The sequence below is a fragment of the Mustela lutreola genome, chromosome 15, assembly GCF_030435805.1.
Source record: "Mustela lutreola isolate mMusLut2 chromosome 15, mMusLut2.pri, whole genome shotgun sequence".
Taxonomy (NCBI): domain Eukaryota; kingdom Metazoa; phylum Chordata; class Mammalia; order Carnivora; family Mustelidae; genus Mustela; species Mustela lutreola.
The window spans coordinates 24,114,790-24,175,600 of NC_081304.1; the positions used below are offsets into that span (position 1 = coordinate 24,114,790).

Genomic DNA, 60,811 nt, shown 5'->3' on the forward strand with positions numbered 1-60,811 from the left:
GGGCTGGGGGCATCCGGCCTCCCTCCCGCTCGCGCTTCTTCTGCTTCATGCGCCGGTTCTGGAACCAAATCTTGACCTGCGTCTCGTTGAGCTCCAGGGTGGCGGCGATCTCCACCCTCCGGGCGCGGCTCAGGTACTTGTTGAAGTGGAACTCCTTCTCCAGCTCGGTCAGCTGCCGCGTGGTGAAGTTGGTGCGGAGGCCGCCGGGCGCGCCCAGGCCCAGCTCCGACACCTTGGCTAGGGGCGGGGCGGGAGAAAGGGCCGCGTCAGCTCTCTCGCCCCCTCTCCCCTGCCCCTCTCCTCCTCCCGGGCCAGCTCTGCACCCCCAACGTCTGTCCAGCTTAGCTCTCAACGTGCCCTTGGATCGCCAGACACCCCCAAGGTGACCTCCAAATTCAGACGGACCCCGACACTTCCGTCCCCCACCCGGCACGGGGTGCAGAGATGAGGAAGCAGGGGTGTGTGCAGACTTCCCTGCAGGGTAGCCGGGCACTCCCTGGGTGGGAAAAGCCCTGCTGACCTGAGACGGGGGCGAAGTACTCTCACCTGCCCCCACCGGGGCGGCTCCACCTGTCCTACCAGCCCAGGCTGGGGGCACCCTCCTGTCTTTGAGCCCCGGAGAGGAGGTGACCACTCCTGACTCCTACCTGTCTTGGGGGGATTCCTCTTAACCTTCATCCAGTCGAAGGTCCTGGCCGTGGGGGTGCTGGGTTCTGACGGGCAGGGCGATTCCTTGTCCTCCGAGAGGAGCTCAGCATAGGCCGATGCAAAGCTCGCTGTCTGCTCGTTCCCGAAAGGGGGCTGCGGGGGAGGGTACGGCCCCGGGCCCGCTCCACCGGTTCCATAGCCGTCGGACAGGCCCCCTAGCTGGGCCCCATAGCTCGAAGGATGATAATAGCTTCCATCTCCTTCGGGTTGGCCCAGAGGATAGTACTGAGAGGGCCCATAGCTGGGGCTGCAGGCCGCCGGGGCGTACCCCGAGGTCGCGGAGCTGGGGAAGGGCACCCCGAGCGCCGAAGGCGGCTGCGGGGTGGGATAGCCTGAGTTCTGCTGGAGCGCGGGGCTGGGGAGTCCCCCACCATAGCGGGTCTCGCCTGCGTAGCTGTCAACAGCCGGAGCCGAGCTGGGAGGGAAGGAGGTAGGGGCGCTGTGGGCGCTGTGGGCGCTGTGGGCGCTGTAGGCGCTGGGTCCCCGGTTACAGAGTGGGTACTCTAAGAAGGAGTTCATCCTATTATAGTCCATGCGTGGAGGCCGCAGGAGGGTCGGCCCGTTTGGGGGAGACACCCTCTTGCCCTACAACCTTTCGGCAGTATGTCACAGCGCTGAAGCCTGCATCCATGGCCCGGCCCAGCTCGCTTGGGCCAGGGCTCCCCCAGGAAGGGGGTAGGGAGTGGGGGTGGAGGGGCGCATGTGATCTCTCCCAGGCCAATGGGCGCAGCGGGCCAGAGTTTGGCAGCCCCAGCGCCCATCCATCACCCCCCAAGCATTAGCATGACAAAGACACTTCAATCACCCGCAGCCCATCCATCTGAGAGCGACGTGGAAGCGTCAAAAACATCTTTCTTCAAAGACTTTTGGAAAGAAGGGACCAGAGGGAGAGGGGGTAAAAGTTAGAGGAATATTCAAGACTTTCCTCCCCTCCCAACCCCCAAGGCTTTCAATAGGCTCCTGGGTTATTAGATTTGGACAAATTCAACCCAGCTGCCCCTCACTCCTCCCACCCCCAAAAGAGCTCCCCCACCCCAAGGCTGTAGACTGGGAGGTGGGCAATCCAGCCTCCTTACTTTGCCCAAAACTCCCACCCCGGTCTGCTTTTCCCGATTTATCTTGGGGTGATGGGCTAAGACAGTGGGGGAAGGTGTGTTATCTCGGGCCAAATGGATAACTGTGAAGGAAGAGGGTGCAAAACACCCAAGGGTGGGCCAGGGTCTAGAGTCTAGAGGAAGAATTCATTAACGGAGAGGTGGGAAATGCATCTCAGGGAGCAAGGCAGTATGACAGAAATGTGGAGAGGAGGATGAGAAACGCCCCATTTCTCTTTCCAGCTCTCCACATAAACGCTCTCTCCTCATTCACACATCCATTTCTCTCCCTCAGCCTTGCTGTATATTCTGTCTCAATCCATCTCTCCATTCGTCCGTCTCTCTCCATATTTATATTCGCTCCCTACCTATCCATCACCTCATCTCTCCGTGTATTTATCCTCTCTCTAGCCATCCAGAGCTGTAGCTGGCTTGCTCACTCAGACGCAAATAACTCCTTGTATCTCTCCAGAGAGCCACAATGGGCACCGAGCTGGGTTATGTTTACAGGCGAAGAAGAGGGAGATCTTATTCTCTTTCTCAAGTGTGTAAAACTAGTGGAGCTAACTCTAGGAAGCGAACTGAGGGTTCTTGGAGGGAAGGGGTTGGGGGATGGGGTGAGGGGGTGACAGGCACTAAGGACGGCACTTGATTTAATGAACACTGGGTGTTGTAAACAACGGATGAATCACTAAATTCTGAAACCAAGAATATACTGCATGTTAACTAAATGAAATTTAAATTAAAAATTTTTAAGTAAAAAAATAAGTAAAACTAGTGGAGTCCCTGAATTCCCCTGGCTGCCTCTTACCCCTCTCTCCCTCACCACCTTCCATCTCTTTCCCCTACTCTCCCTCCCCCCCCCCACAAAAAAAATCTTAAGCCTCAAATTCATAAACCCAATACCAGTCGTGTCTTCAAGATTGGTCAAATTTTCAACGAACTTTCTAGAATAAATTAAGGGAGCTTGCTTGGAGAATGGGAGAACCCGTTTAGAGGTCCTAAGGTTCAGGAGTGGAGCCTCACCCCTCTCTGCCCTGTGTGTTTGTTGGGTTAGGGTTGAGGAAAGGGGCGGGGAACAGGAAGTCCTTCTCTCTCTTCAGACCTGGATGGGGCTGGAAGAGAAGCTCTTAGGTAGAGCCCATTGATTCTCCTCCTCCAGACTCTGAGGACAAGAGCTTGGCGCAATCCAACACCCACGCTCATTTGTAACCTGTCAGGGTGTCTGCCTGACTGGAGGCCTGGGGCCGGGGCTAGGGCAAGTCCAGGAGGGCAAGAGTTCAGGGAGGGATCTCTGTAAACAATTGAACTCAGGAGAGGAAGGGAAGCAAGCAGGTGGGACAGGTCCACGAGAAGGACTCTCAAAGTTTCTCAGCTTTCCCCACCCCCCGCAAGGGCATAGTGAGTCCTCCTCCTTTGCAAAAACCCCAAAGCCACCCCCGCCCTCCCTGTGTCTCTCCCTATTTCTGTTTCCCATTTCCCCGTCATTTTGCCTGTCCTTTAGAGTCACTTCTCCGGCTTTCCATCTTTATTACCAGAATCACACAGTCTTTCTCTTCTGTTAATAACAGTGAGCCTAGCTTAGCTCCCCAACTATCAAAGCTTTTCACAGGCTCCTCGCCCCTTTCCTACCCCACCAGTACTCTGCTTGGGACCAGAACAATTTGGTGGGGGAAGGGGGGCCAGCTGGTAACTTCTTTAAGGGAGATGCAATGGGGGAGGGGGAGAGAATGTTCACTGCCAAAGGGATGAGGGCAGACAAAGGGAAGGAGAGTTGAGATAGGGGCAGGGCCGGCCTGCAGAGGCATTGAAGAGAAAAGGAACATGGAAGTGAGAAAAAGTGTATTTCTTTCTAGTTCCCCTTTTGGGGTTTGCAGATGTTTCTAACTTTTTCGTCTCACTTTAAGATATTCTCCATGGAGGCTTTTGGAGAAGAAGAATTTATTTAGGGTTAGGGTTTCTCTTCTAGCCCCAAATCTGATGAAGGCCTATGTCTGACCTGACTGTGCTGTCTCTCAGAGACTTGAGATTTCCTCACTCTCTACCCTTCCCTCAACCCAGAAAGAACCCACTCACCTCCTCCCTTGCTTTTCCAATTAAGGCAGCGATTTGAAGTCTAAATGAAGAAGTGGGGGTGTCTGGGTGGCTCAGTGGTTTAGGTCTCTGCCTTGGGCTCAGGTCATGATCTCAGGGTCCTGGGATGGAGCCCCGCATCTGGCTCTCTGCTCAGTGGGGAGCCTTCTTCCCTCTCTCTCTCTGCCTGCCTCTCTGTCTACTTGTGATCTCTGTCTGTCAAATAAATAAATAAAATCTTAAAAAAAATAAGTAAATAAATGAAGAAGTGAATTCCAAACCAGTTTGTTTGTCTGGTTTTAGAGGGGGGAGGGGCAAAGGGAGAGGGAGAGAGAGAGAATCTTAAGCAGGCACTACTACCTGTGTGGAGCCTGACTCAGGGCTTGACCTCACAACCCTGAGACCATGACCTGAGCTGAAATCAAGAGTCAGATGCTTAACCGACTGAGCCCCCCAAGCACCCTGTAAACCAGTATAATGAAAGAACAGAAATCTGCTTGGGGGCTGGGGAAATGTGTTCTCCCTAGTCACAGCTGAAGTCACCAATAGTCGATTATTAATGACAAAGATGCGAAGAGTTGGGGGAAAAGTGTCTTAAGAGATATTGTTGATTACAGGGATAGCTTTAGCCTCAGCTGTCCAAAGTCACTATAATCCCTAATGCATCCCTGAGTCTTGCTCCCTTCCCTTGTGTAGCAGAAAGATTAAAACTTCCCCAAAATTCCTGTTGGCTCCCTCAGCCCCAGCCGAAATGACTGGCAAAAAAAAGTAACTTAGGGGTACCTGGGTGGCTCAGTGGGTTAAAGCCTCTGCTTTCGGCTCAGGTCATGATCCCAGGGTCCTGGGCTCGAGCCCCACATCGGGCTCTCAGCTCAGCAGAGAGCCTGCTTCCTCCTCTCTCTCTCTGCCTCTCTGCCTCTCTGCCTACTTGTGATCTCTGTCTGTCAAATAAATAAATAAATCTTAAAAAAAAAAAAAAAAACCGTAACTTAGTTCTCTACCTTCCCAAGTCACTTCCTTCTTTTTTTTTTTTTTTTTTTTTTTTTAAGTCACTTCCTTCTTACAGGAAACATCACCAGCCTCTGGCCTGAGGAGGAAGTCTTTGAATCCTGGATTCCTTGCTAAATCCACAGCTCAGTACAAAACATAACAAAACACACGAACAGGCAGAAGTAATCCACAGTTGGAGTAACCTATGGGCTTTCTGGATGACCAGATTAAGTTCACCAGAGAACGTCTGGCTGTATCCAACACCAAGTGGAATAAAGTTAATTGATTTCCTCTTTTCTAGAATCTATTTAGACATGGAAGAGAGCAAGGACACCATTTTCAGTTTTAGAACTGAAATGATCTTCGAGAGGTGCTCACCCTTATCACAGTGAGACTGGGGATATGTTAGAAGTTTATACCTGATTCTGGTGTTTTTGTGGAGGACGCTGCTTTTCTGGGGTTTGGGGGAGGTGGGTAGCATGAGCAATCTGTACTGTTCCTCCATAACGTCCTCAAGAGTCACTCTGCCCGTTCTCCCCAGCTCAATTCTTGAGGCCCAAGGCCCAAGGCCAAGCCCAAGATCAAAGTTTGGAACTTAAGAATTAAAAGGGCAATCAGGGTTGTAATTTTTTCTCTATAAGAGATGGCTCTTAGGGTGCCTGGGTGGCTCAGTGGGTTAAAGCCTCTGCCTTCGGCTCAGGGTCCTGCGATGGAGCCCCATGTCAGGCTCTCTGCTCAGCGGGGAGCCTGCTTCCTCCTTCTCTCTGCCTGCCTCTCTGCCTACTTGTGATCTCTGTCTGTCAAATAAATAAAGTCTTTGGGGGAAAAAAAAAGAGAGATGGTTATCGGAGGAGAGGATGGAATCTGAATTCAGTGGTGTTTCTCTTAATATAGGCGGATTAAATTGTCACAAATCTGGTTGAGAACCATGGACTATGGGCAGTACATATTATAAGGGGAAGATTACTAGTTTGGGGGCCAGAATACTTGGATTTAAATCCTTGCTTGGCCATTTCTTAGCATTATGGCTCTGGGCGAGTTTCCTCATCTTTCTGAGTCTCAACCTCAGAGAAGAAGAATGGTGTTTTGGGTTTTTTTACGATTTTATTTACTTATTTGACAGACAGAGATCACAAGTAGGCAGAGAGGCAGGCAGAGAGAGAGGAGGAAGCAGGCTCCCCAACGAGCAGAGAGAGCCCAGGACCCTGGGATAATGACGGACCCTGGGATCATGACCTGAGCTGAAGACAGAGGCTTTAGCCCACTGAGCCACCCAGTCACCCCAGAAGAATGGCTTTAATTCTACTTACTTCACTGCATTGTTAGTAGGATTAAAGCAAACATGGAAATATAAACAATGGAGAGCTCTATAAATGCCTGATATTAATATTACATACACATTCTGAAATAGTATGAGTCAGTCTCCTGTTTTTTAATATAACTGGCATATTAAAATATGGAAATAAGTGACAGGAAAATAGCATATGTGCTTCATTTTCATGTAACATATCACCATATATTATACAATATGTATTTTGTCATATGCAAATTTCATTGAGATTAAGAAGTTTGTCTCTGTTTAAGCAAAGGATTTTCTTCTAAGCTGCAGAGTTCTTTGGCCTAATATTATAAGCCTGATATTATATAATCTGTGAGAACCCAAATGATTAAAATTGTAGCAGAAGGATGAGGTTACATATTAGCAAGAACTTCCTGATCTTCCAAATATTTAGAAAAAACGTTCTTTTAATTTTTTTATTTTTAAAGATTTTATTTATTTATTTATTTGGCAGGGAGAGAGACACAGTGAGAGGAAACACAAGCAGGGGGAGTGGGAGAGAGAGAAGCAGGTTTCCCACAGAGCAGGGAGCCTGATGTGGGGCTCGATGTGGGGCTCGATCCTAGGATCCTGGGATCATGACCTGAGCCGAAGGCAAACACTTAACAACTGAGCTACCCCAGGTGCCCTAGAAAAAGTTTTCTAGGGAGGATGTTGTTTCTCTCTTTTCTTGAGGAACTTAGCTTACATATTGCCCTTCCTGGGTGGGAGCAGGGGTTGAACCTGACTTCTGTGTTCTGGATAGATTTCATTTGGACTGAAAGATAAGTCAGAGACTTGGAATCTTTCTAAGATGAAAGTTTAGAGTGACATGAAGAGTTGAAATAATCTTATACTCAGTTGGGTTTCTCTGAGTGTGTTAGTTGCGGCCAAGATACCCACTTTGGAAACTTTTTTTTTTCCTAAGATTTTATTTATTTATTTGACACAGAGGGAGAGAGAACACAAGCAGGGGAAGCAGCAGGCAAAGGGAGAAACAGGCTCCCCGGTAAGCAAAGAGCCCGATATGGGACTTGATCCAAGGACACTGGGATCATGGCCTGACCTGAGCCCAAGGCTTAACTGACTGAGCCACCCAGGTGTCCCCACTTTAGAAACTTTACAGAACAATGATCAAGATGACTTTGTATCTGGACACTGTCCAGACTACAATTTTTCTGTGGTGCTTAGGAATTAGAGAAGGCTTTAGGAGGGCTCTTTTCACTGTTGACTCTCTTCTCAGGAGGAAGCAAGTTTGTTAGATCTCCTTCAGGCACTATATATCTGCTTTCCAGCTGAGTGTGAAGAGGGGGGATGGGGTGGGGACAGGAGGGCAGAGCTGAGCTGAGCTGAAGAGCTCAAAGGAGGATTTGGGCCACACCAGCCACAGCAGGTAGAGGGGGATGGCATGGGGGCTAGAGGCCACTCTTTTTGAACCGAGAACACGTATTTGAGGAGAGCGCTTTCAAGAAGATGTACAGGAGGGCCACGGAATGCTTGTCAGAAACGTAGAGGAAAGGTGAGCAGGGAAATTCATCAGGGCTGTTTAGGGAGCCCCAGAATTTGTACCCAGAATTTGTACCCCCCAGCAACCAGCCAAAATTTGACTTAAAGGGACTTTTAAGGTTCTAATACACTGTGTCAAAACAGTTTGGTGACTATTTTTGTACAAAATGTCATAGTGGGGTGTGTGTGTGTGTGTGTGTTTAAGATTTTATTTATTTATTTGACACAGAGAGACAGCACAAGTAGGCAGAGGCAAAGCAGCAAGCAGAGAGAGGGAGAAACAGGGAGTCCGATGCGGTGCTCCATCCAGGACCCTGGGATCATAACCTGAGCCGAAGGCAGATGCCCAACCGACTGAGCCACCCAGGCACCCCACCCTACTGTTTCTGACACAAGAAGAAACATAACGGGGGCACCTGGGTGGCTCAGTGGGTTAAGCCTCTGCCTTTGCCTTCGGCTCAGGTCATGATCTCAGGGTCCTGGGATTGATCCCCGAATCAGGCTTTCTGCTCAGCAGGGAACCTGCTTCCCCCTCTCTCTGCCTACCTCTCTGCCTGCTTGTGATCTCTGTCTGTCAAATAAATAAATAAAATCTTAAAAAAAAAAGAAAGAGAAAACATAACCAAATGTTGGGGAAGGTGACAAGAGATGAAAGTCAAAGGAAAACTTGGTTAGGACACTTCTGCATACTCATGTCTATTGAATACTTGGCACATTTCACTACACCCAAGACTCCTTTGTAGAAAAGATTTCTTTCCCTGTTAGTTTAAATAATGATTGCGGGCATGATTGTTGGTATAAAGATGCAAATTAAAATGTGTTAAAATGGCTCTACCAGATATTTGGGAGGTGAGTTGTTGTCAAACATCAAAAGCCACCACCTCCATTTAAAAGCCCATGACACCAGCCATAATAAATATTGAATACTTTGTGAAGACTTAACAAATATACTTTGGGTATTTATTGATGCAGAGGATATTAGAGGCATTAGTTTTTCCATTTGTTTTACAGATGGAGAAACTGAGGTCTAGAAGGGGAAGGTACTTGCCTGGTCCTGAGTTGAAAATCTTTTTTTAAGGACTCCAGGTTATCATAATGGCAAATAATTTCTCAATCTAATGGTCCTTTTTCTTTTCACCATAATATTAATGAGCCATTCTTCTTAAAAGATGACGCACCAAGAGCAGGGCCGACTGACCAGCAGCTTTCGGGACTGCATCGAAACCGTCTCACTCCAATCACAGCCAATTTATAACCAGTCTGTGCTGCAGACCACTGGTACTTGGTCCTGACCCTAGAGTAGCCCTGCCCCCGGGGGGATAAGTTGAGTGCAGCTGCCTGGCACCACTATCAGCTTACCATCATGTGGGCAAGGGAGAGTGTCTGCTGCCGAATCTGGGAACCCCTTCCTCTTCTCCTTCCTTCTCCAAAGCCAGCTGGGAAAACTCAGGCTAAAGAGGATGGCCCCAGAGATGAAACATGGAAAAGGAGCTGATTTGGAACACAGGCATTCCGAGTGCCAGTCCTTTATGAATCCCAAATTGGCGGGCATTCCTTTGATTTTGAAATTCCATGGGGAGATTGAAAACAGGAGTCCTTTCCTTCTGGAAATGCATTGTCTCTTTGTGCTGCTGTAGTGGCATCAGAGATGGTGAGTTTTGTGAATATGGAAAAGGAGGGATTGAAAGATTCCTGTGCTGCCTGTAAGGAGAGTTCCAACTCCTCTCTAATAATCAACCGAGGAAAATGCTAGAAATGCTCCTGATTCTCTGGATTCATTGCTTCCCATCCTCAGGATACAGAAAGCACCTAGATCTGAACAGGTAGATTGATCTTTTGGCTAGATCCTCCTGGCCCTCCACTCACTTCGGCAGGGAGGAGTCAGGTCCCGTGCAGCCTCAGGCAGGAGCTGAGATTCCCTGTCCTTTGGGGCCACTGGTTTGAGTTGGGGAGGACTGGAAGGGAGCAGCCAGGTTAAGCAGCTCAAAAATTCTTAAGCACAGGAGGAAGGCAGGAAGCAAGGTGGCACTATGGTCTAGTAGGGCTGCTCAAACTCTAATGTGCATATAAATTACTTGGTGATGGGCTAAATTGAGATTTTGATCTAGTAGACTTGGAGGAGGGCCTAAGAGTCTGCATTTCTAACTAGCTTACAGGGAGTGCTGCTGCTGCTGCTGGTCCATGGAGTAGCAAGCCTCTTAGAGAAAGGAGGCCTCACAGGCCCCAGAATGTTGCAGACCAAGGCATGATCCCAGGGTGTGAATTCTCTCCAGCAGAGCAGATCCTGTATTTTTGGCATTGATGAAGGGTGCTCTCCTTTTGACCAAAGAAAGCTGGAAGGTGGGCAATTAGCAAGATCCTTCTGGTATTCTTGATCTTTGTAACAACCTGCTATAGCGGAAAGAGCATTTTTAATTAGACCAAATTATCTAGTTTGGCTGTCCATAGAAATCAAAGCCCCAGCTGAAATGTCTGTTTCATTTTGTTGGTGTAGAGATGGCTATGTGCTGTGATTTTTAAGATACTAAGCACTGCCTATGGGCATATTTTATGGAGAAATAAACACACAGCCCAGTGAGATGTATAGTGTGGTTTTAATATATTGTATATTTGCTTATTTATGGAGAAAATAAATATACAAGCCAATAAGCTGTGTATTATTACTTTAATATATTGAATTTATTTCATACCTATATATTTTATGAGGGAAAATAAACTAATAAGATACACGATATTATTATAATAACACATCTAATTGTTCTATATTAATTTATTTATGAAAGAAATAAGTGCAACTTAACATGACATAAGATTATTTAATGCAGGAGATGAATTCTATATTAAGACAGTTTAAGGGATTAAATTCCAACTGAATAAGATGTGTGCACTTCCCACACTGAGGGACCAGTTAAAAAAATATGGGAGCGCCTGTCTAGTCCTATGTGTCATGACCTATGTTGGCTCCCGGCTTTTTCCTGACAGTTGTTGCCTCTCGGTGCCTGGTACTCCAAGTCCCCGTCCTGCTGGTCCAGGGGAAAGTCTGGGAGGCCCAGGAAACAAACTGCTTTCTGAGAATGGCAGCATCTGCTGGGGAGGTAACCCTGCGGTGTCTGTTTCTGAGCCAGAGAAATATTAAGTAAACCTAAGGAGGATGGATGGCTTTCCAGGGCCCTTTAAATCTCCGCGTTCCCCGGAACAAACCAGGAGGCAGATGGGGGAGATCGATCCTCGGCTTCCCGCTTTGCCGGGTTTGCAAGGAGCCGGGCAGGGCGCGGTGGGGGAGAGCCGACCGTGGTGAGAAGGCAGATGAAGTTGTTGGTAAGACAGGCGGGCCTGCATTTGGAGCGAGCTCCGGCCGAGCTTCAGATCCCAGCGCGAGGAACCCAAAGTCAGAGCCGGCGAGGCCGACCCGGGCCTGCACGCTCAGCCCCCGCCCTGCGCGCCCGCCCCGCGCGGCCTCCGCGTCCGCCTCGCGTCCTCAGCCTTCGCCGGCGGCATTGGTCTAAATAAAACAGAAACGAAAAGGAGGCTCCCTGGCTCTTGTTCCTCCGTAGCGTCTGGAAGGTCCGGAAAGGAGACGGCGGGCGCGGGGACCGAAGCCTCCCGAAGCGGCTGTCATGGCGGCCACCGTCTCTTCCCTAGCCCTCCCTGCAGCCGGGCCCCAGCGCCATTTTGAGGATCTGCCTTGCTGCCCAGTCGCCCTCCCGCTCTCCTCGCTCCTCCTTCCCGCCCCCGCAGGCCAAGCGTCTCCCGACGCAGGCCGGGCCTCCTCGGGCTCGCGGCCCCGCCGCTCCGCCGCCGCCCTCCCTACCCCGAAGCCCCGTGGTGGCCGCCCTGGTGCGCTGCCCGCTCCGCGCTTCCCCCGGCCTTTCCGGCCCACTTGGAATCTGCTGCCGGAGAAAACGCCCGATCCCTCCGCTCGACGCCGTGGCCCGGCCCATGTCCACCGGCCTCGAGTCTCAGGCTTCCTGCGTTCAGGAAAAATAAAGCCTTCCGACCTCGCTCGGGGGCACTGAAGCGAGGAACCCGGGAAACCTGCGGACCCCTCCAAATTTGGCTGAACCTCTGCGCCCCCTCCCACGACCCCAAAGCCCGTCCCCGAGGCCTTCTTCTCCTGCCACCCTCGTCTAAACCTTCTCCCGTCACCTGCCCACCTTTATTTCTAAGAGGTCCCAGAACCCCAGCGCAGGGCCAAAGGCCATCCGTTAGAGGGTGTCGAGGTGACAGAGCTACCAGCAACACCCCCCCCCCCCCCCCCCCCCCCCGCCACACAACTCCTCCGGAGCTGCGGGCCGGGCCGAGAAGCGGTGGCCAAATAGGGTTACTTTTGTACCACCCGGACTTAGCGGCCCAGGGTCGGGCAAGCCGAGCGCGAAGGAGTGACAGCAGGCCTAGTGGGGGGATGCAGGGAAAGGGACTGGGTCCCAACACAAACACTCATTGTCGTATTATAAAGACATTTATTTAATCTATGAAAATAATGTACAATAAATACTTTCCCCTTTTCCTATTATTAAAGAGTTTTAATAAATAATCTACGGTCTAAAACTTAAAAAAGAGAGAGAGAGAGAGGAAAATAAGTTCCTCTAGTTCTTTTTTTAAGAAAGCCCCCCTAGAATTTAATTATTCCTGAGATTTCGTTGGAAGGAGTCTACCAAACGGAATTTTCCGGTGTGATTTTTCAAAAGACGCCCGAGTGCCCAGCATTGTCGAGAGAAAAGAAAGGAAATGGATTAAACGCTAATTCCGTAATACCTGAATTTTAGCAAAACACATAACAAAAAGTCTAAACGACTTGGGGGAGGAGGGGTCCTCGGGTTTTCCCGCAGACAGCGGAGGGGACGGGGTCGAGGGGACGGGGTCGAAGGGCCCGGGAAGAGAAACAGGTTAGGGGAATTGCAGGTCGATGGCACAGAGGGTGCTGGTGAAGAAGTCCACCTCCTCCTCGGAAAAGGGAACGGGGCTGTCGAGCGAGCCCTGCAGGCTGGGGGAGAGGCCTCCGGACAGCTGGAGACAGGAGTCGGCCGCGAAGAAGTTGAGGTCAGGCAAGAAAGGCGAATCCTGCCGCTCCAGGAAGGCATCCTCCGGCAACGGCTCGGGCTCCAGCCCGGCGGCCGCGCGCGGACCGCCCCCCACGTGAGCGGTCAAAGGCTGGGGGCCCTGGGCGCCCGGGGGGGCCGGCGCGACCTGGGGCGGGCGAGAGCAGGCTTCCCGCGCCGCCCGCGAGGCGGAGGGGCGGCCCGGGCTGGCCACAGGCTCTTCGGCGGGCTCGCCGCCGTCCTCCGGGGCGCCCGGGCCGGCCGGCTCCCCATCCGACGGCTCTCGGTGCTGCGTCTGCCGCTTGTGCTTCATGCGTCGGTTCTGGAACCACACTTTGACCTGCCTCTCCGTGAGGTCCAGCAGGGCCGCGATCTCGACGCGGCGCGGCCGGCACAGGTACTTGTTAAAGTGGAATTCCTTCTCCAGCTCCAGCAGTTGCGTGTTGGTGTACGCAGTGCGCAGCCTGCGCGCCCCGCTGCCGGCGGCCTCCGGCAGTCCCGGGCCATCTGCAGGGAAAGCGGGCTGGGCGTCAGAGCGGGCCGTGTCCCCGGCCCCAGCTCACTCGGCTGAAGTGAAGACCACCCGATCCGCCAAAAAAAAAAAAAAGCCTGTATCAGCAGTACCCTCCCTCCTCCCGCCTATCGAAGCGGTTCGCTCTCACGGCGTTGCCTTCTTTCCTGTCCCCCTCCTGCCGGCAGCCCCGGCCCGGGTCAGGGCAAAGCATTAGAAGAGCCGCCCACGGGCCACGCAAGGGGTAGGGAGCGGCTCTCTTTTGCCCCCCAAACCTCAGAGCCTCCCTCCTGAGTCCTTGGAGTAGACCCCTCAATTCAGCACGTTGGAGCTCAACCCAGAGAGAGGGTTCTTTAAAAAAGATTGTTCCTCACCTCCTCTCCTCCCTTGCTTTCAAAGCCCCCTCTTTTGGAGCCAGGGGAATTGGGGCCGAATCTTTTCTTACCCTCAGATTCAACAACCCAGCAACACCACTTTCATTCCTCCACACAGATAAAGGTTAAAACCTCAATCAAATCCTTTTCTTCTAGCAGAGAAAAAGCTCTTCCCCAACCTGCTTCCAAAAATCTGCTATAGTGGGGGAAAAAAAAAAATTTGCTGGCAGCGGCCAGGCCTGAACCCCAGCAGCGTATTCGCTCCCTCATCCCTGGAATCGACCCGGCAAGGATCCCCAACAGGCTCGACACCTTTTCTACCTCCCCCATCGCTTTCTCCCCCTCTCTTCTAGCTGCCCCTCACCCCACCCCTACCCCGCTAACCGACCTGCTGGCGAGCCGACCCCGGAGGCCGAAACGGAGGAGGTGGCCGGGGGAGACGAGGCGGATTGGCTGGGTTTCTTGGCGGATTTCTTCTCTTTCATCCAAGGGAACTCGGGGACCAAGGGGGCGGCGGGGAGCGGCGGCGGCGGCAGAGCGGGCCCATCTTCGGCTCGCTTTTGGCTGCCGGGTCTCTGAAGGGTGGAGGCGCCGGGCTGGAGACTGGGGAAGGTTTGCTCGAAAGGAGGAGGAGGAGGAATTAATGTCGACTCCTTGATTGATGAAGTTTGAAATGTCTCCAAGACAGCGGGGAAGGAAGTCAGACACTCCGCGAGCGATGGCTGGCTGTTTATAAACCCAATCTCCCTCTCAAATTCAAAATTCATGGCTTTCAATGGTGGGGGAGGGGGCCTGCTGGGGGGGGCGTCAGGAGGGAGGATCTGAAGGGACCCCCCCTCTTGCCCCCCCCAGGTTTATGTGATGGAGCGATTTTGGGAGGGGGAGATTTCGCTCTTTCTCTTTCTCTCTCTCTCTCTCTCTCTTTTTTTTTTTTTTAATTTTGGGCCTTTATAATTGTATATTGCTGATAAATACAAGCGTATGGGGACTCTCTCTATTAAACCCAGGACTCCGGCGAAATTGCAGGGAATTCATGGTCACGGGACTGGCCTCGGCCAATCGCTTGTCTGGGCCTGGTGGAAAACAGAGAGCATTATTTGCTTTAATTGATTCAAAAACTCTAGAGGACCACGACCTGGACACTGTGAGCCCCAAGTCCTACACTCCCTGTCCCCAAAGCCTCCCTTTCTCCAGAAAGGCTAGAGAGGAACCTTTCTCTTATCCCCTACAGAGGATGGGAGGTTTCAAAAGCTGGGAAACAAGAGACTCTAAGGGAGAAATCTTCCTCTTTTCCAAATACTTGTAATATAGAATACATAATAGACTACATTAATGCTTTCTTTAAAATGCCAGCAGTGTTTTCTTCCCTACCCTTCCCCCATTAAAAGGAAAAAAAAAAAAAAAAGAAGGAAAAAACAAAAGAAAGCAAACTGAGGAAGGATCTCAATGTGGGAGGAAGACATGGTAGGAAGAGGCTTCCATCCTTTGAGGAAGGTCAGTGTTACGGTGCAATAAGGAAGAGAAGAGATTTACAGTCACCAGCACCACATCCCTATCCCAATGCCCAAAAGCAACAGATAAATCTTGGAAAATCGACAGGCACTCACAGGCTGACACCGAGGAGTGAGATAGATGGTGAGGGGCCCTTTTGGACCTCTGGCCACCATAGCTGTGTGGTCTCAGGTGCCTCCTCTCCCCAGTGTTTGCAGCAGTGCCCCTGTCCCTATGTCCACCTGTCTTCCTCAGGAGGAGTCATCATCTCACTCTTTTTGATACCCCGCAACAGACAGGATCTAAGGTGCCTGTTTCCCCTTTAGAGCCTCAAGTCTGTCTCTGCATCCACATCCAGGGACGTGAACAAGAACGGAGGGAGTCTGATTTAACTTAGAGCACTCTAACTCAGGTCAATGTCTGGGGGGAGGATTTCCGTCCACGGACAAAGCGTATCCCCCATCCCATTTTTGCCAGCGTGCTAGTTTAAAAACAACAAATAGTAATCCCTGGCAAGAAAGAATTCTCTGAACGTGGAGAGGGTGAAAACAATGAATAAGGAGATGATTTTCCATTTCTGGTCCCCGAAGGAGATTTTTTTTTTTTTAATTTATTTTGAGGGGATCAAGATATTCTGAACTTTAGGGAGTGCTGTAATTTACTGGAGAGAGGGGACACAAAACTCGGGCCCCCAAGCAATTGGTGGGAAACTAGATCTCAAAGCAGAAAATGAAAAGTCGATCTGGGGGAAGATTTTTAAATAAGTGGGTCGGAGGGACCGAGAGGAGATGAGGCGATCAATCTTAGCTCCCTGACAGCTCCCTCCGATGGCATCAAAGAATTTGGCTCTTTGGGAAAGCAGAGGGAACAGCCGAAATTCCACATCCCTTTAAAAGGCCTGGGGGTGGGGGGGATAGAAAAAGAGAAAGGTGATTCTGGGAGAGCGGGGAAACAGATGGGAAATGGGGACAGAGGGAAGGTCGCTGAGTTGGGTGGAAAGTTTGTCTGGAGAACTCCCACGGCTCAGGCCTCCCCTCCCCCTCCTCCTCTCCGCTGCCGGGCAAGGAGGAGAAGGCTGGTTAGCAGAGAAATGGCAACTCAGCCGGGAGCTGGAACTAGAAACTTTCTGTCAATGTAACAGCCGCGTGGGTGGCGGTGAGTATTCATCCGCGTGGGTGGCGGTGAGTATTTAAAAAGGGCAGAGAAGGACAGAGGAGAGCCAGGAGGAAGAAAGGGGATTTGTAGGTGGGGGCTGCAGGGACAGGGGGTGGCTGGCTCTGGAGGGTTCAGAACCGACAACGCTGCTCTGCACTGGGCAAACTGGTCAGAGACCGTTGTGCCCCACTCCAGTCCAAACAAGACGGGTTTTTTTGTTTTGTTTTGTTTTGCCCTTCGGGAGTGTGGATGGGGGTGGGGGCTGGGGGGAGGGGCACAGAAGAATCCGAGTTGAAGTTGTCTGGAAGTTGAGCAGTGAGGCCTGAAAGAGGGTTCTCCCTCTGGCCACCCCCCCCACCCCCACCCCCACCCCGCCCTTGAGAAGCCGTGGAAGTTTCTTCCACAGCCTCTCCAGCTGGCTGCAGGGTGGAACGCTTCTCTGGGCATCCACTCCGGCCCAGGCTGTCCCTGCAGGAAATACGGCTTTCTTTAACCCTGCTGACAGATTTTACGGCCAGATTAGAGAAGAGCAGAAAAGTTGGGTGTTAAAAGGGGCCAAGAGAGCCCTCGTTCCCAGAGACACCGCTTGCCGCCTCCTGTGGTGCTGTGACTGTTAGAGCACAGAGATTCGCCCCCACGACTTTGGCTACTTAGCTAGGGCCTGGAATCTCACAGAAAGAAGGGTAGAGGACACCAAGCCAAGTGGGCCCTTATTTTTCCTTTGCAATTCCAGTTTCAAGCCAAAGCTCTGCTTTTCAAACTCAAACGAAATAAATCCCTTCTCTTGGCCTGCCTCTCTCCAGCCAGATAAATAATCAATCCCCTCCACCCCCAGAGCCAAACATGGCGCTTCATGTAGTTACATCATTCAGAAAATGTTATTCAGGGAAGAGGGAGAGGGAAAGACGGAAAGAGAGAAAAACCCTTGAGCGTTATTTGATCCCAATCAAACTTTGCACGCTCTTATGCCTTTAAATTATAGCCTGACCCGATGCTAAATTGCTTGCTGCTTGGATGAGCCGAGTCCAGTTAAAATCCTACTTGGTGGGGGGAGGGGGAGGGTGTAGAATTCAGGTTGCTTTTTTTATTGTTATTTATTGTTGCATAAAGACTGTAATTACTAACCTTGGACTGCCAACATAAAAATGAAAATCAGCCCTCGCTTTAAGGCTGTGGGCCTGGAACGATTCTCACTGACACTACCCCCCCCCCATCAGTACCACCAAATATATGCTCCTAATTAAGCAATGCGGGCGCATCGCTTACAATTAGAATTATGCAACTCTTCAGCGCAGCCATCGCTTCTCTTTCAACGAATTAGCTCCATATTTCAGCCTCCCTGTCTCTTCGCTCTTATCGGCTCCAGCGACGCGGCGGTGACATTTCATCTTTGACAGACCCTCTCTATCCTCGCTCCAATGTGATAAAACTTTTATGGAACCACGACTAAGAAATGAAGTTTTCCCAAGGATCGTGGAAACGGAGCTGCACAGTAGCCTGGGGACCATTTTATTTACGCTGGGATCCAAGCGCTTCTTCCATCCTCCTCACCTCCTCCTCCTCTCCCCTTTCCTTGGCAGAAGAAATCATCCGCGCCTCCTCTCCCTCCGCCCCGAGTTTTATTTAGTGATTTAATTTCACTTTAGTTGTAAGGTTTGACCTGAGAAGTCTAGGCCTCAGATTTTTTTTTTTTTAATCATTTTCCTTTGTTTTCATTTTAGACCCAATGGTGGTTGGGCTCCGGGTCACGTGACGACTTCTTTGTACCTCCGGAAGAGAACTGTGAAGTTTAGGTTGCTTGGAAGAAGCAGTAAACGGCCAGATTTTGTTATGGTTGTTGTTGTTGTGTAAGGGGTGGCCAGGAAGTTGTGGCCAAAGGAGCAAGAAGACAGAAGGTCAATGAGAAAAACTGAGAAGCAAGTAAGCCAAACAAAAAGGCCCAAAGAGAGCACCCAAGGGTCCTCATCCCCTATCTCCAAAGCACCCCCCACCCTTGCTCCCCCCCCAGCAATTTGCTACTTAAATCTTAGCTAAAGAAGTTGGCAGAACGTTCCAGGCCTGAGGCATGGTAAGGGAGGGGATAGAGACCTGAGCCCTGGATACAAAAGCCAGTATAGGGTCTCCGTGTCCTCCTTTCCTTGGAGGAAATGTGGCAGTCAGCAGCCTTGCTCTGCTATCTAAACTGGACCACCAGGACAAGATAAAATTGTTAACAGAAAGTTTATTCAAGAATTGTTTGACAGACAACCCTTTCAAGTAAGGAAAAAAGTAACTACAGAAGAACAAAGAAAGTTCCAAGAGGGAATTAAGTCTAATTCTACAAATTCAGGACTATACAGTGACAATAGGAGCTGAGTTCATGCCTTTTAGAACTAATTACAATTGCTCATAAGTACGAGTTTAACATAAATCTACAGCTCTTTTCTAGAGTACAATAATAACTAAAATAGCTGGTTTTACATGACAGGAAACACAATGTCCTTTATAACAAGTAAATACTAAAAAAGTACAGTTTTTCATTTTTTTCCCTCATATAAATACATAATGTAGGGGGGATAAATAATACAAAAAAGAAAATATTTTAACAAGCTATAACCAATAAATATATATGAAAATGTTCACTAGAACACACTTTTTGAGCGATGCTGGATTCCTGCAGGCCCAGGCATCTCTCACAGTTGTTTTTATATCCATTAAAATGTAAACTCTAAGTGCAACAAAAGTGTCCTGTCAGGGGGTTGGGCAAGGCGCACAGGCCCAGCTGCAGCCCCTGCGTGGGACAGACAGTTTGTTAAAATATACCCTGTTTTCACGTTAAGTCAAGAGAGCAACAGAAGAAAAGAAAAGTGTAGAACCTCGTGTTGCCGATTGCTTTCTGTGGAGAGAGGGGGATGGTTCTGGAGCTGAGATGGGAGGCAGCAGAATGGGCAAACCTTTAGTCCTGACACCTTGCCTGCTCTGACCTCCCAGTTTCCATAAAAGAAAAATATATATATTTATAATATAGACAGCTCTGACTTTCAGGATCTCTCACCATCCCTGAGCCCTCTGAAAACCGTAATAGATGGGGGCGGGGAAGAGATATTAATGTCCTAAAGCAGAAACTATGGGGCTAAAAATGGAGGGAATGCCCAGTAAGACTCAAATAGTTGGGAAAAAACTTGAGGCTTCATGGAAGTGGGAGGGGAGCGTGCTTTGTGCCCTTGGTTTTGAAATGCGCTTTCTTTTGTTTTTTAAAAGGAGAATTGGAAGGGGGTAAAAAAAATCAAGATTTGGAGGAATTAACCACAGAGATGGAAGGTAAGTTGGTTGGTTGGTGATGGCCTAGCCATCTTGTCTGTTTTTGTTTGTTTTAATGTGCTTTTCTACCTTGCTTTCCTATCTCCTCTTCCTCCACCCCACTGGGGATCATAGGATCCCAACTGGGTATTGCTGGAGGCCTAGGGTTGATGGGGTCTTCTCCACAATCCGCTGTGGATTCCACTCCAACCAGGGACTGGGGGAACCTTAAAATGTAACTTTTCAGGCCAGGGGAAGGGAAAGGAGCTGCAGGCCTGGCCTTCCCAGAAAGTGTGGCTATCACCTCCTGGCCTTCTCCGTCAGACCTCCGGGCTGCCCTCCTGGAGCCCCGCGGCCTCGCGCCCCTTCTGGCTCTCATCCACCCCATGGCCTCGACCCTCCGCCCTCCCTCTCCCATCACAGGTGTGTTAATTTGGGCGCTTCTTGGATTCTACCCTGAGGAGGAGGCGCATGGTGAGAGGAGAGGTCTGTGTAGGTAGGGTGGGGATCGCAGGGTCCGTGGTGCTGGTTGGGGGCCATAGGGGGCGCCCCATTGTAGTCCAGGTTCCCCGAAGGGTGGTGGGAAAGGTGGTTGAGGCCGTAGAGGGAGGGGCCGGCAGGGGGCGGCAGCGGATCCGCGTATCCGCCCCCGCCCACGTACACGGGGCTGCCCTGCATGGTGGGCGTCCCATAGGCGCCCCCATTGGCTTGGAGGACGTGAGGCTCGTAATCGGGCGCCGGGGTCGGGGGGTACTTCTGCGGGGCGCCGCAGCCTTTGAGAGGGGGCTGGTAGTTGGAGGGCAGCGCGTAGGCATTCTGGTGGGCTTTGCCGAAGGCAGGCGGGGACGGGCTCTCGTAGCTGGGGGTCATGGAGTGTAAGGCGTTCATGAAGCCGGCGGTGGACTGCATGGGCTGCGGGGGGCTGCCGGCGGGGGAGGGGCCCCCGGACGACGAGGCCAGGCCCTTGGCCTTCTGGTCCTTCTTGTACTTCATGCGCCGGTTCTGGAACCAGATCTTGATCTGCCGCTCGCTGAGGTTCAGCAGGTTGGCCATCTCCACGCGGCGCGGCCGGCACAGGTAGCGGTTGAAGTGGAACTCCTTCTCCAGCTCCACCAGCTGCGCGCTCGTGTACGCCGTCCGCGCGCGCTTGGACGCCGCCGACCCCGGGGGGCTCTTGTCCCCTCCCCCGCCGCCGCCGCCGCCGCCGCCGCCCCCGCCGCTGCCACTGCCGCCGCCACTGCCGCCGCCGCCGCAGCCCTCCGCTGGATCCGAGGGGGAGGGGTGGGAAGGGGACAAAATGAAATAAAAGATAATTACTGAACACGCCGAAATTGAATGCATGGTTTCTTAATAAATCCAGGCCTGGACTCGGAGCCCCCGCCGCCCTCCCCTTCTCGTCCCCGCCTCCTCCCCACCACCACCCCCCCAACGCCCGTCGCATTAGCGGACACTCTATAATAGTGGCATTTATTAAGAGACCTGTTCTCCTCTTGCTGCCCCAGCTTATGAAAATTTGATCATGTCACGCAGACAGAGCCGCATGGCCATTTATTTAGAGCTGGATTTTCGCGCGCACGCTTTCTCCCCCCATCCCCAATTCCAGGTTCTGGGAAGACACCCACCTCCCACCCTCCCACCCCTACACTTCCTGCTGGGTCCTATGGACAAGGTGGGCGGCCAAAGAGAACCCCTGGGGGAATCTGGACACTCGGGGGGCAGGGCGCGGAAGCGCGGCTCGGAGAGGCTGCTTTGCCTGGGGGCCGGCACCCCAGGCCGCCGGAGCGATTGTGATTAATACCCACAGTAATCATACTTAATAATAATCAATCGTTGACGACTCTGCGTCTGCTGGCGGGTCTCGTGGCTCTGCGGCCTTGCGAAGGGCTGCGGCCGCGCGAACACCTGGCCTTCTAGAGCGCTCGGCAGCTCAGGTGGAGGGTGGCTGGCGGGAGAGGGTGCCGGTGGGGTCAGGGGTCGCCAGGGGGAGGGGGATGGGTATGGGCAAAGCGCCGCAGCCGCCGCCACCTGATATTGTTCCCAGGCCGCCGCCCGGGCGCCTAGGGGCTGGGTGCTAGAATAACAGTGACATTCCTGGCTGACGACGAGGAAGGCAGAGAGCTGGTACCTGTGCTGGGGGAGCCGTTTTTCAGCTTGGACGTTTGCCTTGACTCTTTCATCCAGGGGAATATCTGTTTGGTGAGGGTGGAGTTGGAGCCGGGAACGCACTTGGGGGTGCCGCTTTTGCTGGGCCCGCCCCCATTACTGCTGTTGCTAGTGGTACTGGTAGGTGCGGCGCTGGGCGGGGGTGAGCCGGGCGGGGCGGGCAGGGGCTCGGGGGCCAGGCCGGGCCTCATGCAGCTGCCGTTGAGCTCCTTGCTCTTGGCATGCGGGGCGGCGTTGCCCAGGGACTGCAGCGAACACGCCGAGCGCTGGTAGTCGCCCTCCAGGTGCGCGGCGGCCTGAAAGGGGGGTTGGGGGGGACCGTCGTAGCCGAAGCCATTGCTGCCAGGGTACGAGGAATAGCCTCCGAAGAGTGCTGCCGTGGCGTTGTCGTAGTAGGTGGCTTTCTGCATCGCTGGGCGAGGCCCGGGCAGTGGGTGGCAACTTGCAAGAGCCTGATACCCTCAGGACCGGACATTGGCACCCGCGGGGGTCACGTGAGGCGCCGGACCCCCCCTCCCCTTTCTGCCCCCCTCCTCCCGAGTCCGTTGGGAGCGGCTGACCTGCGGGGCGAGAGAAGAGACACAAGGGGGAGAAGAGGACTGGGGCTCGAATCCATCTTAGGAGCTGAAAGGGAACTGACATCAATAGGGTTTTTTTCTTCTCCCCCACCCCAACATCTTCAAAGCAGATGCTGAGGCCACTTTCCTGACCTGAAATGGATTTTTCTTATTTCTTATTTTAATTTTAAGGAAAAAGTCCACCAGTTGTTATTTCCACTTCTACTGCTTTGGGGACTGCCTAGGTACAATATCTTACTACGGCAAAGGCCATCGTTTCTCTCTCCTGCCTGCATGCTAGCCCCTGACCTCTTCTGCCTCCCTCTCCCAATCCCCCCCTCCCAGCTCTGGGATAGGGTGGCTCAAGGGGAGGGGGGGACTAGGAGACTCCAAAATAAAAGCATCACCAACACCCTCCTCTGAGCTGAGAGGCCTCCTGCCGCCTGTCTTTGCCTCCCTCCATGTCCATCTAGGTCTCTCACCCAAGCAGAGTCTAGCCTGGAGGAAAAAAAAAAAAAGAGGATCTCCGAAAGAGACAGTAAGGACAAGCAAGTTGAGCAGGGAACCTTCTCCTGTGAGGAGCCCTCTCGTTCTCCTCCCACCTCACGAAGACAACAGCCTGACCTACAAACTTCCTGAAGATTTTTTTAACCTCCAGAGCCAGCAGAACCGAACCTCCTCACTGGCCCTGCGGCAGGTACCAGCACCTTCAGTCTGAGTCTCTCCTCAGCCAAGTCTGGGACCCAGTGGATAGCAGCCCCCATGGGGCCCCCAAATGGAGCAGGATTGTTTCCATTTCCCTGGCCCGCCTGATTGGTGCGGTGACCATTTGGCCCAAGTCTCTCCCGGCTCCATTTTTTTTCATCAGACCTAATTTTTCCCCACCCTTTTCCTTGACAGTCTGTTTCCTTTGATTTCTCCAAAAGAAGAAAAGAAGAGAGAAACTGGATAACTGCTTGACTTTTCTACCAAGAGATACGAGAGTGCTTCCTGAATAAGAACACCTTTACCCAAGGCAAAAAAGAAAGTCAACAGAGCAATCAGAAAAAATTATTCTCTGGGTTGGAAACGGGGTACTTTGTTTACTGAAGTTTTCCAAGGCAAAAAAAAAAAAAAATCATTATTTTAACACAGACTTTTAAAACTGTGCAGAAAAAAAATAAAGCTCCAAGCTGTCATAGGATTTTGTGTATTTCTTCTAAAACTTCTGACTGCATTTTTTTTCTCCCTGCTTTCCTGCATCTCTCACCATCGCATTTCATAAAACCTCCAGAGTGACCCTGTCTTCTGACATGTGAGTTTGGACTCCTTAAATCTCATTCAGCCCAGCTGGTCAACTCCAAAGAAAACTAAAGATAGGAAAATAAAATAAAAGGAGTGCAGGTGAAAGGAGTCCCTCCCCCACATAAATCCCCTTCTTAATGGCAGAGATTTACACTCAAAAGGGAGCCAGGGTAGCCCTGAGTTCCGATTGGTTTCTGGGAAGAATTTGTTTCTGGGAAATACACATGGGTCTGTCAAGCAGCAGGTCCTTCCAGGGAGAAGAACTGGAGTTCAATTGACCAGGCTGACCCAATCCCTTTATTATTATTACCATTAGCCTCTGATGATTTAACCAAAATTAGCTTCGGAGCAGCCCTGGATGAAGGGGGAATTAATTAACAGGCATCAGTTGAGTTTGTTATTAATAGATAGAGAAGAGAATGAAATAAAAACGTTGGAAGGGGTTGGCTGGCCGAGCCCTGGCTTTATTTAGTCTAAATGATTGTTACGGCAGTAATGATGATGATGATGATGATGGTGATAATAAAGCAATAATCTGACTAGACGCCTGGGGCCGAAATTCCTGTCGTTCCCCCTGCAATAAACCTTCAAACCATCGTAGGACAGAGGCCAGGCGAATGTGGGAAGCGGAGAAGGCAGAGACGTAACAGGAAAGAATGGAGATTCCGCCGGCGGCGAGACAGGGCCGGGAGGTTTGTGGCCGGAGCTAGCCCCTGGCTGCCGCCTCTGGCTGTCTGGGACGCGGCTGCCGTGGTAGCAAGCAGGCGACCAGCTCTGCTGGACCAAGGAGGCGAAGAGAAAGCGTCCAGGACGCCTAAACGGCTCGCGGCCGCAGGTTCCGAGCACACCGGGCTGAGGGCAGCAAGTTTGGGCGCTGGAGGTAACAGAATTAAAAGGAGCCCTGGCAACTCTGCTCCGGGACTTTGGCAGGTCCGGATCGGCCGCAGGGTGCAGAGGCCCGGCTGATGGGACAGTGAAAAGAGGTTAAGGTGTTGAGGGGATCCGAGATCTAGGGATCTGGGAGAAGCGGGGGTGGGGAGCAGCTCTACCAAGCCAAACATGTCTATTTCCCTTGCCTCCATGTTGGAAAAATCCAGGCTCCATATGGCTTCTCCGGAGAGAGGGAGGGAGGGAGGGAGACGGTGGCTCCCGGCTTCCCCCCAGGGTCTCGTTGGAGAAGGGCGGTGAGCAGCCCCAAGAACCCCACCTGTCCAGGCACACCCCTGAAAAGAGCCGGGGAGAGTAACAATAGCTGGGGAAGTCCGCAGAAAGGGGACAGGCCCTCTTCCAGGACTTAAAAAAAAAAAAAAAAAAAGAAAAGAAAAGAAAAGAAATTAGTGGAAGGAAGAAAAATAAAAGAACAAGAAAGGAAAAGAGAGAAAGGTTAGGCTCTTCTTAGCAGCCGGGGGGGAAATTCAGCCCTGGATCTGGCTGCTGAAAGAAAAGAGAGGAGAAAAGGAGAGAAGCAAGAAGGGAGAGGGAGAGAGGGAGAGAGGGAGAGAGAGAGGGAGGGAGGGGGAGGGAGGGAGAGAGAGAGAGAGAGAGAGAGAGGAGAGAGGAGAGTCGCTGCGTGGAAGGAAGCTTAAAGCTTGTGAACTCTTCTTGAACCGAGATTGGAGTCATATGGGCCATAAATCATTGAGACATACTCTCCGCCATTCACAAACTGATAGCCTATTTCAGTCCAGCTTACCTTAGCCACCGACGAGGGGAGAACAGGCAGACATAATATATATTCACATCGAGCCCCAGCGCGAGCGGCAGGCGAGAAATCTCCCCTCCTTGAAGGCAAAGGAAAAAAAGACCACTGTTTAAAGCTGCGTCGCCCCCCCCCCCCCAATAGCCACCCCGGCTGGGGAGCCCGAGGGGCACAGCGGCCGGAGGAGCCGCGCGGCGTCCGCTTCAATTCACTCGGCTTAGGAGCGGGGGGTGCGCAGGAGGGAGGGGGTGGGGAGCGGGGGAAAAAAATAGAAGAAGACCGAAAGGTGCTCGGGCGGCTCAGCTCGCTGAGAATCCAGCTCCGGGCTCCGGCTCGGCCAAGCCGCCACAGTGTGGTTGCCCTACAAGACTGGTACGCCCTACTCTCCGTAACAATGGCCTCTGCTTTTGCACAGGGAAAAAAACCACACAGACACAGACACACACACACACACACACACTCACTCACTCACACACACACAAGCTCACACACACCCCCACCACTCCCCCTTTAGCAAGCTTAGATGCCTGATAAGGAGGGAAGAAGGTGTTGGTGGTGATGGGGGAGGGGGCCGTTTTTTAACACCCCCCCTCCCCCCCCAAAAAAAAAGTGAGAAGGAAAAGGTGTAGATTTTTGGTTTTGTTTTTGTTTTCTAGGAACAGGTAAATTTTTAAATTGAGATTTTGGCGGGGGAGGAAGAGGAGGGCACAGGCAAGGCAAAGCCGGTGGATTTCACAGCTCCGCCTGCACCCCACTGGTAAACCATTATGCTAACTGAGAAGTAGGTGGGGAGGCCTAGTCAAAGGCACCCAAGGTGCCTGGGGGGTGGGGGTGCTGGGTGCCCCTCTGCGTTGATTTGCAGTGGCAACACTGGGGCTTGCTGCCTTTTTTTTTTTTTTAAAGTAGTTTCACTCCTCCGGGACTGGTGGCTAGGTCTCCCGCCCTCTTTCCCTGGCTCCCCCACTCCAAGTCTCCCAGTCTGTTTCTTCTCTTCCCCCACACCCTCCCTATTTCTTCTCTCACCCCGCAAATCTCCAGGCTCAGTTTCCAACCGGTAGGGGGGACAGCCAGACCTTCCTTTTTTTTTTTTTTTTAACACCCCCCCCCTTTGAGAACAGACAACAAGCGGTGAGTGATTATTTTAAAAATCCAGACCATCTTGCAGGAGGAGGGGGGTTGAGGGGAGGGTGACAAAAGGAGCACTCTGTTCGCTTGAGCTCCAGACACGGCTGGCAATAGAGAGGCTGTAAGAACTTAACGGAGAAGTTTCTGTTAAGATTCTCACCTCCAGATAGGCAGAAGGGACTAAGGGTGATAAGGACATTTGTACTTCTAAGAAGGTGAGAAGAGCTACCAAAATGGCTTCATCTTAAATGCGCTGGCAAAAGAGAAGGAGGGTAGTTATTATTACTATCCAGAACAAACCTGTTTGTTTCTCTTAGCTCTGCAAGATTTATGGCTCTTGGCCCAAGTGAGGAGGACTACAAAAGCTAAACTTTTCTTAGGGTGGGTTTGAGAAGGGCAGGAAAAGGCGAGGAGGCCTGTAGGAGGGAGCCATGAGTCAAGAATGTAGGTGTCTGCAGATTTGGGGCGGGGGTGGGGAAGCGCCACTCCCGGTGGAGGAGAGACAAACAGAGGACCAGGACATCTCCCAAAGCAGGAGTGTTTGCAACTCTGCCTAACTGCTGACTCGGGGCTTAGGGGATAAAATAGAAGGCAGAGAGTCTCTCTTTTCTACAAAAGGCAGCTTGGAAAACCTGTTAACTTCCAGTAGACAGAGCCAGCCAATACCCTGTGACCTCCTGGTTAGAATGCTTGGCTTTTGCCTTCTCCCATCTGGATGCACCAGAAGAGATGGGACTGGGAGAACAAAGGTGAGAGATGTTTCCAGCTATTTTGTCCCCTCCAGGAGAGGGTGGCCTTGTCTGGCAAAGCTTCCCTCACACCCTACTCACAAGCTCTGCTTTGAGCTGAGAAAGAGTCCTACTCTCCTAGAGAGTGCTCCCCGGGCCTCCTCTTGCCCCTACGGCTTTCAGTCCTGCTAAGTCAGTTTTTTCGTGGGCTAGAGCAGCCAGTTTCTTGGGGCCTTGCTGAGCAGGGGGTGGGTGGGACCCATGGCTTCCCTGCCCCCCAGCAACAGGAACCACATGCAGAAACTCCGACTGTGACGTCCCAAGGACCTTACCCCCTGCCTAGAGAGCTGGTGGCTAAACGAAGGGGGGAGTGGTGAGGATAGAGGGTGGGAACCATTTTTCTGTTTATTAGGAGTAACAAGAACAGAAAATGCCCAAGTCCAAGCCTATGTTTCGACTCAAGCCAGGCCCCTCAAAGAACGCCATCATGGCTGCTTGTGTGTGTGTGTGTGTGTGTGTGTGTACACGTGGCTGCACGGAGCCTGTCCTGAGATTTCTAGACCCTGGTTAGAGACCTGCGATGTTGGTTCTATGTGGCTTTGGGCCTGGTGGGTTGGGGACTCAGCCCAGGGAGGCTTCCGGAGGCCTGAGAGAAAGGGCACCTTTGGGTCTTTTCTCTCACTCCCCAATATTGAAAGTCAAAAATGTACCTCAGACCTTCAGCTCTCCTAAGCTGCTGCTACCACTAGCTAGAGAAGGTCATTGCAAAACTGAGGGAAGAGGAGAACCTGGTCACTGTGGGGCTGCACAGCATTACCTCCAGGAATTAAGAAACCCCAGAGGGCACCTAGCCAGCTGCGGGCCTGTGAGACTGGGCTGCCTGAGGGTCTGGCCTGGAGCTGAGCTGAGGGAGGCTGGAGGAGCTTTCCAAAGACAGAGGAGGACCTCTCTCCTCCCAGAGTCTCCTCAACCCATTGTGGTCCCTTCTGGCAACACCAGGAGCCCCGGGGCATGGTGGGGTGGGGGTGAAAAGGAGGACTGGGGATCCAGAAAGCTAACCTGGAGAAAAAGATCAGAGGACACGCACCCCCCAAATGCGGTAGGAGAAGGAGTGGGGGGTTATTTATCCTGGAGAACAGAGCCCATTTGAACTGCTTGGGAGGAAATTACGTCTCAGTCTGGTTTTTCTTGTCTTCTTTTCCTCCTTTCTTGGAGATTTCTGGCTGGATGGGAGAACAGGCAGCTTGGAGGGCGCCCGGTTCCTCTGAGCTGTTGCTGCAGGCTGGGACCCTTCAAACTTCAGGGGACAAAGGCGGGGGCAGTGAAGAGCTTGGCAGGGGGACTTGGAGTAGGAGATATCACAGGGCTATGAGGGAAGACTGGGGTTTGGAAAAAGAGGGAGAAGAGAAGTTTATCACTCCTGACAAGGAAGTGATGATTTAGGAGCAGACCAGAGAGAGGAGTGAACAATTTCCTCCTGGACCCAAGTAGGGAAATTTGGGCAAACTTACCGGGTGTGTGTGTGTGTCTGTGTAAGAGAGAGAGAAATTGTGAAAAGAAAAATTGAGAAAAGATTAAGATAGAGACTTTAAGGTAATCTAACAAAGGCAGAAATTAATAATAAAGGTAAAACTTGGAAAAAATGGCCCCCTTCTGGGCATATTTTCCCCTCTCACTCGCTACAGCACCCCCCTCCCCCACTCTTAAATGCGTACCCAGTACCAGGGGATAAGGAGCGAGTTAAATCTCTTAGAGCCATTCCTGGCTGCCCACCTTTCCAGGCCTTGGAGGGATCATGTCTGTTCTCCACCCCCCCCCCCCAAAAATCCGCCAAAGAGCAAACGAAAACTCTCCTCTCAATAAGGACAAAATGGCTGGCTCCTTTAGAATCGATTTCTGATACCCGCTTTGGGGTGACCAAGGATCTGGCCTCCAGCTCGACCAACCCACCGGCTTACTGAGAAGCTGGGACCTGGGAGCAGGAGGCGAGGCGATTAGAGAGCTGTTTCTTCCTGGTCCTGTCTGGGCTCCGGGCCCCACACTTTTCCGGCTTCACCGCCCAACTTTGTGGCGGCTGCGGAGTTGTGTGGAGTTCACACACGCACCGGAACGTCCATCTCTGCTTGCATATTAATAAAGATTTCAAAGCTGGCGGTTGTAAAATTAAATTGCTAATGAAGATGACTCTTGGTATCTGGACTCCCAACCCCCACCTCTCTAAGAAGGCCCGTGCGGGAGGAAACAAAGGGGAAGCGGGAAGGAGAAGGTTCCGTGCGGCCCGCGGAGGCCCGCGTAGACCCGGCTCAGCGGAAGCGGGTATCGAAAGAAGACAGAGGGAGGCCGCCAAGGTTGGAGAAGAAAAATGCAAGCTCTGTTCCCCCCCCCCTACTCGAAGTGGAGGGGCGCGGGAGGGAAGCAGGGGGGGAAAAACAGGGCAGCCACGAGGGTTCGTTAAGTGTGTCTCGGGGACCACAGAGGCCGCCTGGATGCGCTGACCGAGCGGGCGGCGACGCCGCGGGCCAAGTCCGGAGTCAGGGGTAGGCGGGCGCCTGGTTGGCGCTGGAACCGGTTCTGAATCCGGGGCCGGCAGCGTCTAGACTCAGCTCAGTCCCGGCCTGGCAGACCCCACCCGGGCGGCCTGGAGACAAAGGTGGGCAGCCTGGAGAGGGCACGAGGAGAAGGAGCGAATCTTGGCCAGCTTGGGGAGGAGGTGGGTGGCTGGGGAAGGGAAGGAGAAGCAGGCAAGAAAGGAACAGGGGCCGGGCCTACTGCGAGTGACTGGGCAGGTCTCTCCTGACAGATTGCAGTCTCTCTCCCAGTGACCTCTGTTTAGCAGACAATAACTCACCGGATTAATGACCAATCAGCGAAAGGCCTTCCGAATTGCCTCCAAATATAAAACCCCAGAGTCAGAATGGGATAGGGCCAGAGTGTGGACTTGCCAGTCCTTTGGGTGTCTTTTTTACTCCCCTCCCTCTCTCTCAAAACAGAGACTCTGATTTCCAGAACCCCAAAGATGAAGTTGTGCCTGTCTCTTCCCACTCCCCGACCAGAACTCATGTATCTGACCACACTTTCCAAGGCAGTCTGGAAACCTCTGGTCCCCTAGCGGCCTCGCATATCCCTGACCCTACAAGAAATCTCCCTCTCACAACCACACAACTTTGGAGAACCTCACTTCTTTCGAATTTTATCTACTTCCAGCTGGGGAAAGAGATGAAAACAAGGGTAAAAATAGGGTGGGGGTCACCCACCGCATAGGCCTTCTGTCTTGGCTGCCCTTGGGAGACACCTACAGTCTGTGCCACCCTGAGTGTGTCCTCTTCCAAAAAGAGAGGGCCCAAAGACCCTGGGGTCAGGGTGTGGCTGGGGGACAGGCAGTGGCCCACCATTACAGAATCCAAATTCTGAAACCACAATTCAGTCCCTGGGCTGGAGGAGGAAGAATTTCAAAAAATGAAATCCGGATAACTCCAGCCTCAACCCAGTGCCTGGCAAGAAAAATGCCTTCCTCTGTGAGGGGGAACTCCCCCTTTCCTTTGCATGCCCCCCCCCAAATGCCAATCGCAGTCCAACCCAGCTAGCTGGCCCCTCTCCACTGACTTCTAACTCAATTGCTCTCAGCCTGGGCTTCTCTGCTGAGAATAAAGACACCTTCAAGAGGAGGAATGGTCCAGATTCTAACAGATTTCCTAGAGCCAGTCAGAGTAACCATCCTCTGCTCTGGGCACGTACAAATTCCCTGAATATTTGCAAACAAGCATGCAGTAACTTCTATGCCTAGATACCCTCAGAACTCCAGGATACGGGGCGCCTGGGTGGCTCAGTGGGTTATAGCCTCTGCCTTCAACTCAGGTCATGATCCCAGGGTCCTGGGATCGAGCCCCGCATCGGGCTCTCTGCTCAGCAGGGAGCCTGCTCCCCATCCTTGTGATCTCTATCTGTCAAATAAATAAATAAAATCTTAAAAAAAGAAAAGAAAACTCCGGGACACGCAAGAGAGCTGCTCCCAAGCACTAGAGAGTTTCCCAAGGTCAGACCTAGGGAGAAACTCAGACACTGTCCTCTCCAACCCCTGCCATTGTTACAGACAGGGAAACTGAGGCTCATAGCCAGAGAGTGATTTGTCTCAAGTCCATAGGCTCAGCAGTCCGGAGGCTTGGATTCTAGGCATTCCAGACTGGCTGTGTGGTCTGAAGCAGTGAACTCCTTGGGCCTCAGTGTCCCCTCTGTAAAGCTAGAGCATGGAGTGGGAGGGGTTGGTCTAAAAGATCTCTCAGGTCCCTTTTTGGACTGACAGCTTGCGGTTCTCTGTCTGCTCATGTAAAAGTGAGCGACAATATGATCTCGGAGTTCGGACAATAAAGGGCACCACCTCTGCCAAAAGCAGAGTATTTTTTCTTGGAATTAAATGTTTACACCCCCCACTGCTGAGCACCAACCCCACGCCTGGTTCTCCTTGCCCCCCCCCAAGGCTCATACACTGGTTTTTACCACCACTCTGTGCGTGTGTGCGTGCATGTGTGTGTGTGTGTGTGTGTGGTGTGTGTGAGGGGGGGGGTGTTCTCTATCTCCATCACCAAATCAAAAGTGCTATTTTTGGACACAGCAACCTGAGCAGTAAATAATTAATTTGTATAATTAGAGGAGGAAGGCTTTGGCCTGGCAATTTTTAACCAGGAGTCAATGCACCCATTGTACCAGCCTGGCCTTCTCACCCGACCCCCAACTCTGCCCACACACCTACCAGCCTCCCCAGCTGCCTCCTCCTCAGTTGGAGACCAGCATTTCCAAAATGGCCAGAAAGAAGGTTTCAGAGTCAGCCTCTGCTCCCTCCCCAAGAAAGTTTCATTCTCTGCCTTGCTTCCCTCTACAGAAATCGGTCTGCTTGCAGCTACCCCTCAAAGCTCGCTTTTCCTACCCCCTAATGCTCTGCGAGCTCCAGGTCCAGGCTCTCTGCTCCTGGGACACATGAAATCCACCTCCCCAGTTCAAGATGCCCCAACAATGCAGCGAGTTTGCATTTCAAGAAACTCCCATTAATATCAATTTACTTCACTGAAACCTCGGGTTCTTCATCAAGTTGATGATTTATGATAAAATCAATTAAATTACGGCCACTTAGGGCCCAGCCGCTTCCTCTCAGATTTCATTGGTGCGGGGCCCAAGTGTCTGGTGGAAAAATGCAAGTTTAGCTGGAGGCGAGGAAAGATAATTCTGCGGCTGAGAAAATTTAATGCAAAACAATTTCCAGGCAAAGCCAGGCTTCTAGACAGAAATGCAAGAGCCACCAATTGGCCTGAGGAAATAACTATCTGGGGTCAAAATATTTCTCTCCCCACCCCTCAGCATCCTGTATGGCTCTTTTGCTCTGTTCTCCTTTGTGCTCACTTGCCCCTTCCCAAGCAGAGACTTTGGGAAAAATTGGAGCAGTGATGGTGGAACCCATGCCTGCCAAGGCCCAGGGTCACACCGCTGAGCTCTGCTACTATTCTGGGGTCTTTTTCTCCTCTCCTCCTCTCCTTCCCACGCAGCCATGCTCACTAATTCCTTAGCCTCCCATGGCAAAGTTAAAGGTTCAAAGTGAAGATCAGGGAGTCCATGCACATGGCCCAGAGGGGCGAAGGACCAGTCCAAGTGGACTGTCTGCACATGGCTGTGGGCGGAAAGAAAGCACATTCTGGACCAGCACCACCCCATGGTGAGGGCACAGGGCAGCAAAATGTGTTTAAACTACCACATCACAGAGGACCAGGACCAGAGAACACCGAGCCTCCTTCCCAGCCCCGTGTGCCCACTCACAAAGCGACGCTGCACCCCCATGGACCCCAGCCTGAGCACATGTGTACCCCTGCGTGCTAACACTCTCACACAACACACAAACACACCTCCACGTGTGCATGCTTGCACACTATCCTTATACATCACACAGACCCACCACATCCTGCGCCTGCAAAGGGACAGTTCCCACCATCTCCCCACATCTGGGAAAATAAATCCCAGCAAAGGAAGCTGGCATCGCCTCCCACTCCTAGGAGAGGGGCTCCTCCCGCCTCTGCTCTGTTTGGTTTTTGGTTTCCAGAGCAGTCTGGGAGTAAACATAGCTTCTCTGAAGCCATAAATCACCCCCTCTCCTACCTTCTCAGTTTAACACCCGGCCTCACCGCAACCCTTGTAGTTTCAGCTTCAAATAACCCGCCAGGTGCTAAAAGGCTCACCATGGTGACAGCTGGACTGTGGGAGCAGGGCCCAGCTGTCCCCCCAACCCCAGGAGATGCCCCCGCATTTCCTTCATAATGCACAGCTTCCAGCTCCCCTGGAAAACCCTCCAGAGCGTCCAACACCCTTCCTGAGCCAGAAAGCTCCTCCACCCCCTAACTGGGTTCCTGTCCACACACGGGGTGGGGGGGGGGGCGGCGTGCAAGCCCACATTCCTCCACATTGCCCGGCACACCCGGATCCCTCTATCCCCTCAGCACCCACCGGCCTCTTTAAGGTGCTCCCATCTTTGTCTTCCACAATTGGGATCCGGCCTCTTTCCTGACCCAGGAGAGAGACCTGGGGGCTGGGGACTCGGCCTGCCCCTACACACACGTACCCACCCCCCCACGGACACCCCCACACCCCTCGCCGGATCCCGGCCGCCAGGCTCCGCACCCCTACTTACCTGTGCGGACTCCCGCTAGGGCGCAGGCCGCGGGCAGCGGGGAGCAGCGGGCGCGCGGGAGCCGACTGCCAGGCCCGGGTCCCTGGGCCCCAGCGGGGGCGCCCCGTCCGCAGCCCGCCGCATAGCGCTCGTGCAGACCCCAGCGGGCCCCGGAGCGGCGGGCGGCGCGGGGAGAGGCCCGGAAGCGCTCGCCCCCTCCCCGCCCCTGCCCCTGCCCCCGCCCCCGGCTTTGTTAGGCCCTCGAGGCCGCGGGGCGGCGAAGCGCGCGCGGAGGCTGCGCTCGGGGCGCTCGGGGTCCCGGGCCGGAGAAGCCGGAGCGCCCCCTCGGCGACGGCCCGCGTGGGGCTGCGGGCGGCCGGGCGCGCCTGGCACGCAGCCGGATCGGGGCTGCGAGAGCTGGCCGAGCTGCCGGGCGAGAGGAGCCGCGAATGACAGGGGGCACGGCGAGGCGCGGGGGGCGCCAGGGGCGCCATGGCGGAAGGCGGGCGCACGGGCGGCTCTTCAATGTCACCAGCGAAATGGGTTCCATATGTCCGGCCCAGCGGAGAAGGGAGGGGAAGAGAGAGAGTTCTGGGCAGGACGGGACGGGAGGATGGGGGTGGGGGTGCGCAGTGGAGGGAGAGAGCAGGGGCGCGAGGGGGAAAAGGGACGGATGGGAGAAGCAAGAAGGTTTGCATTTTCCAGGTTCCCTGGAGTTTTCTAAAGCAGCTTAGGCTGGTAGGAACTTTCTTTCCCTTTTTCCTTTTCTTTTCCTGAAAGATGGGGGAGGGAGGAGATTAGTAAGGGCAGCATCCGTTTGTTCCTGCTGGGGCTTCAAGGGAGGAGATGTGGATTGGAGGTGAAAGGGAAAGTTCTTAGGCGGCTGGCAGACCGACTTCTTCTCCCTCGCCCTGAAGAGGGAAAGAAGAGATCAAACCGGCCAGGGGGAAGAGAGGCCAAGGAAGGATTCCGGGGTCCAGGTGTGAGCGCCTGACCCCAAACACCACCACCACGCCACCACCCCTGCGGAATTTTGGGAGATTCCGGCCATTAAGTTACTGAAGGTGGTCCGTGAAAAAGGAGACTGCCCCGCTAGGACAGTCTTGGCCACTCCCTGACACTTGGGTTCCTACCCCAGCTGCCTCACACCTGATTTAGCACTCCCGACTAAGGGCCTACCCTAGGGGCAGTTCCTTCTGGGTCAGCCCCGGGCTGTGGGCAGCTGCCTGGAAAGAAAGCACAGAGTCTCCAGGAGCTTCCAGACCCCTCCACGTGCCTGCCCTCCCCAAGCGATTGGACTCTTTCAACATGTCTCTCTATTCTGTCTCTCCCTCTCTTTCTCTTTCTTTCTCTTTCTCTCTCTCCCTCCCTCCCTCTCTCTCTCCCCCTGTGCCTTTTCTAACCATCTTGTTGTTTCTGTCCCTTTTGCACGGCCTCATTGTCTTCTCATACTCTGCCTCTCTGTCTTCCGTGAGTGTGAACTGAGCCGGTGAAAGACTTAGCAGTATCTCCAGAAATCACTTCTGGGCTCACTCACTAGGCTGCTCCTCTCCTTGGGGCAATGTGGAGCCCTTGGCCTCAGGGCCCTTTCATCTGCAGGGAGAACACATCCTTCCATCACAAAGACAAAGTGAGTGGTTTCTTTTCTAGTTTCCTCCTTCTCACTTAACTCTGTGTGTGTGTGTGTGTGTGTGTGTGTGTCCATCCAAGTTGTGGGGTTCCTTGTCCCAGGACAGCCTCCCTGCCACTCTGACCGGCCTTTGTCTTTATTCTCCCTGTCATCTTCTCCTTGGGCTCTGCCTTAACTTCTCCCCTCAGAAAAGGATCCTGCTGCTTGTTCTCTCTCTGGGGCCCTCCCTTTTTCCTTCATCCTCTCTCTCTCCTCATCTTTTTATCCAATTCTTCTGATGGCTAAAGCATTGGCAGCCTGGCTTCTGAAAGGCATGGAGATAAACACTATCATTACTAAAGAAGGACACCGGCAGAGTCTGGACAGAAGACGGACTCAGCAGCTTTCCGAAAGCCCCTTCCACCAAATACGTTCTACTTCATCCCCTGGACAGCACAAAAGCAAATGGGGTGCATATGTGCAGAACAGATAAGAGCCAGGGTGCTTCATGGCTAAGTAAACCATATATATATATATATATATATATATATATATATATATATATATATATTTTTTTTTTTTTTTTTCTTTCCAAACTTGCTGACTTGAGAGCAGGCCTATATCCCTGGATAGAGGGCATTAGACCTTACACAGAGAGATTCTGCAAGGAGCCAGCAACTAAAAGATAATGGTGGGGAGGGAGGTTCTCCCCGCTTTTTTTCTCTGGGGAAGACTCTGAGTGTGAATTGGGGAAAGGAAAGGGAAGAGGGTATCCCCAGGGCCAGAAGAGACAAAGAACTGAAGGAGGCTGAGAGAATAGAGAGGAAAAGAGAGGGGATCAGATCTCCATGTCACAGGCAAAGGCAGCAGGACGAGGGGAGACAGAGAAGGAGGCATAGTTGGTAACACAGGGGTAGAGGCCTGTAGGACTGGTTCCCAGCTCACACCCCTAGTTCTGACCTGTCCCAGAGAGCAAATCCTTCAGCTTTCCTCTTTTGTTTCTCATCCTCCAAAACATGCTGAATTCAGAAGCTAATAAAACATGGGTCTACCCTCTTCCTTCTCCCCGGGTCCCTCCTCCTCTCCCAGGAAGAGGTAATCCTTCCCCGCCTTTCTTAGGGACTCCAAGACTTTGGCCTAAGTTCTGGAATGCTGCTTTGGGGGTGAAGTCCGCCTCCCCACATTTACACCCCCCCACACACACACAACTTCCCAGGTAAGGGAGAAATACTTACTCGCCTCTCACACTGAGTGTCTCTCACACTGAGTGTGTGTGGGATTCTCCAACACTGAAAGAGGGAGGCCTGAAGGGCTGGAGCCCCCATCCCTCAAGTCTGCCTTCCCCAGCACCTTCCCTCTTCCCCACACTCTCTGGTCCCATCAAAGAGGCCCCTGAATCCACACTCTCCCCAGTTCCATTTCTCCAGACTAGGTAACACCACACCCATCCCAGCCTAGGGTCTTGACCTCTCCTTCTCTTTTTCCCTAAACCCTTTTCAACCCAGACTCCCAATCTGGGAGGCTTCCTCCACCCCCTGCCCACAAATCTGCAGGTTAACAAGGACCGGGCTCAGCGCCCCTTGGAGCCGAGCATGGGAGCAAGCTCCTGGCTGCTCCAGGACCCCGAGGCCTAAACCACCACTCCAAGAGGCTGATGCCATGAATAATTAACACCTGGGCACGGTGTCGCTCTAATTTTTCTCCTCGAAGGTTTACACTAGCAGGCAGAGTTAAATATCATGGATAATAGTGGCTATAAAGTCACTTGGCCGGGCTCCAGCCAGCAAAGGAAAAACCAGCAGCTTGCACTGTACTTGGCAAAGACTCTGGCCCTCCACCACAACTTTGGGGTGCAGTATAGAATGTCCCCAGAAGCTACTTCTGGCTTTGCCCTTGACCATCAGGCTCTTCTCTAATGGGGAGGGACTGGGACCCCCACATGAAACCCAAAGGGAAATTTACCAGCTCTCCTCCCCCCCAATCTGCACCCCATTTGCTCCCTCTTTGGAGGGGGCCTTAAGGAGGGGAACATACCCTATGTCCTGGAACCCTCACCAACTCCCTGGGACCACCTGATTCCTGGAGCATTTCTTTTCTAGAGAAACTTAGAGAACTTCTCCCTGCTTTAGCCCCAAACACACAGAGTCCCTCACTGCCGAGGAAACTTTCTTTGTTTCAGGAGGTCGAAGGAAGGCTACTGGGGTGTGAATTCATTTCCTTGTTTTGTTAGCCAGGAGGGTGGGGAGCCAAGGCTTTCAGCTTCTCTCCCAGCCCTTCACCCTCTGTCCCCATGATCTCCCCCCAATTTGGGGGGCTCTTTCCCCACTCTCGCCATCTTGCTGTACATTGATCCTACAGATGACACTTCAGTACTACAACCGCATCCTTCCAGCCCCCTTCCCACACTGCTTCAATTTGACCCCCATGGATGACCAAAATCTTTGCCTTCAACTCCAGCCATTTCTCCCTCCGCCTCCACCTCTCCTGCCCCCAGGCCCCTTGTGCCTTCAGAGTTGGGCTCTTTACCCTGGGCTGGAGTCAGAGCAGCCAAACTCCTGGAAGGGAATGCCTGAAAAAAATGGAGCTCTGTCTGCTGCTTCAGGAATGTTGGCTCTATCAGGCTTGCAAATATAATTTTTATATTAGGTCGTGGTCTTTGACTGGGTTTATATGCCAATGAGGCATTTCTGGTTTACCAAATTTATACAAATCTCGCCTTAATTGATAATCACAGATGCTGTAATTTAAGACCTCCAGCCATAGAGCTTTCATATTAACTGCTGATATATTACTGCAAATCGTCTGAAATAACCAGCTCCTGGGAGCAGAGCAGAGAGGGAGGAAGTGGCTCCGAGACCGAGTCTCTCCCGGCCGCAGAAATAGCCGAGCTTCCACATCATTTTCCGTGAGAAATGATTTATCGAAGACATGGCCATAAACAACACAACTCGCTCACAAACACACACAGACGCGTGCGCGCACACGCACACACACACACACACACACACACACAATGGCGGGCATGCCGGTCGAGAAGCTGACACCCATATTGCTATAAATCAAGAAAAAGGTTGGAGGAGAGAGACAGAGAAAGAGAGAGGGGGAGAGAGAGAGAGAGAGAGAGAGAGAAGAGGAATATTCCTAAAATCTCTATGCAATGCCTCAATGGGTATAAACACACAGAGCACCGTGTGAAGAGAAATGGCAGGAAATGAAGATGGCTATTTGTCACAGTTTACGACAATAACATTAATAACAAACAATAAATTTACATGGACATATAAGACGCGGTAGGTAGTGAGAAATCCCTTCTACTTACAATACCCCAGCCCGCGGTGTGGCTCCGGCTGCGGGGCTCTTTTATTGTTGCCTCCCTCTCTTTTTCTCTCTCTCTCTCTCCCTCTCTCTCCCCCTGTCTCTCTCTCTCTTTTTTTTTTCTCGGGGTACAGGCTTGTTTTTCAAAGGACAGTTGAATTGCACGTCAGAAACAGGGAGACCGAGGCTGCGATTTTCCTGACAAATACATATCTATTCTGCAACCTCGGCATTAATTATTTAATGAATCACGTGACCAGGAGGGGGAAGGGGGTCTTTCGATTTCAGACTCAAAGGACCACTGTGACCTTCCCCTTCAGGAGGAGAAATTTTCCTGCAAAATAGGTTTTCCCCCCAACCCACCAATGGAAGAGTAGTGAGTTCTCCTACTCTCTCCCATGTTCCCATCTATACCTACCCTCCCTATAGCTCCCTAACCTCCCCGCCCCCAGACATACACTTACCCACAGCCCACCTCTCCTCTCTCCCTTCTCCTCCTGCTTCTGCTTAGTTCGTGGAGGTGCAGAAATAGTCTGCAGGGGCGTCTGGGGGGTGGGGGTGGGGTGGGCGCGGAGCCCTGCTCCAAGCCCCTGGATTTCTCAGCTCCCCGTTCCTCTCTCTGCATCCTCTAAGCTCAAGATTTCCCCCCAACTCCATTCTCTCTCTCACTCCTAGGATATTGATCTTAGTGGGGCCCACTCCCCGCTTCCTAAAAGACCAACAACCTTTCTAAAGGGACCAGCTTCAAAAGAAACCCTTCGTTAAGTCCAAGTTACATATGTATAAAGAATGGGGCTTCTGGGTTTAATTCTCCTTCTGATCTTTTGTGGTACCTCTGGAAGGGGCAGAAAAGGGACAGGGTGAGGAGATGACTCGGGAGCTCCCACAGCTGAGAATAACCGCAAGGGGGACTTTTTTTTCCCCCCCGTCCCTTGTGTTATTACCAAGGGAAATAAAATTCTAGTGACCAACTGAGCATACGCTCTAGAGACAAAGATCCCAGACTAAGGTGTCTATACAAAAGAAGTGGACAGTCAGTGTCTGTCTACCTATGTCACACCCCATCCCAGTGACCCCCTCTACTCGCAACACATCAGTGAAGACAGCCAAAGATTTCAACTAGAGGGGAAGGAAAGGGAAGAAAGCAGCTTTGAAGTTGGCCTGGCAGCCCCGGGGTCCCTATTTCCCAGGTGTTAGTACCCTGAGCTCCCAATCAGCAGACAATGGAGCCTGATCGATGGGGAAAGATTGGGGGGAAGGGAGGGAATCTCATAATAAAGGGTTAAACAGAGGGATGGTAGGACCAATCCATTCCCTAGGCCTAGAGAGAGAAAGGGACACATGCCTTCGTCCCAGATGTAAACAAAACAAAACAAAACGAAACCAAAAATCCCCCAAACCTTCCTTCCCTTACAGCTTGACCCCAGAACTTGCAGACCAGTTACAACCAGAATTGGAGTCCTGGGCCACAGGGAGGGGTGGGAGTGCAAAGGGGAGCAGAAAAGACATTCCTGGAGAAGCCGCCTGCTCGGCACATTCCCAGCCTTATCTTCAGCAGCTCCGGGCGCAGCCTGGCCTACGCTGCCCTCAGAGCAGGCAGGGTAGGAGAATAAATTCAGCTTAGGGTAGGGGAGCAGGGGCCGAGGGGGCACCACTGGTTTGTCTGGAAAGGTCCAAACCAAAACCAACTCAGTGGGGAGGTGGCTGAGGACCCAGATGCCTTACCAACCCCCCAAAGAAACAGCTACCCTGCCTGCCGGCCCGGTAAGTTCCAGCTGGGGCGGCTGAGCAACCCCTGCCTTCTCCTCAGAATCCCTGCTCCTGACGCCCGCCCGGGTGGGGCGCCAGCAGGGCCGCACTCTGTAGGGGGGTAGTCGGCTTTGATTGTCCAGATACAAAACACAGACTGGTATTGAATTCAGCCTGCTCCCGATGTGGGCCCTTAGACTGGCTCCTGCCCAGGCAGCTCCTTGCAAGATCCTGGCCACGGATCTATTACAAATGGTCCCCTATAGGAACACAGTCCACTAAAGTCTGAAAGAAAAAAAAAGAAAAAAAAGAGAGAGAGACGGAGAGAGATAGAGAGGGAGAAAGGAAGGAAGAAATAAGCAGGAGCATGGGAAGACAGCACTCTCTGAAACCGAGAAATTGTCTTTGAAACCGAGAAATTGTCTTTAAGGACAAGAAAACAGCAGAATGACAGGAAGGCACGCCAGGCAGGTTCTGTTAAAATGCCCACCCTCTTTTCGGATCCTGGGAATGTCCATGTTCAAATAAACAAGCGCCTGAGCGCGAGTGGAGCGCTTTCTTGCTGCCGATAAAGCGAACGTTCATTCTGCAAGAAAGGCGAGATTGATTTACGAATCTGAACGCTCCGGTTTTATGGCTGATCACAAATCCGTCAGCGCTCAACTCACGCTGGGAAACTTCCCAACTCTGTTTTCCAACCAGACTCCCCTCCCCAGCGTGCCACTCTTCCCAGGGAGACCCACCACCGGCGCTGCCTCCCCGGCTCGCTCGCTCGCTCGCTCGCACTCGGGCAGGACTGGGGCAGCCCCTCTGTCCCCAGAGGTGCAAGTAGGAGGCCAGCGGCAAGGGCCCAAGAACTTGAAGGGAAGAGAGGGCAAAGATGAGGGGTGCCGCTGGAATTCTAGAAGGTGAGCCCATCCAGCTGGGGAGCCTGCTGGAGGTGCTCAGCCCTGAAAAGACTGGGGGTCTGGGAGTGAGGGAATAGGGAAATCTCGAAGCTCTTGCCTCAGTGGTTGAAACCCTTGAATGAACCCCAATCTTCCCTTTCATTGTTTCCTTCCTCTTTCCCTTTAATGGACCCCTCACACGGCAGAGAGCACCTCCTAAAGTCCCAGGTGGCTACAGCTTCCTCACCTGGGCCTCTAGAGGGCCCACAATAGCTTATCTGCCCTTCTGAGTAATGGGTGCACATCTGACATGCGCCCCAAACGTTTGCAGCCCAGGAGCGGCCTGACCCCCTTTCTACTCACTCCCTCTTCCTGCCTGAGACCTCCAGCCCCTGCGTGGATTCCCCCACTCAGGGACAAAGGAGATGGTACCAACAGATACTAGCTATTTCTTGCCTGAGTTAGAGACCCCAAGTTACAGGAGACAATTTACAAAATGCAAATCAGTACCCGACACACATCCCAGCAAGGTTCGGTCTCTCCTAGTTTTAACTGAAGGAACATTTCCTCTCTTCCCAGCTGGAGTCTGTCTGTCTGTCTGTCTGTCTCTCTTTGTCTCTATCTCCTCCTAAAATAACGGCAGCTGGTGTGGATTTTAAGATGAATCAGAGTAGAATAGAGATTTGGAAAGGCTCCATGTTAGCAAATTCTCCACCCATCTCTTAAAATTAAAAGTTGCTAAAACTTTGGTTAATGTGGCAGAGCTGTTCCTGGAAATGGGCAGAACAGCCTGTCCTGACCCTTCTCCCACTTCTCTTGCTCCTCTGGTGGGAAGGCATCCATGGCCTCTGTGAGTCGCTGGGATGGGGCTGGGGATTAGGGGAAGAGGGCACAAGCGACTCTAGGATTAGCTTCCTAAACAAAGGAACTTCAGAAAATGGGTTGAGAAGCTGTGGATTTGGATCTGAGACCTGGAGAGAAAGTTGCCTCCAAGGGACTGTCGGTGGGGGGGGGGAGACTTCCCTCTCTTTAGAACCCAGAGGCTTGTTCCCTTGGCGCTCTGCTGCCCTGTGGACCTCTCCTTTCACCTCCCTTTGTCTCTCCTCCCTCGGCTCCCTCCAAGAGAAGGAGGAAAGGAGGCATGAGTTGGACATGGTGGGGGGAGCAGTTAGAACCTGGCCTGGGAAGGGAGTTCTACACAGAGGGCCAGATCAGCACCTTACTTCCCTCCCCTATCTGTACCCCTGAGCTAAATTTTTTACTCCTTTTCTTCCCAGTGGACAGTCACAGAAAAACAATCCAGAGATTCCCAGATAGCAAAGAAGGGGTTGAGGGCCAGAGGGAGATGCAGAAGGCCGGCCACAGGACAGCCCGGGAGGGGCCCTCTTGGCAGAGGTCTGACTTTCCCTCCTGGGCAGCAGTCAGGAGCCAGGAGCAGCACACTGTCCAGTCTCAGAGAGGTCAAGGGGCTTCCGAGGTCATTTTGTGGTTCTAATACTGAGCTAATCGCCTAGAAAACGTGGCCTCTCCATGAACTCTCTCTCCTGCCAGCCTCCTGCCTCCTAACCCTCAGTGAGCCCCAGGGTAAAAGGGCCAGCACATTTTCAGGTCTGAGCCAGAGCCCGCTGGCTCCCTTGCCTTCAGAAGCAGGGCCCCACAAAGGGGGAACAGAACCCCCAAAACAAGAGAGGAAAAGGAAACCAAAGTGAGCACTGAGCCTCCAGGAAGAAGTGGGGAGCAGAGATGAAGAGGAAGATTCTGGCACCAACGAACCTTGCCTGTAAACGGAACAGTTTCCTGCTCCAGAGTTGCAAATATCTATCCAGAATCCCATGCTAGACACAAGAAAGAAAGAAAGAAAGAACGAAAAGAAAGAAAGAAAATGAAGACATCTACCTATACCCAGCTCCAAGCCTGGGGCATTCCATCCAAGAACTGCATTCCATTTTTCCAGGAGGCGGCAGTGACATCTCCCCGGTAAACAGACATAAGGGACACAAGCCCCCAGTGTAGACAAGCAAAGTCACAGAACACACTGGCCACATGTGCGTGTCCCGAAACACGCACACTTGCACACACACGTGCTGGAGCTCTCCAGGCCCGCCTGCATTTTCCGAAACCCTAAAAGCCCTTCTGAGCTGCCTCCCAAACGACGTTCTCTGGGGTTTTTCAGGGGCTCTGACACCTCCGTCCCAAGCAGTTCAAACACTCTCCAGGTGTGAGGCCCCTCGCTCTCCCTCTGACCCAAGCATCCGTCATCATAAAAGGCAACAAATCTGACCCAAGCATCCACCATAAAAAACCCGGCGAAGAAAGTTGAAAAAGGAAAAGAAGGAGGCAAGAGAGTTTCTTCTTTCCTTTGTAAAAAGAGCTCATAAAACGATTAAAAAACAAAAAACAAAAAAAGACAGCCCAGGCGGGGGCTTTGTTACCTCTGCGCCTCTCGCCTCCTCTGGCCCGAATTCCGCGGATCCCATTCATGACGAAGGGCTGCTTCCAAACTGAGAAAAAAGTTTTCAACTTTATGGTTCCAAATTTTTTCCCCCTCGCAGATCCGGGAGAGCCAGCTAACACTTTTTTCCCCCAACAGCCGGTCTGCGGAGATTTGCTGTTGAATAATAACAAAGGAGAGAGGATACGTATTTAAAGAAAAGAAGTGATTAATGGTTTTCTGTATAATTCTCACATTTTTCTTAGCTCTTGTCTACACAGAATGGCTGTGAACTTTAAGCTCCATAGAAATCTTTTTTTTATTCTATTCATACCTTCCAAGGAGCAGCTTTGATTTGGTTCTATAGAGACATTCCTGGGGGGGCATATGCTTTTTAAGAACTATTTTCCCCCTCCACTAAGGGCGGCCGCATCCCCGGGCAGCTTAAACATCACACCGCGATTCCACCGAAACAAAGCTCGCTGCTCTGAGCCTCCAGGTCTGGGCAATTTTTTAATGAGGCTTCCAGAAGCATTTCCACGGGCCGTTCTATGGCCCTTTCCCGCGCTGTGGACACGGGCCCCTGTGTCCTGGGCCCTACCCAGCCTCAAACTCTCGGGCGCTGCAAACCGGAGGAATACAAAAGAAATAACAATAAAACGCGCTGGTAGAATCAGCTATGTTTATTTTCTGGAGGGAGACAGGACCGACTGAAAAACAAAAAAACCACTTTTAATTGCGAATGCTCTTTTGAGCCCCCAAGCTTTTTGGAGGCGGGTGGCAGTATCCTGGCTGCCACAAGACCAGAGAAACCCACCCCCCTCCCCAGGCTGGAGCCCTCAGACCTTAGCACTTCTCTTGGGTGCTGCCCCAAAGCTTGTGAGGGTCATGGGCACCCCCAACCCCTTCCCCCACTCCATTCTAGGGGTGACTGGGATCTCAGAGACAGAAAGCTATTTGGTCCCCAGTCATACTTTCGATACTTTCTATGAGAAAGAAAATGAAAATTAATACAGGAGCAGGGCTTCACAAAAGAGGCCATTTGTCTTCTTGATTATCTATTTGCTTGTCAGAGTTTGAGCTATGGCACCGGCTAGCTCCTTTGTAATATAAAAATACTCTGAAAACCTGCAAACACCCAGAAACATCTGTGCAAAAAATTAGACTCATTAAAGCTTTAAACACCTCAGAGGAAAACGATACCTTCTTAGGCGGGAGGAAAGAGGCCGGCCTCGCAGAATCCTCCCTCCGAACCTTAATAAGCAAAGAGTCGTCTGTCTAGAAAGAGACAGCTTAACCGCATTTTATTTGCTTATAACAAATAAATCACGATATGAAAGCCTTTGCCATACTTAAGCCTCTCGTGTCCTACAATGAAACATTCCCCCCCTCCATCAGGGATTGGAGTCAGCCCGCCCAGTACTTTCAATCCATTTTTGGACTGAAGGGAAAAAAATTAAAAGCCCCAAACAAAACACACCCACTCCAAAAGGAAAACACACGAGCTACCACAATTTGGAGTCCTCAGAGCTCAAAAGTCCCCTTGGACCCTTTGAAAAAAAATCTTCAACCACTCTAGTATGAGGCCGAATGGACTGGGGTGCTTAGCATAAACGCTGGGTGGCATTTGTATCTTTATACCAAGGTTTCAACAAAAACACGCCGTGCTGGTCACGAGAAACCAAACATTTATTTCTATTGTCACTCTGTACAGGACACAAATTTTCACGCCAACGAAGGGTTCTAGACTCAGGCAGCCCCAGAACTAGGAAGGGGCCTGGTTTGGAATGTCAGAGAGAGAACAGGAGAGAGGACGCACATGGACATAAAATAATAATAATAATAATTAATAATTAATAATAATAATAATAATGTAAAACAATGATAAACTATGGGAGAGGTCTTCACAACATCGTCTCCCAGACCAGGAGGGGCACCACGTTTGACTTGCTAGTTTCACATTCGTTTGCAGTCTAGAGGAGAAGGCTGGGGGCTGTACAACTCTACGTTGGCCCCCAGGTCCCAGAACTCAACTGGCCCCTTGCTCTGCCAGGAATGGTTTGACCTGGAAGAAGAAAGGCCCTCCGGAGTCAGGAGTCTCGGAGTCTCGCTCTGGTCTCTCTCTCTCTTTCTTTTTTTTTCCCTCGGACTCAACTTCCCTGCCTGCTCCTGCTGTTGCCAAGACCACCCCTGCCTCCACTTGTCCCCTTCCTGCTGCCCACCCCCCAGCCCAGCCCAGCGGTGCAAGGGGGGTGAGAAGTCAGTGTTCTCCCTGTGGAGGGGCACCGGAGGGGAGGAGGGTGTGTGTGTGTGTGTGTGTGTGTGTGTGTGTGTTACCGTGGCCAAAACACTGTGCTATCTGGCAGTCACAGGGTGCTTTCGCTGGGTGTCAGGAATAGGGGACAAAGAAAGAAAATCCAGGCTGTCTTCCAGCGGCGGCAGCAGCAGAGGCGGCGGCCGAGCCGGGCCTCATTTGTTAGCCGGGTGTCGAGGTAATGGTCGCCACCGAGGCCCGTCCTCTCCTCGGCAGAGTAAACAAGACAGATGGGCCTGGGCCTGGCGTGATTAAAGATGAAACGTGGATCCATCTTCGCCAAAGCTGAAAGCGAGGAGTGCAACCTCCTCCTATTTCTCTTTCTGTCTTCTTCTTTCTCTTCTTCTTCTTCTTTTTCTTCCTTTTCTTTCTTTCTTTTTTTTTTTTTTTCCCCTTCTTCTTCTACTTCTTCTTCTTTTAAGGAAGAAAGCAAGAGACTTGAACCTTGCTTCTGGGGGGGCCTCCCCCGGCTCCCTATTGTCATTTCTATAAATAAAGCTTCCCCTCCCCCTCTTCTGCGTTTATTCGTGTAAATAGATAAAGTGGGGGGGGGCAGGTAGGTTTTGGCGGACCCAGGCCCCAGGGTCCCCTCCCGCTTCACCCCCCCCGCCCCCCTCCCCGCGCTCACAACCCACACCCGCCCCGAGGTTCCTGGCTCCGCGCGGGGGCCACTAGAGCGCGGGGGGGCCTCCGTTGGGCCGGCCAGGGGGCCCTCCGCCTGAGCCTGCGGTGCCACCCGAGCGGATCTTGGTGTTGGGCAACTTGTGGTCTTTTTTCCACTTCATGCGCCGGTTCTGGAACCAGATCTTGATCTGGCGCTCGGAGAGACAGAGCGCGTGGGCGATCTCCACCCTCCGGCGCCGCGTCAGGTAGCGATTGTAGTGAAATTCCTTCTCCAGCTCCAAGACCTGCTGGCGAGTGTAGGCTGTCCGAGAGCGCTTGGGCTCCCCGCCGGCGTAATTGGGGTTTACTGGACACACACAGAGAGAGGGAGAAAGAGAAAGTTTTATTGCCCCGAAAGGGAGGAGGGAGAGCTCTTTCTTCCAGCTAACACCGCGTCTCCCTCCCTCCCTCTCCCGCCACCTCTTCTTCCTCTGGAGGGGGGTGGGGATGCAAAGGGAAGAAAGCGGGGCCCCCAGGAAGAGAAAGAGACCTCAAAGTTTTGGAGGGTTGTGTTGTCTCCACGTTGTTGTTTGGGTGTCTGGAGAGGGGGTGGGGGGAGTGAGGAATCTTCACAAGGTTTTAATCGCTCCTCTCTGCCCCCTTGGCCTGGGGCCCGGGATGGGAGAACAAGGGGTGAAAGAGGGAGGGGGCTTCCCTAAACCTTTCTTCTGTTAGTTCCCACCCTCTGTGCTCAGATCCCATGTAGCGCCTGACCCCTGTAAAAACTTTTGCCCACTTCTGGAGCCAAGGAGCCAGACTAGAGGAAAGAAAGGAAAAAATAAATAGGGAGAGTTGACTCAACTCTCCCTTCAAATACAGATTACCTCCTCCTCCTCCTCCCCCACCACACACCCCTCCCCAGCTTGCAACTTCACTGAAGACTGCATCTCCCTGGCGAAAAGTCGCTGGTGAGAATGGCAAAGAGGATGGGGGAACCGACTTCAAAGGCGCGGGGCCCACCAGGCCATAAAAATTTATGGGGGATGTAATTATGTGGCTCTGAAAACAGGCGACCGTAAATCTCCGGCAATGGCGAGTTTATAGCGGGGACAATTGGCTTCCCTCAGCTCCCCCCGCCCCATGCCTCCGAGGTCCCTTCGGTGTAAAGCACCGGGGGTGGGAGGGGGAAGGGGTGCCCACGCACTCACCCGTGCTCACGTGAACTTTGCGCATCCAGGGGTAGACGACGGGCTCTTTGCACGCGGAGTGGGACGGGCTGGGGTGCAGGGGGTTCTGGGCGCAGGGAGGCGGCGGGGGGCTGCTGCTGACCGCCTCGCAGCGCTGGCCGGGCTCCGGGAGGAGGGCCCCGGAGGGTGGCGGCGCAGGAGCCCGAGGGGACAGCCCGGGCGGTGGCGGGGGCGGCGGGGGTGGTGGCGGAGGCGGCGGGGGCCCCGGGTCCCTGCAGGCCGCGTAGCGCTGCACGGTGCACGCCGCGCGCCGCCCGAAGCCCGCCTCCGGCTGGAAGCTGCTCTCTCGCCTCTGGCCGCCGGCGTAGTACCCCGGCGAGTGGTCGCTGGGTAGGTAATCGCTCTGTGAATATTCCTCGCACGGAGGGAACTTGGGGTCGACATAGTTTGAGTTGATCAAAAAAGAACTCATAGCCATTAATTTCTGGGAATTGCCCACAAAATATACTAAAATTTATTCCGACCCCTGACTCGTTTTCCTGTTTCCGAAAGCCCTCCTACTTACTGTCAAGTGAACAAAGTTAGGGGCCCACGTGATCCTCGGAGCCAATGACCGTCCCGCCTGCGATTCCCGGATAAGGAAATCTGCTCACCCGGACCCTACCCCAGCCAAAGAGGTTTATTTCCCCTTCTTCTCTTTCCCCCTCCCCACCCACCCAACACCAGGATTTACATAGGGCTCCTGCGGGGCGACCGCCTCCTCCTCTAGCTCTCTCCGGGATCGGAGAAAGAGAGTGAGAGAAAAAGAGGGGGAGAGAATGAAAGGAAGAGGGCAGGGTGCCGCCGGAGGGCCTGTTGGGGCGCTGGGCAGAGAACAATCCTTGGATCCCCTCGGAAGTTGGGGCTCTCGGTGCAGCCCCCTCCTGTCCCGCCTCACCGCCCCGCATCCTCTGCCTCCCAGAGGCCCCCATCCCCTCCTCACGACGGGAAGGAGCCCAGGAGTCTGGGTGGGGAGTTAAGTGAGGGGCAGACTGGGGGCTCCGCTTAGAGAGGGGAACCTACATGGGGGGCGAGAGGGCACTGAACAGCGGGCTTTTCTCCGCAGTCGCCTGGGGAGGGGTAGGGAGTGAGAGAGGAGGCGTCGGGAGCAAGCAGGCGGGTGCAGGAGGGACTTGTCAGAGATGAATGGAACCGCGGGCGGATCGATAGGAAATTCATGCACTAATTCGGGGAGACCTCGCCTTCCAAATCGCATTTAGCTGCGCTATTAGTTTGGCTGTGTCAGTCAGTCCGTCCGTTCCCCTCTCTTATCCACTCCTCTCCCCTTGCCCCACACGGCCCACGCGGGAAGAAACGACTTGGTTTCCCACACTGAACACGAGTGCTGGAGTAAAAATCCTGCAACTTTTCAGAGCACACCGAATAGCAATTTGCTAATTCCAGAACCACCCGAGCAGTGCTAACCACGGTGTCCAGACGTTCTAATTGCCGCTAATGCAGCTGCCTCTGCAGTGAACAGAAATCGCACAACCTTCTGTTGCTGAGGGTAGGAGCCCTAGGATGACCCCCACATACAGTAACACCCCTTAGCAATTGCATATTTCCAGGGCATCTTGTTCAGATCCCAAACGAAAAGGCGACCTCAACATCCGTTTGAAAAACGATTTTCTTTGCCTTCTCGCACTGACGACAATAGTCATTTTTTCCCGATTCTCAGTAAAGCCTCCCTGGTCCCAGAATAGAGAATAAGTGGGCTTGGAGGAGAAGATAAAACACCACCACCACCAATATTAACCTATTAAGAAAAGTGGAAAAGTGACCAAGACTTCCAGGGGCAGGCATGAGAGATTTCAGGTAGAGGATTCCTCCATCCCTAACTAATGAGGAAGGAAAAGAAGGAGGAAGGGAAAAAAAAGAGGAAGGAGTCTTCGAGCAGTCAGTCATCGGATGGTCCTCTTTTTGGGAAAAAAAAAATTCTTCGGGGAAAAAAAATGAGCGGAGTGTTTATGTCAACTACATATTCCCCTAGATACGAATTTGTGACCACAAAATTCCTTACACAAATTCGGATCTACAGGGTATATACAGAAGACAGACAGATCTTCTTGGCCCAGAAATTTTCCAGTTCTCCTACTTTCCGCGCCTTCTTCGTTTGGGGTGTAGTTTCAGTGCTTTGATTTTATTTCGTTTTGTTCTACATTTGAGCTCTGGGAGCAGGAAAAGACACTGCGGGTCCATTTTGGGGATTACAAGGTTTTCAACTCTCTTTCTCTTCTATCAGAAATAGAAGCAGCCGGTCCCGCAAAGGGACGCGAACCTCGGGGCCGCCGCACAACCCTGGGCGGCGCATGAATTATGAGATGTAAACATTAGCTAAGCACAAAAGGAGAAAGGGTCATCCCGAGGCTGCAGCGAAGTCAGAATCAGGCCCTTCTGGGTGCCCTCGCGCCCCTCCCCTCCCCCCAGGACTTTTATTTTTTTTTTTTTAAAGAAAAACAAAACCCCAATCGGCTCCTCCGTGCCCCTCGCAGCCTTTAGTTTGCCATCAAACGAGTATCTAGATATTTTCCTAGGCGCCTCTCGGTGAAGGGAGGAGGCAGAGGCGGCTGGGTGTGAAGGAGGTGTCATAAAAGTCCTTTTGGAAAAATTCAATGGTAAAAAGAGAGAGAAACAGCTGTAAAGAAAAATGCTGGGAGACCAAACAGATGGGGCCCCCGGATATTTAATGATGGGCAATTCCGTTTACAACCTGAGAAAAAGATCAAAGGCGTTTCATTTCCGAATGAAGGGCAATGAGGAACCATAAAAGATGCAGCCAGATGATATTCCGGCCCCTCCCAGCCTCCCGTACCTCCTGGGGCCAGAAAAGGGGAATAATCCCTGAAGCCTGTGGAGGAACCCCGTTTCCCCCACCTCCCTGGCCCCAGGCAGGCTCTTTCTGTCTAAATTTGCTCACTCTGCCACCTGCTAGGGTCTCAGGCAGTGGGACCAAAATGGGGATCTGGTAAACCTGGGGGAATCTGGGGTTTCCCAATGAACTTCCCAAGGGTCCCAGTAACCAATGAATTTACTCAACTGGGAGACTGGGATTGGGCTGGAGGGAACTGAGTCCCAGACTGAAAGCTGAGACCATCACAGGATGAGGGGAATTGGCACAGAGAAAGCATCTACCTTGCTCGGGCTCCTTGCCCATCTCGCTGAGAAATACTTGCCTCCCTAGTGATCAAGTCTGAACGATATCAGTTTCATTAATGAATACAGCGACGACACACAAAAAAAAAAACCCTCGAACCACCACATTGCAGAAGTCCCTGCCCATCCCCAGTCCTGGGACCCTTGCAGGTGGGTTGGAGGAATGCTCCCTCCCTCTTGCCAGAAACTAGGTCCAGAGAGACCTTTTGATTTTTCTATACCAAATCCGGATTGCCAATTTCGGCCTTGGGCCTGATTTCTAACACCAACGCTCTCCCAGCCAGACTCACTTGCCTATATTTGAAAAATCACACACACACATTTATGTTTTAATTATCTTTGCCAAGACAGGGTCCAATAGACCCCCATCGTGGTACCCAGGGAAACTAGAGTCTGGCCCTGGGCCCACAGACAAAAATGCCTGGGTAGAACCACCACCAGCCCCTCAGCGTCAAGGAGGGATCTTTCCAAGTCTTGTCAAAGGCCACTTTGACACGACCACTTCCAACTAGCCAGGCCCCTCCCCCACCCCATACCTCCTGTTCTTCTCAACTCGCTCGCTCTCTGAAACCCGTTTAACTCAGTCGGCTTTTCGGAATTTGGGGAGGGCGCCTAGGCTGCCCACCGGGCCTCTTTGCTGCTCTACACTTCACAAAGGATGCAGCCCAGGTGCTTGGAGCACCCCAAGAGAGAGGTATGGGAGGCAGAGCCACTGCGGGGATGATCCTAGGGACAGAGCGCAGAGATTTTTCTCTGCGGCGCGCTGGGAGCCGCCACCTGCCCAGCCCACCGAGGCGCCGCACCCCCACACACACCCCACCCCAGCCGGGTGCAGCCGCGATGGGTGGGGGACAAGGTTCATCAGCGACTCCCTAGACGGATTTCACCAAAACCGGAGGCTGCCTCTCCCCTCCACCCCCAAAAGAATGCGAACACGAGTACTCATCATAAAAATAAGAAAAAACAAGGGCTCTCCGTGCGCGCGCGCCCCGGGCCACCTCCCCTGCGCTCCCGGGTCGTTCTCTCGCTGGCTCGCGGGCCGCCTTCCCCTGGCAGCCACAGGTTGCTAAAGTGACCTCTCGCGGTTCAGCCCCCTCCACCGACCCGGGCGCGCCCAGCCCGTACGGAATCGTCTACCTTTTGTCGCCAGGGAGAGAGCCCAGAGCCAGGGAGGAAAAGCGAAGGCCCGAGGAGGCGAGCCCCCAGCCGGCCGGCGCCCCGGAGGCCGCACGGAGGAGCGGAAGGCCCGGAGGGGAGCGGGCAGGAGTACTCACCGGGCGGCTCCCCGCGCCCTCCGGCCGCAGACCCGCCCGCGGGCCCGCTCGGCCACAGATGAGCTCGCTCTCGTCCACTATTGTGTGTGCGGAAAACCGAACCGCGGCTGCGGGCACCGCCGCTACGGGCCCCCTTGGAGGCCGGAACAAGACTTTTTTTTTATGTGTTTTTGTTTTTGAAGCGCAAGTTTTCGTATTAATCTCATACTTTGGCAGTCTTTGTTAAACAGCGAGGCGCGTCACGAGGCTCTCGAACATTTTAATAATTTTTAGACGCCGTGACCTACGGTTCACCCCTCTCCGGGCCTCCCCCACGAGCAGGCAGTTACTATAATACGCTCGCACAGTTCGCTCGGTCATATTGAATTTTGCGCAGGTCATTACTTGGGAGAAAAATGACGGAGCAGGAATTTGATTCAGCTCATCCTCTCCAGCTCGACTTCTTGCCAGAACCTTCTCTCCCCTTCACCCAATCCCCCACCCCCAAAAAAGTCCCCGGCCAGCCGGTAGGTCGCAGCCTACCCCACGGCTGCCTTGATATTCCAACATTCCTATTTTCTGGGCAGTTCCGGTTCCCTGGGCAAAATGGGAGAAGGTAGAGGTTCTCTTTGGGGGCCTGGGAGGAAGAATGGCACCTGGAGAATTGGAAATGTGGCCGTGGGACTTGGGGTCCCAGAGAACAGGCCTGAGCCAGAGCCCCCTTCCCTCCTGCCTTCCCAGTTAAATGGCTTTGTTGGCAAGGCCTGTATCCCTGCCCCCTTGTACACTCCATCTGCCTTATTCCCTCCCCCAGTGCCAGAGATATCCCATTTCTGCCCAAACTTTGGAGGTTTCAGGGCCTCAAGAATGACTCCTCCTCCTCCTGGGGCTGAGATTTGGTCCCTAGACCAACACATCTGGGGAAGACAGAGAGACTTCTGAGAGAGGAGCTGGACAGTGCTGGTCAAAGTGGGGGACTTGGTTTTCAGAGACTTTAATTTCCCTTTAAAAACAAAACAATACACCGTCTCCCCAATTTTTGTTTAAAACCTCTTCTCGTCTATACAGTAACTCCTTTGCCTACCCCCACCACTGCCACAAAAAGGTACAGGAGTAAAGCAAGGACACATTAAAAATACTCAGAGATTTCATTGGTTTGTCTCCCAAGAATTAGAATGCTTGGACTGTCAACAACACATTTTCTCCTTTCTCCAGCCTCCAAGGGACCAGCAGAGGTAGGGTCAGGTGACTCCCTTCCACCCAGTTTAAGTCTAGGGAGAGTGTCTTCAGGGAGAGATCCCTCTAGTACAAGGAGGTGGGAAAGAACATCCCCGGGCACCCCGCTTGGCTTAGGATGGCAGAGGACTTTCTTTCCCCATCCTGAGGCCCCCTGCAGCAGAGGCTCTTTGGCTGTTCCAGGCTATTCCACAGAACCATACATTTGCTAGCATTCTGCCTGGAAAAAGAGGGAAAAGAGACAGAGGAGGAACAGAAGGAAACAGAGTCTCTAGTTCAGCCTTTGACCTCTGCCTCTTCTGGACCTCAAGAATTCCTTCCTGGCCTGACTCCCTAGAGCAATTTGTCTCAAGGCTGAATAGAAATGAGGACCCACACCTCTTTGGCGAAGTCAAAAACTGGGGCAAATTGATTTGAAATTTGACAGTAAGTTGTTGCCTCTTCTGGTCCTATTTCAAAAGGTGTCTTTATGCAAACTCTCGGGTTATCTCTCTTCTGGCAGGGCAAACACCCACAGCGCACCTCCCATATCCAAGGTTTGGAAGAGAGACTATGATGACATTTCATAACGAGACAAACAGTCATTTAAAGACCAAAAATAGGCATATACCCTGGTGTTTCAATTACAGAGTCTCTGTAAACATTTTACTCATGAGCTAAGCCTAATGCATAGATTCAAGGTTCATTTCAGGCTGCTCATTCGACTCCAGTTAAAAAGATCTCTGTGAGGCCATTCAGTACTTTTCCTTCTCAATTCTCCTCCCTCCTCCAAATAGGAAGAGAGGGATTCTGGATGAACATACAAGTGGAGGTTTTGGAGAGAGTGTGAGGATTAGCAAGCCAGCATTCTTTCAATATCCAACTTCTTAACAACAAGCAATTTGGAAAGAGGAAAGGGAGTTTAGAAACCCTCCTGTCCTGGTCCACAGTCATGGACTCTAGCTGTCTGGACCCATCCTGGGGGTTAGGAATCCCTGAAGAACAGGCCAGCCTGAGGGATGGGGGGGAACTGGGTGGGGCTGATGTTGGTAAGAATTAGGCCTTCACCTTGGAAGCCTTCTTTGACCCCATCAAATGTCCTGCAAGGACACATGGGTAATTGGATTTTTTTTTTTAATGTGTGCGGCTGGGTAGGTTTTAATTAAATTTTATATGGTGACTCAAAGGTTATCTTTGGGAGAGAAAATTGCGCAGAGGGTTCTCCGTGCCCCCAGCGCTCTTGGGCAGGTCCCCACCCCACCAGCTGGTAGTGGGGTTGGAGAAGGGTTTCTCCCCCACCCCAGTTTATCTGCCTCTCTCCTCCTCCCCAGTTCTGCTCCGCTATTCCCGAAACACACACGTCTTCCTTACCTCCAGCACCCCTTGCTCCCTCTCCTCTTTCTCTACTCACACAGCCTCCTCCCCCTGCCCAGACCGCCCCCACCGCTAGACGCCGCCAACGCCGCCTGCTCACGCACGCTGTAAACTTTTGACCCTCCAACTTTGCGACCCCTCTGGCAATAACACTGGCCTGACGGCCCAGGGTCTCTTTCTGCTACGGCCGGCTGCAGAAAACCAAGCGCAAAACGCCTTCCGTGCCCCTCCCCCCCCTACCCTCCCCAGACCCCCATTAAGGGCCTTAGATCTGGGGAAGAGGAGTCTTCTGATTATTAAATAACTTCTTGGGGAAAGATGCCACCCCACTTCCCACATCGAACCCACTTCCCACATTTCCACAGGCCTCTCATGGAGTGCCTGGGAAAGCTTTTGATGACCCACCACTCCATTCTTGTCCCCCCACCCCCACCCCGTGGGGCTGCAGTTGCTGGGTGTGGAGACATACTGGATGCAGTATGACTCTTTGGCTGACCTGGAGAAGGGAGTTTCTGGGGTGAAGAGTGGAGAGAGCTTGGAGCAAAAGTTCCTTGAGAGCGAGGGGGCCACAGTCCCCATAGGGCTGGAGAGGCAGAGATCAGTGTCCAGGCCCTATGAGACCCAGCGGGCCCGGAGCCACCTTGCACCGCCACTCCGCTCGCTGGCGCCTCGGAGGCCCCAGCCTGGCTGTGAACTTGGTCTAAGGCGGACTCTACTGGCAGCTCGGGGACGTTACAGCCTCTGCCTCTCGGCCAGCTCTGGGGCCGCACGAGCGACCTGCACTCTTTCCGTTTCCCTTGTGCCCAAATATCCCTTTCTAGGACCCCACCTCTCACAGGGAAGGGTTCATTCCTCCTTCCCTAGTGGCCTTTTAGGGGACAGGAAACGAGAGTGAATTAGAGAGGGACACGCAGAGAGAATGGAAGAAGCCTGCAGAAACTCCAAAATACAGGGATTATCCGGCACCTCGCCTTCAAGCCCCAAGGGGAGATGTTCCCACATGCTGGCACTTTTCCTCCACTTTCCCCCCAGATACTGCCTTCCAAACTGAATCCTCCCCTTCCCACCTGGCCTGGGCCATCTCTTAACTAAGCAAGCTGGACCCGGGCCTGCCCAGGTCCCTTTCCTCCCTAGACGCATTCATCCCTAACCCCACGGGACTCCAAGGTCAGGGATGGCAGCACTCAAAGGCAGCCTCGGTGTTCATTGGCCAGAAACGGGGTGGAAGCTATGTGGGCTCTGCCGGAATCCACGGGGAGAGCAAGGCCAGAGAGCGGCCCGGCAGCCTGGGAGCCATTTCCAGGAAAGAGAGGCTAGAGGATGCTGCAGAAGAGTGCATTTTCCTCCCCAAGAGGAAATTTGGGAGAAGAAGAGACTGGACAGAGAAGCCTAAAACAGAGAAAAGGAGGGGGAAGGTGGGGGAGAGATTAAAACTTGTAAAGGTGGTGATATTCCGGGTCTGACAGGTCCCGAATTGCCCGAAGTCCAAACTCTCCAGTCTCCGAAATCCCCCATGTCCCCCTGGGAGCCCGCAATGTGAGTCCCGATAAATTTGCCAAAAGGAAGAACGAAAAATCAAAAAATCGGCCTAAACTTGTCGACATGCCGAGCCCCCGGCCCAGGCCGAGCGGCGGAGGTGGCGGCATCGCGGCCCGGGGCGCGTAATGTATGCGGCAGCGGCTCGGAGCCCAAGCAGGCCGGCGCTCCGGCCGCGTCTGCTGACCTCTGCGTGATCCCGGACTCTATGAATTATTGATGAGATATGAGCGTTGATTTCCCCTTTCAGGATGCAAACTCCATTATATTGTTAAAATGGCGATTTAATCGTTGAGAATAGCTTTGGTGTGGGTTTTTTCCCCCAACTCATTTGCGCCTCCTTCCTTTTCATTTAACTGTCTTAATTAAATCCTTTAACAGATTTTAATCACTTTTTGGAGGGAGGGGCAAGAAGAAGGGGAAGGCCATCGCTACTACCACCACCACCAAACACTAAAAAGAAAACAAGCCCCCGAGCCATAAAAAGCTTCTACCTTGGGGAAGTTGGAAGGAAGGTGGGGAGGAGTCCTTAAGCCCTCCAGCAACAACGCACTGGGAACATCCACCAAAGGATCCATCCCTCGGAGGACAGCCTACGTCTGACAAGGAAGGGTCAGCCCTGAGAAGTGTTTAATTCCATCCGGAGAAGATTTGTGTGTGGACTCTGGCTGAGGACAGTAAGACACACTTGCCCCTGCGGAGAGGAGCAGGGACCTCAAGCCTGGGGAAGGCCACATGACTCTGGTGGGGAAGATATCTCCAATCTGGGCCCCAGGAGCACTTAGGGAGAAATGTCCATTTTCCTTAAGGGCCCCCTATTTCTTCCCTCCTCCTCCCCAAGCAGCACAGTTTCCAAGCTGGTGTCTGGGTTAATTAATATGGATGTGTAACAGAACTGCAGCAATCAATAAATCCGGCTGTGGGCAGATCCCAGCCTCCAAATCTGATTACTTCTAGAAACTCCAAAAATGGAGAGAGTGGTCCTAAAGGATGGGAGGGGTGCTTCCCAGCTCTGTCCTCCTCGGAGGATCCATTGGTTCCCCAAGCTGAAAAGCTCATGCAGGGAAGCCTCTTCCTCTCTACCCCAGAAGGGACTGAGTTTGGGAGATTGTTCTAAGTGGGCTGCCTTCTTTCTTGTTCCAAATCCTTGGCTTCTGCTCCAGCATCTAGACCCTAGGGATAAAGGGACCAGGCCAGGAGAGGAGCCTCCACACGGATCTTGCCCCCACCCCCAGTGAACACGTTCTCACAGCCAGGGAAGGGTTAAGTGTCCCTGCTGCAGTTATGGAGAGGAAGCCGATAAAATATGGGCGCTCGGAACTCCAGGGCCGGCTGGCTTTCCTGTTTACACTTCTTTATACTTCCTCCCACTCCTCGCACAGAGAAACAAAACAAAACAAAACAACCAAATCAAACAAAAAATCCAAAATCAAATTGTCTGCTGAGAGGTGGTCAGGCAGGCCTTGGAGGGGCAAAGCCAACTACAGCCTAAATCCCTGGCTGCCTCCTTAGCGCTGCCCAGGTAGAGGGTGCAGTGTGGTTCGGCGGCTGGGTGGTGGGATCTGGGCCAAAGGGTGTCAGCCTGGGGCTCACAAGGTTGAGGCCTGGACCGAGCTGGGGAGGGTGAAGCAGGTGGGTGAGGAGGGAGAAAAGAGTCCTCCAGATTGAGGAGCAGCTTTCCCAGAGAAGGTCTTAGGAAAGCCAGGAAGGGAGGGCACGGGTCTGTGGCCAAGGAAGAGTTCCTTTGCACCAGAAACCCCCCTTTCTCAGCTCTCCCCCTCTCTCCCTGCCCCACGCCTTCTTGTCGGGTTTCAAGGGAGAACATTGCCCAGAGAACCTGAAGCAGGGAAGAGGAAAACCAGCTAGGGAGTTCTTCTCCGGGAACTGCTTAGAGGAGGAGGAGACCCTTCAAGAGTTCTGACCTCCGGGGGCGGAAGTGGGCACCCCCCCACCCCTGCCGCTCTTCGCCATTCCGGAAAATCTGTCTAGATATGCCCAGCAGATGTCCCGGGCCACCAGGCCCACACATTCTTTATCAGAGTTTGCAGAGCTGACATAGAAGGGGGGAAAAAAAATCTTCAGGGGCAGGCCTGGTGGTCTGGGGTTTCTGCGAGAGGGTGGCGGCATTGGAAGGAGTCCAGGGCACACGGGAATGGGGGCTCCCAGAAGGCCCCAGGTCAGATTCTGCCCCTGCTGCACCCTTCCTCTGTACCCTGCGCAACTCATCTGCCTTGTCCAGAGTCCAAGCCTGTGGAAGCAGTGCCTCCACAATGTATCGGTATCTTTAAAATGATGCTGGGGACCCTCTGGGAGCTGACCAGAGTCTCCTTGCCAAGGAATACAAATGCCTCATCATTCTTGGGGAAATTAGTCTTCAAATCAGGGTGGGGACCCCAAGCTCTCTGTCCTCTTGGCTCTCAAACCCGTCAAGGTTCTCCTGTAAATCAGGCCTGAGCAGGGACTGGAGAGCTCAGGGAACAGAGAATGGCTACAGGGATGAGAAGAAAGAGACAGAGAGTGCCCGGTGTCCTTCAGTGGGAAATCGGGGCAATCTCGTGGCCCTCCCCTTGTCCCAAAGATCAGAAGCTCCTCAAGGTGCCACATGTCCAATTCTAGGGACTATTCCCAGGAGGTGGTAAGCTGAATCGAGAGATGGAGGGCTGGCAAAGACAGAAGGAACAGGGTGGTATTCCCCATGGGTCTTAAAATTGGGGGTCAGTCTGGTGGAGAGGAGGCCTCTAGTTTAGAAGAGGGTGATTTACCCTTAGAAAATAACAGGCCCCCTGGGGGTCAAATGATGAAATCCCTCTGGTCTGTGGTGCCACAAAACAAAGGGGCTTTTAAGGGTCTGGTAGGGAGAGAAGAAGAGGGAGGGAGAGGAGAGGATAAGAGAACCTCTCTGATTTTTTCTCTCCTGCTCCTGAGTCCCCCCCTTTCTTTCCCCCACTCCCGGGCAGGTGGGGTCTGTATTCTTGAGCAAGTTTTATTTATGCGGGGGCCTGCCAGGGATCTGCTGAAATATCTAAACTCCTCCAGGCAAGGGAAGAAGCTCTCCCCTTTCCCCCAACTCCTGATCAGGAATTAGGTCTGGAATTTGAGGGGATTGTACCCCCTCTGACCCGCCTCAGAGCCAAGCAGAAGGGCTGGCTTGGAATTAACAGGCCGAAGCTGGGTGCGAAAGCGCCCCACGCCCCATTCCGGGTAACCCTCATGAGGCCTTGGAGAAATGGGAGGTACCCCCCTCTCACAGCGTTCAAAAATCTGAAAGCCTGAGAGAGCCCCAGGGCAAGGCAGCCCACAGCAGCCGCTTTAGCCTTCCTGGTGCTTTTTCTCAGCTCAGATGTATCCAGATAAAAGTGCCCAGCGGCGCGCCCCCATACACCCCTGACAAATGAACGTCGTAAAGTTTCTTTCCTGGGAGTGGGGGGAGATGTCCGTCTGAAGCCACCCAGCAGTGAAGTGGGCCCCCACAAGGGGCCCTCCTTTCAAGAGTACACACCCTTCCCTCTTGCCCCCTAAATTTCCGAGGACACGGAAGGAACCCACCCGAGCCCTATTCCCCCACAAAGACTCAGACACGCCTGTGAATAAAAACCAGGCACCCCTGCCGCTGAGGCCTTACAGCAGTGAGAGCCCCCACTTCAGACGCCCAGCCAGTCAGAAGTTGGTGCAAAAAGCAGACTAAATGTCCCCCACTTGCTCTCCTACAGCCCTGCCCCGGAGGCGAGATTTCCTGCCCCGGGTTCCAAGCCCCAAAACTGCAGGGGGAGAAAGCGAAAGCTGGAAGCCACTTACCGCGGGAGTGCCGCCACCGCCTTCTGGGCTGGGAGAGCGCTCACCTACCTCTGCCCCCTTCCCCACCACGGCGAGCAGTTAAAGTGTCACTTAACATTCTGGAGAATGTGAAATATACCGCGCGGTGTCAACTCCCCAAAACCATAAAACTAACTTTATGGACCTCACGTGACTTTCTCGAGCCAGTGAGGGGTATCTGTCTGACTTCTCGGCGATTTTTACGATCTAACTTCGAGATAAAACCCCTATCCATTTGACATCTAAATGTCATAGCGACTTTTGGGATAGTTTGCTATGGACAAAGGGGGACAAAGTCAAGGGGTGAGGGGGAAGGAGGGCCCAGTAGAGCCTCTACGACCCTTGGCTGCCTCCTCACCAGCTCCCCCTCCCCCCAAGTCCTGTAAGAAGTTGGGCCAAGCTGGAAGGGATTGACCGGGTAAGTGTCCAGACTTGACTCTTGCACTCAGGGTGAAGGCGGACTTGGATGGAGGAGGACTGGGCCCTAACCCTGGGCCTCTCCGGGCTGGCAGGGGAACCAGGGGTCTTCCAGGAGGGATCCCAACTCCTTACCAAGAGGGAAGGTCAGTTGGGCCCCTGGAGAGAGCGAGTCC

The 60,811-nt window shown here is 52.8% G+C and overlaps 4 protein-coding genes and 2 long non-coding RNA genes across 18 annotated transcripts in view; 2 read left to right on the plus strand and 4 right to left on the minus strand.

The window, feature by feature from the left end:
- Positions 1 to 1,242, minus strand: part of HOXB1 (homeobox B1) — a 1,334-nt gene extending 92 nt beyond the window's left edge. Inside the window, exons 1-3 of the mRNA XM_059147403.1 lie at positions 580 to 1,242; positions 427 to 496; positions 1 to 237 (exon numbers count right to left, since the gene is read on the minus strand). The exon at positions 1 to 237 is cut by the window's left edge and continues 92 nt beyond it. Of these exons, the coding sequence (XP_059003386.1) occupies positions 1 to 237; positions 427 to 496; positions 580 to 1,242 (970 nt within the window). The remainder of the gene's footprint in view (positions 238 to 426; positions 497 to 579) is intronic.
- A 10,884-nt stretch (positions 1,243 to 12,126) lies between these two features.
- On the minus strand, positions 12,127 to 14,581 carry HOXB2 (homeobox B2). Its single transcript, XM_059150013.1, has 2 exons — positions 14,002 to 14,581; positions 12,127 to 13,235 (listed from the first exon to the last, which is right to left on the minus strand). Exons 1-2 carry the CDS (start codon positions 14,378 to 14,380, stop codon positions 12,577 to 12,579), a joined length of 1,038 nt encoding a protein of 345 aa, XP_059005996.1. The 5' UTR covers positions 14,381 to 14,581; the 3' UTR covers positions 12,127 to 12,576.
- LOC131816888 (uncharacterized) lies at positions 12,986 to 20,680 on the plus strand. Of its 5 annotated transcripts, none has more exons than XR_009348213.1 (5): positions 12,986 to 13,125; positions 17,981 to 18,179; positions 19,500 to 19,559; positions 19,786 to 20,024; positions 20,551 to 20,651. It is a non-coding gene; the product is annotated as an uncharacterized LOC131816888 (long non-coding RNA). The 5 variants fall into 5 exon arrangements; XR_009348215.1 differs by lacking the exon at positions 12,986 to 13,125 and adding an exon at positions 16,058 to 16,259 and having other exon boundaries at positions 19,786 to 20,034; positions 20,551 to 20,680; XR_009348212.1 differs by lacking the exon at positions 12,986 to 13,125 and adding an exon at positions 16,059 to 16,259.
- On the minus strand, positions 18,461 to 60,348 carry HOXB3 (homeobox B3). Of its 7 annotated transcripts, none has more exons than XM_059150007.1 (5): positions 60,201 to 60,348; positions 43,733 to 43,908; positions 25,236 to 25,323; positions 21,664 to 22,261; positions 18,461 to 20,800 (listed from the first exon to the last, which is right to left on the minus strand). In XM_059150007.1, the coding sequence occupies exons 4-5, from the start codon at positions 22,109 to 22,111 to the stop codon at positions 19,956 to 19,958; spliced, it is 1,293 nt and encodes a 430-aa protein (XP_059005990.1). In that variant the 5' UTR covers positions 22,112 to 22,261; positions 25,236 to 25,323; positions 43,733 to 43,908; positions 60,201 to 60,348; the 3' UTR covers positions 18,461 to 19,955. The 7 variants fall into 7 exon arrangements, with proteins under 7 accessions (XP_059005990.1, XP_059005989.1, XP_059005992.1 ...); XM_059150006.1 differs by lacking the exon at positions 60,201 to 60,348 and adding an exon at positions 52,302 to 52,749; XM_059150009.1 differs by lacking the exon at positions 60,201 to 60,348 and adding an exon at positions 44,935 to 45,260.
- On the plus strand, positions 21,730 to 23,438 carry LOC131816889 (uncharacterized). Of its 3 annotated transcripts, XR_009348219.1 has the most exons (4): positions 21,733 to 21,821; positions 22,451 to 22,503; positions 22,732 to 22,955; positions 23,159 to 23,438. It is a non-coding gene; the product is annotated as an uncharacterized LOC131816889 (long non-coding RNA). The 3 variants fall into 3 exon arrangements; XR_009348217.1 differs by lacking the exon at positions 22,451 to 22,503 and having other exon boundaries at positions 21,730 to 21,821; XR_009348218.1 differs by lacking the exon at positions 21,733 to 21,821 and having other exon boundaries at positions 22,258 to 22,503.
- HOXB4 (homeobox B4) lies at positions 45,403 to 52,291 on the minus strand. Its single transcript, XM_059150019.1, has 2 exons — positions 47,857 to 52,291; positions 45,403 to 47,015 (listed from the first exon to the last, which is right to left on the minus strand). The coding sequence occupies exons 1-2, from the start codon at positions 48,311 to 48,313 to the stop codon at positions 46,717 to 46,719; spliced, it is 756 nt and encodes a 251-aa protein (XP_059006002.1). The 5' UTR covers positions 48,314 to 52,291; the 3' UTR covers positions 45,403 to 46,716.
- Positions 60,349 to 60,811: the final 463 nt, after the last annotated feature.

What these genes read in the sequence shown, in the direction of transcription:
- HOXB4 (XM_059150019.1), bottom strand. Translation starts at nt 48,313, where the DNA reads ATGGCTATGAGTTCTTTTTTGATCAACTCAAACTATGTCGACCCCAAG. An exon ending in CAAAGTTCACGTGAGCACGG is followed by an intron (nt 47,016 to 47,856) that starts GTGAGTGCGTGG and finishes GTGTGTGTCCAG; the next exon opens with TAAACCCCAATTACGCCGGC.
- HOXB2 (XM_059150013.1), bottom strand. Translation starts at nt 14,380, where the DNA reads ATGAATTTTGAATTTGAGAGGGAGATTGGGTTTATAAACAGCCAGCCA. An exon ending in CGGGGTCGGCTCGCCAGCAG is followed by an intron (nt 13,236 to 14,001) that starts GTCGGTTAGCGG and finishes CTTTCCCTGCAG; the next exon opens with ATGGCCCGGGACTGCCGGAG.
- HOXB3 (XM_059150007.1), bottom strand. Translation starts at nt 22,111, where the DNA reads ATGCAGAAAGCCACCTACTACGACAACGCCACGGCAGCACTCTTCGGA. An exon ending in AAACGGCTCCCCCAGCACAG is followed by an intron (nt 20,801 to 21,663) that starts GTACCAGCTCTC and finishes CCTCGGATCCAG; the next exon opens with CGGAGGGCTGCGGCGGCGGC.